General features: G+C 35.4%; 6 protein-coding genes across 9 annotated transcripts; 2 read left to right on the plus strand and 4 right to left on the minus strand.

Moving 5' to 3' along the window:
* Positions 1 to 5337: 5337 nt before the first annotated feature.
* BIM1 (basic helix-loop-helix (bHLH) DNA-binding superfamily protein) lies at positions 5338 to 13347 on the plus strand. Its single transcript, XM_089628664.1, has 12 exons — positions 5338 to 5748; positions 5987 to 6345; positions 6582 to 6659; positions 7723 to 8097; positions 10005 to 10113; positions 10186 to 10325; positions 11111 to 11216; positions 11535 to 11604; positions 11698 to 11793; positions 11873 to 12228; positions 12656 to 12764; positions 12876 to 13347. The coding sequence occupies exons 2-12, from the start codon at positions 6309 to 6311 to the stop codon at positions 12978 to 12980; spliced, it is 1581 nt and encodes a 526-aa protein (XP_089484790.1). The 5' UTR covers positions 5338 to 5748; positions 5987 to 6308; the 3' UTR covers positions 12981 to 13347.
* A 2322-nt stretch (positions 13348 to 15669) lies between these two features.
* Positions 15670 to 19803, minus strand: LOC149384170 (rhamnogalacturonan I rhamnosyltransferase 1-like). The gene is made up of 8 exons (XM_089628532.1): positions 18951 to 19803; positions 18100 to 18167; positions 17902 to 17990; positions 17579 to 17744; positions 17098 to 17387; positions 16799 to 17003; positions 16554 to 16711; positions 15670 to 16333 (listed from the first exon to the last, which is right to left on the minus strand). Exons 1-8 carry the CDS (start codon positions 19216 to 19218, stop codon positions 16069 to 16071), a joined length of 1509 nt encoding a protein of 502 aa, XP_089484658.1. The 5' UTR covers positions 19219 to 19803; the 3' UTR covers positions 15670 to 16068.
* Positions 19804 to 26423: 6620 nt separating this feature from the next.
* Positions 26424 to 29691, minus strand: FSD3 (Fe superoxide dismutase 3). Its single transcript, XM_089628663.1, has 9 exons — positions 29548 to 29691; positions 29264 to 29351; positions 29086 to 29163; positions 28341 to 28532; positions 28019 to 28190; positions 27364 to 27437; positions 27243 to 27269; positions 27128 to 27151; positions 26424 to 27030 (listed from the first exon to the last, which is right to left on the minus strand). Exons 2-9 carry the CDS (start codon positions 29333 to 29335, stop codon positions 26905 to 26907), a joined length of 765 nt encoding a protein of 254 aa, XP_089484789.1. The 5' UTR covers positions 29336 to 29351; positions 29548 to 29691; the 3' UTR covers positions 26424 to 26904.
* Positions 29692 to 32657: 2966 nt separating this feature from the next.
* Positions 32658 to 35151, minus strand: LOC149384172 (nifU-like protein 3, chloroplastic). 2 transcript variants are annotated; one of them, XM_089628127.1, is made up of 5 exons: positions 34955 to 35151; positions 34727 to 34806; positions 34374 to 34498; positions 33343 to 33641; positions 32658 to 33025 (listed from the first exon to the last, which is right to left on the minus strand). In XM_089628127.1, the coding sequence occupies exons 1-5, from the start codon at positions 35114 to 35116 to the stop codon at positions 32834 to 32836; spliced, it is 858 nt and encodes a 285-aa protein (XP_089484253.1). In that variant the 5' UTR covers positions 35117 to 35151; the 3' UTR covers positions 32658 to 32833. The 2 variants fall into 2 exon arrangements, with proteins under 2 accessions (XP_089484253.1, XP_089484255.1); XM_089628129.1 differs by having other exon boundaries at positions 34727 to 34811; positions 34955 to 35116.
* A 2442-nt stretch (positions 35152 to 37593) lies between these two features.
* On the plus strand, positions 37594 to 41401 carry LOC149384173 (uncharacterized). 3 transcript variants are annotated; one of them, XM_089628258.1, is made up of 6 exons: positions 37594 to 38005; positions 38776 to 38876; positions 39389 to 39486; positions 39990 to 40222; positions 40626 to 40678; positions 41046 to 41401. In XM_089628258.1, the coding sequence occupies exons 1-6, from the start codon at positions 37666 to 37668 to the stop codon at positions 41082 to 41084; spliced, it is 864 nt and encodes a 287-aa protein (XP_089484384.1). In that variant the 5' UTR covers positions 37594 to 37665; the 3' UTR covers positions 41085 to 41401. The 3 variants fall into 3 exon arrangements, with proteins under 3 accessions (XP_089484384.1, XP_089484386.1, XP_089484385.1); XM_089628260.1 differs by lacking the exon at positions 41046 to 41401 and adding an exon at positions 40813 to 41031; XM_089628259.1 differs by lacking the exon at positions 41046 to 41401 and adding an exon at positions 40857 to 41031.
* Positions 41402 to 42457: 1056 nt separating this feature from the next.
* On the minus strand, positions 42458 to 47191 carry LOC149384174 (disease resistance-like protein DSC1). The gene is made up of 5 exons (XM_089628646.1): positions 46690 to 47191; positions 45222 to 46338; positions 44845 to 45153; positions 43503 to 44777; positions 42458 to 43091 (listed from the first exon to the last, which is right to left on the minus strand). The coding sequence occupies exons 1-5, from the start codon at positions 47148 to 47150 to the stop codon at positions 42585 to 42587; spliced, it is 3669 nt and encodes a 1222-aa protein (XP_089484772.1). The 5' UTR covers positions 47151 to 47191; the 3' UTR covers positions 42458 to 42584.
* Positions 47192 to 61282: the final 14091 nt, after the last annotated feature.

Genomic DNA, 61282 nt, shown 5'->3' on the forward strand with positions numbered 1-61282 from the left:
TAGAATATATATCAAAGTTTTTAATATCCTTTGTTTATATAAATAATTTGAGTAGTCATCTAACAAAAGATACAAAAAAAAATTACTGGATACACTACTTGTTTTTGTGCAAATAAAATCACCCGTATAAAATCATTTCAAATTTAAACAACTTTTATTAAAATATGTGTCCTTCACATTATTGCTATATGAAATTTCTTTAGATAAATATACGGAGAGAGAGAGAGAGATTAATATACAACTTCGTCTTTAGGGGAGAGTATTATTATTATTATAAGAATTTCATGGGAGGATGTGAAGGAGAATCTGGGAGGCACATGGGGTGACAAAACAGAAATAAAAATAAAATAAAGAATAAAAAGTCCCGCGTTCTCTGGTAGAAACCAAAAACGACCCCTACCGGACGTAACACAAACACAGCCCTCGCACGTGACATCTGCCAGTAGATGTGAGCCACAGTATTTACTTACCATTATTATACTCTCGAGTTTAGTTAATTGGGATCTGTGTCACTAATCATCACTTCCCTGAATTTTAATCCACTTTGTCAATTTTTATTTTTGACTCACGGGTCAACTACTTACTGCTCCAGAGTCAACCCTCAGTTCACCCTCCTCACGTGATATTCCATTCCACTTCCCTTTCCCTTCGCTTATATATTTATCCAAAACGTTTTTGAAGTAAAATTGTAAATTTATTTGAACATAGATTCTTTTCTAAGATTCCTCGTAAAATACAGTTGTTTTGTTACCTACATGGCTTCATGACATCTTAATTAGACTACAAACCATACTTTCTTCTTTTTTTTTTTCTTTTTTTTTTTTTTTTTTTTTTTTTTTTCTTTCTGAGATGAATATTTTTCCATCTTAATTAGATTACAGTTTTTTTTGCTATATTTTCACATGATAATAACTCTTTTATTTTAAAAGGAAATTACGGTAAAAATACCTAATATATTAAGTTGTTAATGTTTTAAATATTGATGATATCTAGCTATATCTCGTCGATATCTAGATTTTTGAAGAGTCTCAATATGATATATGTAATATATTTTATAGTTTAAAAATATCGTCCAATTTTTTACAAAATTCATGAGTCGAATATGAACAACATTAATATCATTTAAAAAAAAGTTTAATTTATGTTAGAAATTTTATTTTGAAATATATATATATATATATATATATATTATTTTATAGGATATCTGTTAGTATCTCCGTCGATAACTTGGATTAAGTTTGCTATACCCATTTTTTTTTTCGTCGGCGAAAATACTTAATGTTGCGTGTGGTTTCGCTGTTACTATCAATTTACAATGGACAGTCCAGATTTTACAGTCATTGTATATAATTTTTTTTATTAATTAATATTTAAAAATAATATATATATATATGTATAAAAAAATTAAAAAAACAAATTCTCTCGTTCTGAAAACATTCAAGTTAATAAAAAAGACAACCCTTTCCCTATTACCAAACATTAAATCAAAACATGAATCTATAAAACTTGATGTATGTCTGTTCGGCGAAGCCTTTCTTCTTTTCGCCGGATGCAATGCTCTTTACTATACCTTCGCAAAAAAAGAATCGTACTCTATGGCTAAGTATTCCTCTGTTAAGTGATTCCCTTGATGCTTGACATGATAGCCCACTCAAATCATTTTTGGGACACTATTTGGTGAAGCCTATCTATTGCCTTCTTCTTCTTCTTCATCATCAAATTAGGATCAAAAGACAAAAAAAAAATATTGTCGAGCTTCTTCGTTCGGTACTGTTGCGATATTTCGATGGCAAGTGCACGTAGTCGCCCAAGTAGTATTATCAGATACGGTGACGAAGCCGTCAGAGACAATGCGGGCGCGAAGGAGGTGACTGAGATGAATGACGGCGTGTTGGGCTAGGACGAGGCTGAAGTGGCTGCGCAAGGGACGCTTGTGTCGTTGATGACGACGATCCGCGGCTTCTACTCCCGACACTCTTAATTTTTAATTTGTTATTCTTTTTTAATTTATATTTCTCTTTTTGTTTCTTAATTTTTTCTTCCAATTTATATACAATCTGAATTGTTTTAACCTTATTTTATTTTATATTTTTTCAAAATCACATAATAACAAGATTATGTCAAGTGTACTTTTGTTAGAAATTAACGGATAAATAATAACGATAAAAATAAAAATTTAATATTAAGTATTTTTATCGAAAATAAAAATGAGTAATAAAATGTATCAAACCCAAAATATTAGATGTAAATGTTTACCCTTCATTTTTTTTTTTTGAATAATGTTTACCCTTCATTTTCCTAAAAGCAGTTATATATATATATATATTCGGTTTAATCCCAAAGTAGTAATATGATATAATAAGGATATTGTAGTACGTGTAAAAATGGAATAATGTTGTAGCATTGGTTTTTGATCCTTAAGCACGTGGTGTTATGGTACAAAAGTTTGTGATCTTTAAATGGCAGTGCCACTACTGAACTACGCGCACACAGTTATGACTTACTGCGTCAACCAAAGCTTATCTCATGCCCTCGCTCACTTGACAGTGACTTTTTATTTTATATTTATTTTTTTTAGTGGTGGATAGGAATTTTAATTGCTAAATAGCTTTTAAAATTTTATCTTGTCCTTCAAGTTTAAAGCATATTTTTAAGGAATTATTTGCTGAGTTTTCAAGAAATATTTCACAAATATCTATCGAATAAAATTTATCCTATAAATTATCGGCTATTTAACTATATTTAAATTTATTTTGTACTATTTATAGTTTCGTTTAAAATAAGATTTGTTTTCGTTCCAATTGAATAAATAAAAGAATAAAATACATATTTGTCCCCTCAATTATGACGGTGACTAAAATACACTCTTTGTACTAGAAAATCAATCACTTTGCTCCTCAATATCATCTTTTGTAATGTTTATTGTCTTTCTGTATATTTTAACGTCAATCTGTCTGTTAAATACGCATGCATTTATCACGTGGTAAGTGAAGTAGTGATATTTATCAAAATACCCTTTTTCTTCCTTTATAAAAAATTAGAAATAATAGAAGCAATTGAAATTCTGGCCCTCTCTTTTAATATTTATTTATTTATTTTCTTTCTTAATCTCTTCTCTACCACTCACTCTGTTTCTCTCTTCGTCACGCCAACTTCAAAGAACTCACCGTCTCTCTCTATCTCTCTCTCTCTCGTGGAATCTTCCCAAGCTCAAAAGGTGAAGATCTGGTGAGTCGATTATCGATAAGAATGAGGTTTTCGAGATCGACGCACATGACAATCTCCGGTGGTATTTTTTTTGGTGAGCTGGTTCGAGTCCAAGACCAAGTTCCGAAGCCTTTTGGGCTCTCCGCTGGAATTTGGAATTGATCAAAATGTGTATTAGGAATGGATTGAATGTTAATCACTGTGATTAGGGATTTCAAAGAGCATGTATGAATAGCCAGTTGCAAGAAGAAGAGGAAAAATAAAGATTTTATATAGAAAAAAGGAAGACTAAAGATTGTCTCGATGAGCTTCTGTCGGAGGTCTCAGACGAAGTCAACCTACTGGCATCGCAAGGTGAAGATGGCGAGGAGCATAAAGATGGCGAAGAGTTTGGCTTGGCTGGAGAGGAGGTTAGTGTCTCGGACCAGTGCCAATTGTGGAGGTTCGTTTCGGCGCATTATTACGGAAAAGAGCACCGGCTCCAATAGGAATAAAAAATGTCCGACGGACGCAGATATGAGAATAAGATGAAGAGAGTTCAAGCTTAGACAGGCGCAGAGGTAGTGCCTTTGACGCGCACTCGTACGCTTAACATTAGTCTAATTGCTGTGTGAGATGTGGGGCCGATATTCTTAGTGAATATATATTTTGAAAGATTGTATGCTTAACAGAGGAAACGGAGTGCGGAGGATCCTCGGTAGCGTTTTAAAACTCTATAATCGTGTAATCTTGAGAGCGAATTTGTGTGTGTTATGGTATGACTATACCTCTCCCAACACTAAATTGAGACAAAGTTTCACTTAATATTAAAAAGTGAAATTGCATTCAATTAAACAAAAAAGGAGACAAATATATACAATAAATTTGGAGTGTAAAAATATTATTAGAAGCCGACATTTTTTTTTTTGGTAGTTTATATTTCAAATAATAATCAACATGTAAATTTTAACAAACCTTTTAATCATTAGCACAAACTTCCTTCCGAAAAAAAAAATAGTAGTGTTACAATTCAATTGGTGGTGTTGAGCTTAAAGTATCTTTGGACTTTGATCGACGACATTATCGTTAAAAATAATCTTTAGGGGCAGAGCTTCTTCAATGACACATGTGTCCAATAATACAAATCTTCAATGACTAATAAGTATTTTTGGCTACTTTTGCTGTAAAAAAAATCACTTATTTGTTGTAGAGTCGTCGTCACGAACATAGAGCATGATGTCCAATTTAATAACCTCGTACGTGGATCCATCAAAATTCACTCTCTTTTGATATAACATTTCAATCCTAATTTTATCAAAGTAGAGAGCACATAATTTGCATTGCCTAATCATGTCTAGCAAGGTTGGAAGTAGAGATATGTCCATTTCTCACATACGCATAGCATTTTGGATCTCGCATTTTGATTAAGAGAGTTTTTAAAAATGATTACCGAAACACAGTGTAATTGTCGATTACTAAACTATGCAATTTACTATTTTTCTAATGAGATTTGAGATGAGTATGCGTAAATTGACAAATTTTATCAGCAGAGCAAGCAAGTTCAAATTGCGCTAGATTGTTGACATGTTTATTATTAATTTAGCTTGGTAGAAATATTACAAGAAATAAACAAATTGCCGTTCTATATATCAAGCGACATAAATAATTGCCTGTGAATAAAACATTTAAAATTGTGCAAGGAAAAATTATTTAGTTAATACAGGAATTACATGCGTTGATGTATAATAATCGACGATTGGTCATTATATTAAGATAGAATTAATATTACTTGTAAAAATAATCAATGTCTTAAAAACGAATGGTAAGTTTAAGTTAATATTAAATTCATGTTAATTTGTTTGTTTATTTTTGGAAAAAGAACCTTCTCTTTGGTGGGTAAAAGGACATAGACTGAGAGTTTGTTTAAAAAATTGGTAATTGGGATTGCCAAATCCTAAAATATTATAATCGGGATTGCCGAAAAGAATAAAAAACAATATATAAAGATTGAATCATTGAGTTCCGTGAAAGCATAAAACAAAAACAAATGCCTTACCCAGTTCTGGAGTAAACGGCGTCTTCCGTGAAACTCCGTCAACTACGACGCCGTCAGATCCGCCGCAACTCCGTTACACTAACGCCGTCTTATTGTACCTAACGATAAATAACGATTTCGAAAAGAGAAAAAAAAAACAAGAAACAACAGAAATCAAAGATCAAGAAAAGAAGAAAGAGCGAAACTCTGTGTGCGTGTATTTATAATTATATATATTCATTCCACACCAAAAAAAAAAAAAAAAACGAAAGAAAGATAAAATATAGATATTTGACAGAAAGAAGAAGAACTCACGCAGAGAGAGAAAGCGAGAGAACGTGAGAGAGAGACCTGTAGTCTAGTCTAGTTATTAATGGAGCGAAGTATATAACGAGAGAGCGAGAAGACAGAGAGAGAGAGAGAATCGCTCAATTTCATTCGAATTTCGTACGAGATTCTTCTGATTCATATCGAGCATTACTTCCAAAATCTTGGAGTAACGAAATCTCTGTTACTGTAATCTAAACGTGAGTTTTTTTTTTTTTTTTTTTTTTTTTTTTTGCGGTTTTTCCTCGAAGGCTCGGAATCCGAAATCTTGGATCATCATCGCCGTCTATTTTGTTTTTGCGTTTTTCGTTATCTGAATTATGCTGTGTGTCTGCTCTTTCTCTTTCTCTCTCTCTCTCTGGTTCAAAGTTCTAACCTAAAAGTACAGAATTGCATAGATAACAGCTCTGATATCAACTCTTACTGTGGGAATTGCAGATACAGAGCCTATTGAAGCGCAGAGAAGCTAATCAAATGGATGCGCGTGAGTGGGAAATGGGCGATGGATCTGAGGCCACGATGGCTTAAATCTCCAGAGAATCTGTTTGGTTCGAGAGAAAGCCGTGCCTCCGATCTTCTTTCGGAGGCCGAAATTTTTCTCTCTCTTTTTTTTTTTTTTGCCGGTAATACCAAACAGATCTAATAGAGTCTTCTTTCTCAAGTCAAGCGATTCCACGACTTAGCGGACTTAATTCCGAGTCCCAAATTCTCTCAATTCTTGTCTGCACAGATTTCTTTTCCTTTAAATTAAAGGCTGTGGATGGAGCTTTCTCAATCCCGTCCTTACGGTGCTGAAGGTATGCGTAATCTTAATTTTTTTTTTATTCCTTCATAATATTTTCTTTTTCATTCGGATGGGATTTATTTATTTTTTTTTTTTTGGTTTTCGTTTGGTAGACGGTAACAAATAGGGAAAATAAACTATATGTCTTAAATGCTTTCTTATTCGTTTAGATATATTTTCAACAAATTTTATTAATTCCAAAGTTAATTTTGCTTCTTTTTATTTTTATTTTTATTTTTTTCTCAACAGGAAGAAAACCAACTCGAGACTTCCTTTCACTGTACAGTCACCCAACTGCTCAACAAGATCCAAGACCACCTTGTCAAGGTATTCCCTCTTGTTTCTAAAAAAAAAAAAAACTTAAAAGTCAGATCCCAAAAAAATTATATTCCCACATTAATTCATTATATTAAAAATTTTCTAATTTGATTTGTTAAAAACATATATGCATATATAATTATATAAACAGCGGTAAATAGTTGGAGACAAGCGAGACATAGGAAATAATATAAAACTTTATCACGTGAGTGAGTGGGAAATGAATGATGGATCTGGGGCAGCCAAAGTCCAAAAATATGAGAATCAGTTAGCAAACAAGCAACAATCACCAGCCATCACAAGCAACTAGTGTTTGTGAAAAAAATCACACAAAAAAAAGTGTATATAAAAAGTTACCGGTTAAGATTAACCTAACGACCGGTTTTAAACGGAATGTTTTTATTTTATTTTATTTTATTTTATTTTTTAAGATAGCACCTTTAGTTGCATTAAAATTTATGTGTTTTGTTAGACATATATTGAGAGAGAGAAAGAGAGAGACATTCTTTTTCTTTTTGGGAAGAGGAAAGTCATCAATAAATATTGGGGACAAGATCCGAATTTATTTTACTCGTAACTTCTTTTCCATATCTGAGTTTTCCATTTAGCATTGAATGGAATGACGTGAAACAGCATGCGTTCCCTATTCCAACCTCGAAATGATGGGTCTGCGTTTTCTTTTCCCTTATCAACAACCTGTTGAAGTTTTCTTGGATTTATTCGAAAAAATATTCAGTTTTTACTTTTTATTATACAAAACATTATATTTTGTACGTGTATTGTTGTCCGTTATATCCATCTTTTGAGCCTCCCTTTGCTTGCACGTGACTAAAACAGCCATAATTATTACATGTCGAGTCGCTAGGGAGCTTCAACATAATAAACTGATTTTACGCTTACCTACAAAGCTGTTAATTATACTTTAACCCCATATATATATGCATGGCTACTTCCTCGCACGTATGCATGATCGACAGCTCTTTCCTTGAACCAAATATTTATTATATAAAAAACAAGCCGAGTGAGCTCGAAATAATAATAATAATAATAATAATGTATTAATTCAACACAGGTAATTACCTCAAAACCCATGATTTCCTACAGCCACTAGAGAAGGTAGGAAAAGGGTGTGCCAAGGAAGAGAAAGTCTCGGCGGCAGAAACCACCGCTGCCGCGGAGAAGGCTCCGGCTCCGGCTCCGGTGGAGCACGTTCTTCCCGGTGGGATCGGAACATACAGTATTAGCCACGTAAGCTCTTACCTGAACCCGGTTATAAGAGCGCCGAAGCCGGAGGAGGAGCCGAACAACTCTGACAGGAACGAGGAAGCCTCGTTTTGTAGTTCGTACGGCGGAGGAGGGAGCGGCTTCACTCTTTGGGACGAGTCGAAGAGTAATAAGGGAAAGACAGGGAAGGAGAATATCATTAGAAACACCCCGGCTGTTTTAGGTAATCTCTCTCTCCCTCTCTCTCTCTCTATATATATATAAAATTATCAAAATAATTAACTAACCAAGCCACCAAAATTAGAGGATTTGCTAATTAGCCAAGTTTTTGTAAATTTTAGGTAAATAAATAATTTTAGAGGATTTACGGGGTATTTACGTCGATTTGGTCTTGTAAATAATTTTTTGTGGCCATTTACTAAAAACTTAAAAAAGGTTGGCTAAATGGAAAAATCAATTGTTTCATGGAGCTATATATCTATTGGACACTAAAGTTATTAGCAAAGATCAATGTTTGAAGTAACGTAAAATAAAAAAAAAAACCTATACAAATTAGCCATTTGGAATCTAATTAAGTAGCAAAATAGCTAAAGTTTCAAGCTTTTAACAAAAGAGTCAAAGTTTATGTTATTGTTTTTATTTTTAGACTCGCTAAAAATTTTGACGATTTATATAAGCCGTTTATCTATTTTAGAAAATTTATTGAAACCTTGTTTCGCTATGTTTTAACAAACCTTAGTTATTTGAGTCCATTAGATATATAGCTCCATGAAACAATGAATTTTATCATTTAGTCAACTTTTTGTAAGTTTTTAGTAAATGGCCACAAAAACATATTTACAAGACCAAATTGACGTAAATACTAAATACTCTGTAAATTCTCTAAAATTGACCAAATTTACAAGATTCCACGTCACCGATTTGGTTATTTACTAAAAATTTATAAAAAGTTGGCTGATTAGCAAATCCTTTAATTTTGGTGGCTTAGTTAATAAATTATTTGTAGTTATTTTGCAAATTTATAAACTTCAATTAGCTATTTAGCTATGATAGCCGTGATTGGATGAGAACTACAAAATGTATTTGAAAATTGTCTGTTGTACACTCTGTATTATTAGCTTGAAAGTCATTTCAAACATTTTTTTTTGTCAAAGTACATTTATGCTATAACAATTAGCATTTGTATATATGATAAACATACCCACTATTTTATTGAGCATTAATATTAAGTTGGGCCCAAGTCTTATCCTTCTGCATTTAGAGAGCATACTAAATGCTGGTTCACTCTAGTCTTGAGAGATATATTTAAGTAGCCAGGTCACCCAAATTTGTTCATGTGGTTAGTCACTTTAAATGTTAATAACTGATCCTATAATATAACGAATTGATCAATCCTGGTTTTACCTTCAATCTTGAGAACAACAAGAGAAACAATCTCTTGACCTGCTCTCTGGAAATAGAAATTTCATTCGGCTAAAATATGATCCCTGTAAATAGAGCATGATAAATATAGCATTCCTATATGTATGTATATAGCATAAAAACGTGTGAGCCCAATTCCCAATGCCTTCCCTGTCAGCTCAGCCAATGATGATCAGAGCCTAATAAACCCTCTAACAAGATGTTTATACAATTCCCCATAACTTATAAAAAAGGGGCAAATATGATCAATAATTAAAAGTTGTCATCTAAGAGTGTTTAAAACTTTGTCAGTAACGACATCCGTATATTCATTAATCCATGCATGATCTGAATTTTGAATGCTATATACTGTGTTTTACCTTCCCTTATTAATGGGGCCCGGGTCAGACCCCAGAGGTAGTACCGTTGTACCACATCAGTAAAAATGGCCTAGTAGATAACAAGTATTTATTATTTATCATCATTTATTGCGATACGTAAAAATGAAAATTATATATAAAAAAAGATTCCACCGTGCATGATTTTCAGCGCAGATTTTGGTTGTTGGGTGATGAATTTCGGAAACCCACTCAAGGTCTGTGTGTTACACGAGAACATGATAATAATCATACTCTTAACAGATTTACCTATTAAACATTCAGAAAAAAAGTTGTTTTTTTGTTTTTGTTTTGTTTTCTGTATTGACAGTGACACGTGTGTGTTTGACAGATTCGGCGGCGAGTAGAGCAGGGCATTGGGCTTCATCATCTTCGGAGCGGCCTTCACACTCGTCTTCTAACAATCATCGCGGAAACTTCAGCTCTCCTTCCTCATCTCAGTCAGTCTCTCTCTCTAGAAGTGTGTTACTCTGATGTTATGTGAATATTAATGTGGAGATTGTGATAACCAGGCCATCAGGGATGAGGAGCCAGAGCTTCATGGACATGATAAAGTCCGCCAAGGGAAGCTCTAGCCATGAAGACGAGATCGATGAAGAGGAGCACTTTGCTCTCAAGAAAGAGATATCTTCCTCTACAATCACCCCTAACGGTTTGTTTCCTATTTCATTCGAACTTTTCCGCTCTTAATTGTAATGCTCTTTGATGGTTCATTCATTAATAGAGGAAATGACGGCATAAGTCCCCAAAGTTTTCGGGTTTTTACACTTATGTACCCAAACTTTTTTTTTCGCGGCATAAGTATCCAAAGTCGGGTCTCCGTTTCGCTTTTAGTGTTTTGGACGTTAAATATAAACGGCGAGCCACGTGTCTTCATCCTACAATATCAGACTTAATAAACGGGAATAAAGTAGAGGAAATTGCGAAATTAAACCCCCGAAATATAAAGACCAGTTCACATCTAATGAGAAGAAAAAAAAAAACCTAAAACCCTAAATCCCCAAATTTTGGATACTTCTTCTACCTGAGAATTTGGGGATTTAGGGTTTTAGGTTTTTTTTTCTTCTCATTAGATGTGAACTGGTCTTTATATTTCGGGGGTTTTATTTCGCAATTTCCTCTACTTTATTCCCGTTTATTAAGTCTGATATTGTAGGATGAAGACACGTGGCTCGCCGTTTATATTTAACGTCCAAAACACTAAAAGCGAAACGGAGACCCGACTTTGGATACTTATGCAGCGAAAAAAAAAGTTTGGGTACATAAGTGTAAAAACCCGAAAACTTTGGGCACTTATGCCGCCATTTCCTCTTCATTAATATGATGAATTTTGATAAAATCTTATAGGGCATAGTAGATGTTGGTATACTAGTGATTGTGAACACTTGATTTTTTTTTTCTTTCTGACGAAGATGTCGTTTCCCTTTAACACTATAGAACTGAGAGTGAAGGTCGATGGGAAGAGCTCAGATCAGAAGGCCAATACGCCAAGATCAAAACATTCAGCGACAGAGCAACGGCGGAGAAGCAAAATAAATGACAGGCAAGCTTCATTGACGTTACACGAATCAGAAAGCTTGTGTGCCGTTTTTTTCTTTTTATTCTTAAGATAATGCCATATATGAATGCATATGCGTGTAATGATTGAAAGCTGTGGATGTGAAAAACTCAAAAGATATATCTCATTATATTCAAGAGTATTATGCTCGAGTGAAAAGCATTGATTTCAAATAAGAATTGAGCCCGTGGCTTAAGCAATTGTGGCTATACATCCATATCTCATTTCAGTTCCTTTTTAGTTGAATAGTTCATGTCTTTTCGTTTAATTTCTTTCGTTGATTTAATAAGTTTAAAAGTGCAGGTTTCAGATGTTGAGAGGGCTCATTCCTCACGGAGACCAAAAGAGAGACAAGGCATCGTTTTTATTAGAGGTTCACAACATGTCTAAATGCTACGATTTGTTTTCTCTTATCAACCTCGTCGTTGTTGCTGAAACATGGTTCTTCCAACCATTTTGTCCACAGGTCATTGAGTACATCCAGTTTCTACAAGACAAAGTACAAAAGTACGAAGGCCCGTTCCAGGGATGGAACAACGAGCCGCCAAAGTTAATGCCTTGGGTAAAATATCACCCAAATTTGATATCACTGCTCACAAGAATTATACCCGGATAATAATTTTATGTTTTCACTCGAACAGAGAAGCAACAATCGGATCGGGGAAAGCTTCGACCGTCCTGGGCCCGCCGCCGCGTTAGTGTTTCCCACAAAGTTTGAAGAGAAGCCCGTACCGGTGGTGTCTCCGGTGAGCCTAGTGGAATCCGACAAGGGAACGAAGGCCTTTCCGATGATGTCGCTTCAGCCGAATTTCATCTCCCCTGTTCGGAACCCCGGCGGGGCTGTTCGGCTACCGTCCGATGTGGGAAACACTCCGTCTCAGCCTCGATCTCAAGCCTGTCAAACGAGATCGCGCGCGACGATCGACGATCAGCGCAAGGAAGATGACATGGCGATCGAAGGAGGAACCATTAGCATCTCGAGCGCGTACTCCAAAGGGTGAGAATTTATTTTTGGGCGCCGGAGCAATCTAGCTAATTTCAAATTTGATTTTAAGGAACTAGTCAACATATAGAAATGCTAGGAACAATTATGTAAAATGCTATTTGATTAATGAGGTAACGTCATCAAATGTGGCTAGAACGTTGGCTAAATTGGAAATTCAGCATTTCAAGGTGCCTAGTATATAAGATTTTTCTTTGTTTTTACATGTATACCTCAAAGATATTATTTATTTCTCAATCAAATTTATAACTTATGAACATAAATATTTTCCAAGTTTTAAATGATACGATTTTCGCAGTTTTTGAAAAACACTGCCTGAATATAACATTAGAGGTTGTTGAGTATGTATTCCATACTTTGCCTTTTTTTTGTTTGATTTTGTTTGAATTTGAGTCCATTTTTTGTGTTTTGTGTCGATCAGATTGTTGAGTACGCTGACACAAGCATTGCAAAGCTCGGGCGTGGATCTATCACAGGCCAACATCTCGGTCCAAATTGAGCTCGGAAAGCGAGCTAAGAATTGCATAAAGGTGTGTCGATGTATTTCGTTTGATTCTACCACATATATAACCGATAAAAATGGCTAATGACTACACTAGTGAAGTGTTACTTGTTTGACAAGCTAGCTATTTTATTGGTAGGATGATGAAATTTCTCCGAGCAATCATGGTGTGAAACATTCTAGACCTCTGACTGCTGATGATTCTGACCATACTCGAAAGAAACTCAAGACAACCAAAAACTAATAGGATGACAAAAATGAACTGTATTCTGTTCTTCCCCTTTTCCTTATATAAACAAAAACTAAATTTAATTCATTTTTTTTTTTTTTTTTTTTACAAAGACACTCAAATCTCATTGTTGGGGAGTATTTATTTTTAAGCCTACCGGTTGATGGACTACAAGTTGACCGAGATTTGTACATTATTTTATGGTAGTCTCTGTTGGGAGTGTATAGCTCGTTCCTGACAAAAAATCGATTCTCATGTTTTGTTTGTCATTTTAGATGCTTCTACACCAATACGTTAGAAGCTGCCATTCATGTAAATTTTTTTTTTTTTTTTTTCCCTGGGGGAATATTTTATGTAACATTACATGATTCTGTTGGAAATATTTATTGACTAACAATTATATTTAATTATGCATTATTATATGTATAGTGTTTGTATGCCCGTGGAGGTATTTCTTTTAGCAAGGCTGACTTTAGACGAGATTGAGTATGTATATTGCTGCTTCTATGTAACTTTGATGTCTGAGAGCTTGAAGGTTTTGGGAAAGAGTAACACTTAGAGATAATACTTGAGTCCTTAGAGCACCTCCAAATAGGAGCTCTTAAACTTCTCATTTTGAGAGTTTTAGGTGCTTCAATGGGGGCTTTAATAGTGGATCTTTAAATTTGGGCGTCCACTTTCGCTCAAAAAAATTGTTGCCTAATTATATTTTAGGAATTTATTTTGTATTAGTTGTTAAAATTGAACTCATTTCCAAAATTTAGTTTATTATATTATTTTTTGACACATAAAAATAAAAATATTATAATCAAATCATTTTAATTTAATAATTTGATATATTTACTAGTGGATGAATAAAAAAACCATAATACATGCTATCAAAATTAAAATTAAAACATAACACATAATTTTAATATTGTTGTATTAGTTTGTGTTAATTTTAATTATAATATGTTTGTATTAGTTTGTGTTAATTTTAATGTTAATAGCATGTGTTATGTTTTTTTTTTAATTCATTCAATAGTAAATATATCAAACCATTAAATTAAAAGGACTTAATTATAACATATTTATCTTCATGTACCAAAAAATAAAATATTTTATCAAAATTTTAGACATTGGGTCAATTTTACAATTTATACAAAATAAAAGAATACAATATAATTACACAACAATTTTTTTGAGCTGTGAACAATGGACCCTCAAATTTGAGGGTCCACTGCTCAAAGCTTCAAAATAAAATTTTGAGAGTCCATTGGAGCACCAAAAGCTTTCAAAAAACGAGGGTTTAACATTTCTATTATACCCGCATACCCACATGATCCTGGTTGTAGTTTTACCCCGAAACAACACTTCTAAACAATAAAATTGTCTAACTAACTTTATTAATTAGCAATCGAAAGACAATTACTTTAATTATCTTCCATGGGTGATATTCCAAACAAAATCTTCGGACTAAAAATTTCACAAATATTTTTTGAACTTTTGATTATTAATCAATAGTCCACTAAAAGATCGATACCAAAAACCTTTCGAACCTATGCATTCTATTTTATGTTTTTGATGCAATAGTCTAAATATCTAGTTATATGTAAAAAATTACCAACAGCACTTCTAGTTATTATTTCATCACCGCTTTTGTTATTTTGTTAATAAGAAAAGCATATTGACTGAGATGTCATCAACATGCCATAATGCCTAAGTCGATGGATTCATTCATCTTAGTTTTTTTTTTTTTTATATTTAAATTCTCCAAGAACAAAGCATAAGATGATATATATTGGTTTTTTTCCATCTTGTACGCCAAAGTTCAAGAAGATTGAATCATAAGTAACCATCTGGTTATAATTCATCACTTAGGATCTTTTGTTTTGACCAAGTCAAATGCTATGAAACATCACACGGAGTTCTGCGTTCACGTTAGGACTTTGATGATTATGAATATACCTTATCCTTTGTGAGCATTTGAACAATTTTTGCTTCGATCCTTGAAACGCCACTAGTCTCATTCAACATCTTCGTTTATATTTTTTTGGAAAAATTCTAGAATCACGGCTCTTTATGTCACTAGACCCGACATCAATTGTGTATCCTAACAATCTATGCTTCTATTTGAAAACCTTTTTTATCCCTATATTGTGAATGTTTATTTTAACTAAATCAGAAGAGGTGTTTTGCAACTCTATACTTCTCTTCCTTTCGCAGTGAGTAGTGTCAAGACGTAGACCTATGGTCAAACCTTAAGTATTTTGTTAAGAGCTCTATTCGCCATTCTCGAGTTTTTTTACCCAAACAACCAGGTTTTTATATTCCTTTTTTTTTTTTTTTTTTTTTTTTTGTACAACTTCGGCACTGAAAGAATCCCAACTAATTCAGCATCACAATTCACACGTGTGCTGATTTAGCCGGAAAACATTTAAAACAGATAAATAAGACAACTGCTCCAAAGTGCAGACACTCTTCTTGAACGTGTAAACTATTTAAAAACAATAATAATTTGGAAAAACAACGTATAGAGCTATAACATACTTTACTCTTTTTCTTTTCTTTTCTTACAAAGATAGAAATCTTAGCAATGTAGTGTATATATATGTGCGACAGATTCACGAGGTCACATGGGCTTTCAATCCAACAAAATCAATAAAAAAAAAAATGTAAGAACAACAACATGAAGATATGCAAAATGGAAGGCATAGAGGATAAATTTAAACCTTTCAGAATTGATTCCCAGCAGCTCAAGCAAACCCAGCAAATGCCACATTATATTGGCAATCATTAAGTTTACATTGCGCTTTTCTTTACCCCCATAAACCACAGGGTGGTTCCTATACAATGAACTTTTAATAGAATTATTTCGAATAAAAATATATATATATAAAAAGAAGAATATTCCCAATAGATCTTATCTTCTCAGGGCTTTCTGGATGGGAAGTGTTACACAGTCCCACAATAACTTCATGGTGGCTTCTCACTTCATACAAAACCCATGAACCTTTCTCTCAGTAGAGAACTCTCTCAGAGACCTGAGTCAATAATAAACAAAGCGTCCAATGTGGAAGGAAACACCGATGAACATCGAAAAACGTCCTACGCTAGGGTAATCTCACGTACTGCTCAACCGATTGTCTCTCATTAGCTGTTCGTCCGACAGTTCTAGACACTCCTCGGGGTTGGCATAAAAATAGTCCTCTTCTTTTGGTCGGTCTGGAATGACCAACCTTTTTGTTGGGTTTCCCATTCGATCTGCATGGCTTTCCTTTACAGCAGATGAAAATTCATGCCAACTAAGTGATCCACTGTTGTACTGGTCTATCAAATCCACAAGAAGCCTTCTTTCCAAAAGTACAGTCTTCTTGTACCCCAGGGACCTAAAAAAAATTACAATTTTATTATTATTATTTTGATTGAAAAGCTTATTCACGCAACTTTGTTTCACATGATATGAAAGCATTACTGAGCATCGCAAATAATCAACACTACCGGTGTAAAATGTGACCCATATCTTAAATATGCAATTAATGGGAATGAGATTTACAAAAGGAAAGACTAAACCAGTTAGGTAAATAAAGACAAGGGTCGAAACAGTACCTGCGATGGCCTTCAACAACTTTAGCCATGTTTCCATCATATGTGGGAACAAAGATGTCACTCTCCAATGAGACGAGATAATCCAATGCTGCCATTTGGGAAGAGTGATTCTGGAAAAACCTAAGGTCCGATGGATTCAACAGAGTCTCCTTTCTAACCTGTTTTGAAAACCAAAGTAGCGTAAGAGACAAAACTCAGAGAGAAGATCACAAAATTCAGTAGTGTCAACAATTCCTTCAGCTTACCAATTTTGGGTAAGCTGTAGCTAGACTTGCCATTCGCTTTTCTCCACCATATATCTCACCAGCCGCAATATAAATCTGGATTTTAGAGTCAATATCCAGTGCCCTTAATGTAAGAGCAGTTTCTTCAGGCGTCAAAGGACACAAACCATCTTTCCTTTTCAAATCTGAATTTATTATTTTTTCTTTCCACCATGGATAAGCATATCTGACAAAAACAAATTGAGCATATTAGAACAATTAAGGGGAGGACAATCCGATTTGAGAGGCATATATATAGTCGAGGAAACAATAGAGCAAACCTCATTCTCGTCAACTCTTCCACCTCTTCACTGTTGCAACCTTGGGTACAACCAGAAAATGCTAACATGTCCATTTCATATCTAAGATGAAGCACTAGAAACGGGCCATTTTGCCTTAAAAGATTGATAACTCTACGACCCAATTCCTCAATCTGAGATGTGAATCTTAGAGCACTAAAGTTAACTCGGCACCGCAGCTTTTGGATGTCCAAAGGTAGACCGTTATTGGCAAGTCGAGCATCAGTTCTATTGAGATGTACCACTTTGTACTTTTGCAAAAGAGGAAGAACCTGGAAAAAAAAACCCTGTGATTAGAAGACAATTATATCAAAACAAATTTTACTCTATCAGAATTCACATAAACATGAGTGTGGGAATAATACTGTTGAGAACATTACGCGAGTAAAGGAAAATATGTCAACTAAATCACATAAACATGTTAGAACTACAGATACTAGAAAACAATAAAAGAGAAACGAACCTGATTCTGATAATAAGTAATATCAGACCAACTGATTGGAGGCATGGTATAAACGCCTCCAAGTTCCACTCTTCTTTTTAGCCTGGCAGGCAATTGCTTTAATATCCGAACTTCATCTCTCAACGATGTAATGAAATGGTCCAAGTCAAATATGTCTTGAAATTCACTGCCATAGGAAAGCAAATAAATTATGTTCAAAGCTGTGAAGCTTATATCAACCAGGATAAGTTATACATGAAAACAGTAATAAAAATTCATCGCAGATAGTAGGAACATGAAAAAATTCAGCGCTTGTGGATATTGAAGGAGAAGGAAATTCATACCTAGGATCTGCCCAGAAGGATGTTTTGTCCAATTCGGGCACTATAAGTGTAACATTTAAGTATCGTGCAATAGCAACCATGTCGCATATCTGTGTATACAGAAACAAAAAGAAATAAGAAAATAGGTCGCAGATCATGAAACACTGAAATAAAAATAGAAGTAGTTATGTCACTGTCTGTATTTTTCTTATCACTCACCGCTGCTCTCATCTGATTAAGTCCTCCGTTGCAGGAGACCATGAGGTAACCATTGTTTCTGTAAAGCCCTGATCATAAATACAGAAGTTCCAAACAGAGGGTCAGAACAAAAGACAACCAAAATAATACATAGGGAAAGAGGAGCCAAGAAATAATGCAAGTCATTTCATGTGCTCAAGCATTGTATAACCCCAAAGTCTATCATAGCAGAAGCTTCAAAAAGTTAGTATGTATACATAAGGGAAAAGGATTATTTACTTTATTTTTTTTCTATTTTTCTTGACTACGATATCACAGTTTATCAAATTAGTCTAATTGGCTGCCTTCTGAGGTGTACCAGATTCTACTACAACATTGATAAGCTGGTGGTAAAGACAACCAATCAGTACACGTGAAATTTAGCCATGATCTAAGCATTTGGTGGCTCCCAAAAGTTCGGATAAATAAAAAGAAAAAAAATAACAACAAAAAAAGGAATAAAAACGGTCAATTTCCTCGAGAGTAGCTGGTGCTCTTTTGACAGAGGATGTTTATCTCTTCTCACATCTCTATAAAATTTATTGCTCCACTAGTTTTCATTTGCCAGAAATACATGACGATATTTTATTTCTATTTTTATTTCCCCAACATTCAGATCAAGAAAAATAGCAGACAACGTACAGTTGACTATCGGTAACACAAACGGAAAAAAAACCCCAATAAACATTCTGATCCTTACAAAAGTGGAGAAAATCCAATCGTGATGTTAAGAATAAGAACGAAAACAATAATAAATAAATAAATAAATAACACCAACATAAGAAAAAAGGAAATTGGGAGTAAAAAAAACCGATAAATAAGAGAATACTCACTCTTGGGAGGAAGAACTCTGGCGTGAACCATAGGCGTGTTATCTTGGAGGAGAGCAGATGCGGATTCCTGAGAGAAACAAGAAGGCCAGCCTTTGAGAACCCTCGGACCCCACATATCTCCCAAAGCAGTCAATTGGACGATGCAAGTCCACAGCAAAACCGACGTTGTCGCTCTTATCATCCACAGCTTCATCTTCGACCTCGACGCCGACACTACCTTCTCCGTCTTCACCCCCATTTTCCTCTCCTTCTTCTCTACTCTGCACATCGGTTTCCTCTCTTCTCAAACCCTAATTTCCCATGGAACACCGCAGTTTCTCCAATGCCGGATCACCACGAACCAGCCACGCCGAGATCCGAAGCGGAAGCCAAACAGAAACAAGAAAAATCGGCAAATCGAAATAAAACCTAGACCACCGCGAATGCGGAAGATTCCTCCGGCTAGTCCCTCCAAGCCACGAAGATTCGTCCCCGAACCGAGCGAACAACCTCAATTCCGTACCACATTGGGCAAAAAAAACCCGATCTCTTCTTCGCCGACCACCGAGCGAGGTAAATCGCAAGCTGAATCAGCCGAAACAAAAAAAACGGCCAAAAAACAAAATCGAAGTCCTCTGATTCTCGCCGGGAAATGTAGCCGCCGTCGATCTCTGAACACTAACTTTAGATGTGTATATGTGTATGGTGTTCTTCTTGGTGTATATATATAGAGAGAGAGAGAGAAATGGAATTGAAAATTCAAGAGGCTGTGAAGAATAGATTATAAGAGGAGAAAGAAAACCGCGTATCGCCAAAAAACTTAAGAGAGAGAAAGAGACTGTGGATTGTTTTGTGTGTGTACAGAGAGAGAAAAGACGAGAGAGAGAGAGAGAGAGGGAGAAATTATGGGGTGTGTGGGACGTGCACCGCTAGATCGGTGGGGAGCGACGTTTAGGGCACTTTGGGCCAATAAATGCGGGCCAGCTAAACATTAGAGTGCGGGCGGGCCCACCAGAGTTAAAGAGCTCTCCTCGATCGGTGACACGTGTACGTACGGCCTCTCGCGCAAACTCACCGGTGGTTGGTGGTCGCCGATTTATTCAAGCCGAGACGGTTTTTTGGCATAATGTCTCTGCCAACTGGTCGCCGACAATATATCGCGAGATAGTTTTTTTTGGGGATTGCATATGTGGCATCTATGATTTATTTCATAAATAATCATGGACACAAATAAATTTTTGACAACTCCAAAATCTTACCTCGCTTCTATTTTTTGGGCCTTGTCGGTGTCAATTTTATTACTTTTGGGGATTTTCATTTGATATTTTGACTGTGCTCTTCCTTTTCGTTTCGGATGTAATGTAACATAATATAGAATCCAATAAGGTAAAGAGTTTTGTCATTGCACGAATTTTCATTATTCGGGTGCGTTTGAGAAGTGAATGTTACTGCTCAGTACTACTTACTATATTGATCCAGTGACGTGGTAACTCGTTTGTTAGGTTAATGAAAGGGAGATTACCCATATATAAATATGTGTGTATATATATATATATATATATATATATATATACATGTTGCAGTTGACGAGCCAAAGGCATGACCATTGTGGTTATATAATCTTAGTATATGTGCAAATATTGGAGTTGACCATAACCGACCAAATTGCTTAAATGTACTCCAGCTAAATACGTCAATACCAAATAGAATTCGAAACAAAGCTTGAAAGTCTTAACTTTGAGATCCAACAAACTCATTAAGTAAGAGACGAAACAATTGAGCAGAATCCAAAATATGAGAAAAGTTGATAGTTAAATAAAGTTAACCATCAGCAAAAACGTAGTCACAATATTAATATATACCTTGAAAAAAAAAATTTAATTTATTTATTAAGGACTGCGCAAAATTTAAAATTAGTTGTTTATTAGTTAAATAAGTGACAAATCGTAATCGTGGGGTATGATATTAAAAGACAAACTAATTGATGAAAAATGGGATGCTCTTATTGAAACTTGCTCGTTAGAATTCTCACGCACCCTCATTTCTTTATCTTTATAAAATATTGACATTAAGTAATGTTTTTACCCTAATAATATCTCCGCCATTCATCACATGACTGCTCAAGTTAAATATATGATTGTGCAACTTTACTTTGATGGCTGAGTAATATTTTCTAGCAGGATCCAAACTCATTGCCTCAATTTATTTTATATATTATGATTATTGTATTATAATTAATAAACTCACAAGCTTTACATAATTTATTTCATCACCCCGAAAACAGTGAACGAGGTAATAGCTCTTCTCCCTCAAACTTACCCATTGCCTTGAGGAAACCTACTCGGCCATGTGACCCATACAGAATTGAAGATTACATATACTCCGGAAATCTCTCGGCGAGCTATCAAGTCTATGTGTCAAGAACGGATCAAGTAGAAGTTTCGAGCTCCATCAAAGAAGCTCTCTAGATCTCAGCTTGGCTAGTTGCAACTCATGCTGACACACGGGAGATCACCGAGCTGCCACCCGAGAAACAAACTATCGGATGCAGATGGTTGTTTACCATCAAACAAAACTCATATGGCACTGTGGAGAGATTAAAGAGTCGGCTCGTCACTAAAGGTTACATTTAGGCATATGACGTTGATTATCAAGAAATATTTTCTCCAATAGCTAAATTCAACACCATCAGGGTTCTTCTCTCACTAGCTGCCAACTTAGCTTGGCCCTTGCTTCAGCTCGATGTTAAGAATGCTTTCTTGAATGGCAAACTGGAAGAAGAGGTCTAGCTTGGCCCTTGCTCCACTAGGTTTCGACAACGACCAGGCTCCCAACAAAGTCTGTAAGATCAAGAATTCCTTATATGGACTGAAGAAATAACCTCGTGCTTGGTTCGAGAAGTTCACTCACATTCTTAAACGATGCAACTACTCACAAAATTAAGCAAATTATACGTTGTTCTCGAAAGTCTCAGCCCAGGGCAAACACTCCATCACGAGTGTGTATGTTGACGACATATTCATAACTGGAGATGATCTCGAAGAAATACCAAGATTGATGCAGATTTTGTCATCAGAGTTTGAAGTCAAGGATCTTGAAAGCTTACATTATTTTCTCGGTATGTAAGTAACGAGATCGGAGAAGGCATCTCCGTGTCTCAGCAAAAATACACCATCGATCTCCTCAAAAAAACAGCCAGGCTCGATTGGAAACCATCTGACACTCCCATGGATTCGAACATCAAGCTCGCAGCTCGGACCACCGAAGTCGCCACCAGACATCGGTTCTCAGTGAGCATGGTCAGATGATTCATGAATAACCCCTCAAAAGCCCATATGGAAGCTGTCATGAGAATTCTTCAATATCTCAAATCCGCCCCATGAACAGATCTACGATTCAAAAATATGAACAATCGATGAGTTAAATCCGCCCCAGGATCAGATCGAAAATCTACATCTGTTATGTGTACCTATGTTTGGGGTAATCTCGTCACCTAGTGGAGCAAGAAACAAACCATGGTTGCCCAAAGCAGTGCAGATGTTGAGCTTAAATCATTGGCTAATGGAGTGTGCGAAGGTTTTGGTTAAGACGGTCAGTGGGCGACCTCAAGATCAAAATCGAAGGTCCAATTAAGCTTCTATGTGACAATCAAGCCGCTCTGAGCATTGCAAATAATCCAGTTCATCATGACCGAACGAAATACATCGAGATCGATCGTCACTAATTCACCAGTGAGAAGATAGAGTCAAAGATGATCAAAATGGAATACATTCCAATCCGACGTGAAAGACATTCTCACTCAATCTCTCCATCGAGCTAACTTCTCCGAGTTGTGTAGCAAGCTTGATCTCTTCAATACTTACAATCAAGCTTGAGGGGGAGTGTTGAAGTTCAACTCGTCTCTTCTTCATCGAGGTGGCAGCTCGTCAGTCCAGACTGGTGCAACCTTGGAATCACCACCAGTGAACATAATATTTAAAGTTGTGCATGTTTATTCTTGCTTTATTTTTCGATGTAGTTAATTGAGAATGTTTCCATTTAATTCCTCTTTTTTATGTAATTTTATATATATTTATATATTCATTACTCTGATAACAAGTAAAAAAAATATTCTCAAAATTTCGAAACTCTCTATTTCTTTTCAAATTCTTCCTCAATTTCTGCAAAATGGCTTCTAAAACTTGGCTGCTTAGTCCCACTCAGAAGTCGGTATCGGATTGAACTTTGACCTAGTTCAAAGTTTAACAAACAAATAGAACTAATAGAAGCTTGACACGTTCGATCTATGCCCGTGTAACAAGTTAGGTGCAAAAGTAATGATGTATTCAATTATCCATATGGAGTTTTTATTATGTCACTCGGTGTGGTTGGTTTCTGGATGTGGTCTAGTTAGTATATAGTACAAGTCCAGATTTATTTCAAGATTTAAGCAATACCACATATATGCATACCGAAATTATTTACTTACGATACTATGCATGCCCATCATAAATAAAAAAACCTGGTGTCCACACAGATGTTATATGAAAATTATTAAATAAATAAAACAAATCCAAGATATTGGACAGGATCAGACCGATGTGAGAGCAATGGGTGAAGAACTTAAGAAACTAGTTAAGAGGGACACGTCAAAGTGGGGTATTAGTGTATGTCAATATAATAATCTATATTCTATAATCTATACCAACCAATTCACTCTGATTGTCATTTGTTTTCTATTTTTCCTAATCTTTCATCCCGTGTGGGCTTCTCCAGATGTTTCTGGATTGAAGGACCTATATTCACTTGTGAAAATAACCCGATATATCTGATTTTAGACATGTTTTCTGAGAATACCTTATTTTTATTCTGAGAATTCTCGTTTTATACTGAAAATATTTTATTTTTGCAAAAACAATTTATCGTGTACAACTTTCATTGATTTTTTTTTCTAATTAGAGTTTCATTTAACATTTTATTAGTTGTTAAACGAGAGATTATATGAAAAGTTGAAAAGAGCTATTTATAAACGTTAAAAGTTGATATATATATATATATATATATATATATATAGTCGCGCGGCGAAAACAAAATTACTTAATATATATAATTATTATTTTTTTGTCATAATAAAATGACTATTGTCAAATCATGATCAAAATATCAAAACGAAAATAACATAAAAAATCAAGTTGTATTTAGAAACATATCATAGATATAATCCAAAAAAATAAAACCAGAATTTTTGTTTTAGTCGTTTATGGAATTTTCAGTTTTTAGAGTTGTTTATGGAATTTTCGGTCTTTAGAGTTGTTTCTGGAATTTTCCTTTAAATGGCTGTCTTGAACTTTCTTTAAATTGGCAACTCTGTAATTTTTGCAACTTTAAAGGTATAACATTTAGTGGTATTTATATACTTTTTAAAACTTAAAATGGGTATTTCAGGAATTTGTGCAAAAAAAGGTAATGTAGACATAACAGTAAATTGAGTCTACAAAAAACCGATTCTCCTTTATATATATATATATATATATATATATATATATATATATATATATAATAATAATAATAATAATAATAATATTACTGTTTTCATTTAGCTTTTTATAACCGTTTGATTTAAAATAACAGTGATATCATTTGGAAGTTAAAGAATATGTTTAAGAAATAAAAAAATTATAGTCCAATTATGAGTTTGATTGGATAACTAACTCAATTCACTAACAAATAATATCATATTGAGTTTGAAGGTCTTCGTCGCCGTACACCGCGGCCTTGTTGGTTCCGCCGTTGTATGGAAGCTCGAAACCCTAGGTTTCACGAATCAACGCCGAGCTCGACTTGAGAGCGAGGTCAAGTCCTTCTTCGTCGCCGAGAAGCCCCGAATTTGTGATCCTCGTCGGGACGGAGCAACGATCAGATTAATCCACGCCGAGTTAATCGATTAATTGTCATTGTTAATCGAATTAATCTTCACAGTTAATACGCATAATTGGACATGCGACCTTTGAACGACCGTTGTTCGAGATCATTTACGGAGGAGGATTTTCACAGTTGATCGGATTTACCTTCACAGTTAATCAAATTAAACTTCACATAAACTACACAGAAATGGACTTGCGACCTTCGAACGGCCAGATTGGCGCAACCGCTGAGACTCTCAACTGTTCGAGATCGCATCCGAAGGAGGATCGTCATATTTAATCGGATTAACCATGATAGTTAATCAGATTAACTATCACATTTAATACGCAGAAAATCGTCATCTTCGCCTCGGCTGAGTCAAAGCCAAATTGTCAACGATTCAATCTCTCTCCAGCTCGAATCGAGTCACCGCAACCTTCCGATCCAGCCTTGGTTTTATAGAACTCGCTGATTACGGCCTCTATAGCCTGGCTGTGAGGCTTCTTGGTGTCGATCGAGGACAAGGTTCGTTAGAGCTACCCGCGAGTTCGGCGCTTTTCTCATGCGGCGGCGTAGAAAATTATGTTGGCGCTTGCTGGGGTGGCTGTGGATGACGGAGAATCTAGGGTTTCGAGGGTTAGGGTTTTGGGCTTACGACCTCATTTTTGCTTCGTATCGACTATTTCGAGTCTCTGTCTCTGTCTCTCTCTCTCGCAAATTTGGAAAATGTTTAAATTCTGATTCACTCTCTCAAGGCGTCTGGTTAAGGGTATTTTAAGCGCATTCAATTTTTTTTTTTTGGCTAATTGCTTAATATAACACAAACCTTGCTATTATTTTAAAAGACCCCATTAAATAGCTACTTATTTACAAATCTCTATTTGAAGACTTGCCATGATGGAATATAGGATATTTATGGAATTTCTCTTTAGTTTGAGTTTCGGCTGACGCCTAATTCGTCGTGTCTTTTTTTTATGTCTTGATCATCTCCTTCATACATGTTACGTCAATCTCTTCTATCACCAAAGCTGTTTGTTATCCAAATAAATAATCTAACATGATTTCTCTCGTTGATGATATTACTTCAACAGAAATATTAATTATTTTATAAGAAAGAACATAAATACAAAAGTTGATTCGCACCCAATGAGTGGCAATTTGTATATACCTTAAAAATTTGTCATTTGCCTTCAAAATACAAGAGTGCTCGAGGGGTGTCTATTTGAAAATCTTAAATAAGCTCATATTTTGTCTTAAAAAAACTCTACAACCCAAATGAACGTGTCACGATATGTGATCATGTGCCGACTAAGGGGCAAGAACTAGCACACAAAACCTAATTAGAACGTGGAAAATGAGTTTGCTCAACCCACAAAATAAAAACGTCAACATTCCTTTTAAAATGTTTGTGGTGATGAATGTTTTAGACTTTCATGTACACTTTTCCAATTGCAGCTTAAATAACAATAATCAAATATCAATAACATAAATTTTAACTATTTCATTGTGAACTGTCAATATATAACCCGTGTAATATATTAACGGATTCTCAAAATACTACTATTCTCAGATAATATTAGACAAAGATAACAAATAGCATTAACAATTGTCAAATTCATTACCCTTATTCAAGAAGTTTTTGTAGAACTTACTTGATACCGAAAATGTAATATAAAAACTAGAGATGTTTATTACAAGAACAGCTATCAGTGCTCAACTCAACTTATGAAATTTGTCACTTCATAATGTAGACCAAACTACTAATTATTTATAAAATAATCAAATTCATTATGCCTCACTTAGCAATTAGCATGTGTAGAGTGTAGACCTAAAATTTAATAAAAGGCTTCATAAGTTTTAACCCATAACCATTTTTGAGTGGATGGATAGAAGTTCATACCGCCGAGCTAACCTCTATCCTCTAAATTTAATGCAATGTAAACGCAAGCAATAAGGTTATGATGAAATTTAGATATCGAAGAAGAAAAAAAAAAGAAGATGAGTTTCTTTTTGCAGATACTCAAATATAAGACTAAGAACTACAATGCAACTGTAAACTACCTCTGCAAAACACTGTAAATCGCTTGGATTGTCAAGCAATAGGAATGTTGGGCTGTCCTAAATTCACAAAAGCCTCTGCACGAGTTAGGCGAATTGACGCCATGTCCCAAGAAACAAGGTGATCCATGAACACGTTCACGTACTTGGCTTTGTCATTCTGCTATCAAATTTGCATAAGCGAGTCACGTTACCACACAACACAATCCAATGAAAAAAAAAAAAAGACAAGGTAGGAACACAAGTGATTTACGAACCTGGTAGTCTAGATAATAAGAATGCTGCGTAGAAAATAAGAATTACCATCAAACCTCAAGATATTATGCATATATGTATGGGAGATATAACGTATAAATATATGAGAGAGAGTACCTCCCACACGTCCAAACAGAGTATCGGCTGCACATTGAAGAGGTTGAAAGGTTAATAAACCTAAAAAATTAAATGGGCAAAGATGACTTGCAAATGAACTTAAAGAGCGATTTTTGCTTACAATATGATCCCAGACGAGTGGAGTAACCGCATTTGACGTTTTCATAATCTCGAGTCGCTTTTCTTGCCGTTTCACTACATTAGACACAAAAGTTCCGGTAACGAAAGGATTGTAGATTGTACACGAGTAAAGCACAACGTAGGTTTTAAGTTCCAAGTACTTAAGCCCAAATGAACTGAGTAGTGACATTTGTTCCAGAATAGAAGTATTCAAGAAAAAAAAAATTTGTTAAATTTGTTTGAATAGTAATAAAGGACATGTACATTAGCTTGCCAAAATAACATAATAGTAAGACTTGAAGACTGATCCATAGAAACATGTATATTTTGATTTATGGGATTCACAGTGCTTGATACGCGATGTGCTCCAAATGGGGTCTAACTATGAAACTTCAGACACAAGTGATAAATTCCTTCGATTTTCACATTTCTTTTTAATGGGCTTTGCTAACTTCGATACTCCAAATTATATCAATATAACAGGAAACAAGGTTTCTTTCGGCTTTTATTTGCGTTATTTATCGTAATAAAATAAAATAAAAACACGAGTTAATTTACACCTAAACATAAAAAAATTAAAAAAAAAAAAAATTATAGGAGCTGATGCCAAAAACTTGAAAATTAAGAGCGGTTTAGGAGTAAATAAAACGACTTACGGACGAGCCAAACCCAGCCCGAGCCAAATTGTTTGAGTGCTAAGTCGGTGAAGTTCTCTCTGAAATTTGTGAAGGAACCGAAATCCTTCTCGATCTGATCTAGGAGGCCTAGTCGTGGCGTATCCCCTCCTCCCGGTTGCATGGATTCCCAAAAGAAGTCGTGATTCCAAACCTACAACGCAAAAACAATAACTCATCCATGGTCAAGCACTTAAATCCCTCTCGAATAACAAATCAGCGTTTTAGCACAATAACATCCTATAGAGAGATTCCAGTACCAACCAACTTGAGGGAGAGAATCACAAAATCAACCACGTGATACCTGGGCAGCGTTGTTGAATTCGGGTAAAGGGTTCCCATTATTGTATGTTTCTTTGACAAGCTCTTCCAATGTGTATCCGTAGAGTATGTCGTCCTTTGCCAGCTGTTTGTTTAAAGTGTCGACGTAATTACGGTGGTGCTTACCCCAGTGAATCTCTAGTGTTTTCTGACTCATATATGGTTCTAAAGCATCCTACATCATCCAAGAAAAAAGGGGTCAACCCTCGGTTCCAAACGAGAGCATTACAAAGCTGTTATGTGATGACTAGGCTGATTTTTCTCGCAAATATTGTACTAAATCCATAATGTACAAAATTTCTCTCTTATTGAGTATATAGAATTAGACTATCGAGAATCTTGAGCAAGATTCTTGACAGTCTAATTCATCACTTACTAGTACTACCATTAACCATTCTCTATCATTGGTATTATTTCATTCTTGTTACGGCCAAACCATACAGAAAAAATGCAAATGTTTTCTTTTCAATTCAAAATCACTGAAATGAACAAAGAGGTGATACGTGGTAAATCAATCGAGGCGATATTCGACGAACAATTACTTCGTTAGTAGAAATTGAGATATAAGTTCGTGCAAACGAACTAATAATTACTAACCTAAAAGGAAAGTTCAAAACTTCTCCTCATTTACTTTATTCCGCAACTCAACAACAGGTTGAAACTTTTACGAATAAAAAAATAATGATTCTCCTTCCTCGGAATACATGTAATTTTTTTTTTTTACTTACAAGTTTATAAGGAAGTGTCTTAAAGCCATGGTAAGCAAAGACTTTCGAACCTCGATAGAACCCATCAGCGCATCTTTTCTGTGCACTCAAAGTGAAAAAGTTGTCGAAAAAAAAAATTTCAACATTCGATATTTGAATCTTACAACAGAGGGAGAAAAATAAGTAAAATGGAATTTACCTGATTAGGAGAGCTCTTCAGTCTCTGAGAAAAGTTGGTCACCAAGATATGAGAACTGCAACAACAGCTCATTTCTGAACTCGCTTGCCTGGAATAGATATATATAATGTACCAAGAAACCCATGAGTATCTCCATTATTTCAGTCCGGTTTCAAGTTTTGTGCTTATACAAGCCGAAACCGAAATTTCGATATCGAGTTTCTCAATCGGTGGATTTAAAGAAGCTTAGCTTGGTTTGTTTTTATCAGGCAATCAGTAGAAATTGAGTTTTCAGTGAGACGTACCAGGTTCGCAGCTCGGCTCAGAAACGGGAGAAATGGATTTCACCGCCGAGTCGAAGTAGACAGAGAAGCCTCAGCGGAGAGAGAGAGAGAGAGAGAGAGACGAGTGAAGAGTTTGAAAGTGGGATAAGTTGGACAGAATCGCAATGACGAAACCAATTTTATGTTAGAAACTTCTAATGTTGGTTAAGGTTAAAAGTCAAACAATTGAAATTCATTTATGTATAAATATGAAGTATATACTTTTCTAAATAAAATGATATAATATGGCAAATGTTTTAATGTTCCACTATTAATTTACAATATTGATGTTGTACCTCTAATACGATGAATATAGATTACTCGATTTCAATAGTCTTGTTCACACTCAACCCCTTGGGGTTGGTCTAGTGGTAAGGGCGATTCTTGGGATCTTGCACATCCCCGGTTCGATTTCCCTTGAACGCAACAATTGGGGCTATGGGATAGTCTCTCGGTCGATAATGCCAGGACCTCGTGGATATTAGTCGGGTCTAACTTGGACACCACGGTTATAAAAAAATAGTCTTGTTCACACTTGATGATATGGTAAACGTCACGTTCACCTTATATCAAATAGATATTTTGTTCAGATTCATGCATTTGGCTTCTCTCTCTTCCAACTCAAAACTTTCAAAAAAAAAAAAAAAAAAAACTCTCTGAAAAATTGAACATCGATGTAAACTACCCATGTCTTCATCGAGTGATTCACAAAATTGGACCACATAGATACGCCATTTCAATTATATTTGGTTTCCTTCGCGGTTGAGATCTCTGGAAAGTCACTCTCGTCTCTTTTCCCACTAAGCAATGAGCACATCCTTTCAAAGAACCATTCTTCAAACTCGTAAAAAGATTCTTATTAGCCAACATCATGAATCCTTTCTCGCTCAAGTGGCTAAGCCGATTTTGTCACAAGCCTTCATTATCCTCAATGTTGATCTTTGAATCAATGATCTTTGATTGCATCACTTACAATGAGGAACACTTTTTCCCCCCTTAGATACCATCATATCATAAGCTCTTATCGTCGAGCTAGCATGTGGAAATAAAATTAATTCACATGTCAGGGATATGTTTAACAATTTTCACAAGTAATGTTCATTAGTGGTCTCTAGACACACTATCTCCCATGAATTGACTTTGGCCACAACGTCGTTACACATGTCTAACGTGAATAAATCCTTTCGGGCAGTAGAATGAGTCGATGCTCCACTATCAATCACTCAATTGCTCTCTTGACAAATGAGACTTATGACTTCTTCAACACACATAACTATAAAATCATCGATAATAGCTTTAACTTTGTCGACATAATCGATGTTGCGCTTTTGTTGTTATTATTGTTGTCACGCTTCAACTTTAGTCAATAATTATGAATATTGCCCATTTTACCATAGTAATAACACCTAAAACTACTATAATTGTTACTTCCAATTTTGTCTATGTCATCGTTCTTCGGACCTCTGTCGTATACCCCCTTGTTTTATTTGACTAGGACCTTTGACCGTGAAGAAGATCCATGAGTCTTTCTTCGCATTCTTCATTCAAGACACTACAGTTATGATGCCGTCTGGGCAGACTTTGACAAAGAAGTTCGAAATGTCTTCCACGACCACGAGTATAATAAATTATCAAGGAGACACAAGCCTTAAGCTCATCCCGAAACTTGATCTTCACCGGACGGCGAGACGGGCCTGGTCGGAGAGAGACATAGTGAGATGGGGAGAGAGGTGAGACAGAGAGAGAGAGACGTACCGGGACGGGGCAGGCGGGGCTGGACGCGGGGCGGTGGGACAGCGGGGCTGGTCGCGGGGCGGGAGGGGCAGCGGGGCTGGACGCGGGGCGAAAAGGGATAGGCTGGTCACGACGGCGGGGGCAGGGAGGGAGGCTGGTCACGGCGGCGGGGCGGGGCGACCTGGTCGGAGAGGAAAATGGTGAGATGGAGAGAGAGGTGAGAGAGAGAGAGGCGTACCGGGGCGGGGCGGAGAGGACGCGGTGGTCACCGGAGATGGGCCGAGGGGCTGGAGATGGGTCGGAGAGGGAGAGAGTGAGATTGAGAGAGAGAGAGAGATGCAGACAGATTTAGAAGCTCGGGCGAGGAAGAAGGGGGTTCGCGGCTTTATAATACCCTAAAACTATTGGGTGTGACATTGTCGCACCTAATACTCCTATTCGTGAGACATGTCGCACCAAATGTCGCACCGAATATGAAATCACACAGCCAAAAATTTTCGGGGGGATATTCCTGACCGTTTTGAATTTTAAAATCATTAGGTGCGACAGTTGTCGCACCTAAAAGTATTCGGTGCGACGTTTTACTATCCGGTGCGACACTATCACACCGAATACCACTAAACATTAGCGAAATTTTTAATCATTTGAATGAGTATCTGGTGCGACATGTCACACCTAATATGTGCTTAGGTGCGACATTTAGGTGCGACATGCCGCACCTAATACCCTTCCGCACCAGAAATGTGAATTTGTAGTAGTGACCCCAACAAACTGATTATAACTTCTTGGAATGTATTCAAGTGACCCTTCGTACCTGTTTTATTTTTATACTTCAATCTCGTCGACAATTTATTGTTCCCAATTTTTTCATTAAGAACACAATAGGTACATCAAAGTCATCTACATCACTTAGAGGTTCAACATCATCATCTAGATAAAGATGACATAAAAAGAGGAACAATCTCACCAACTGTTGGAATACCTAAATCAGATATCTAGAGAGCAAAACGGAAAGATCAACACCACTAAGCCTTAGCTTTTTACAAGTGTTTACAAGGTATTTTAAGACTGAAGTCAATGTCGTGTCAGCTAAGCAACTTCAACGTCTATAATCTGAAAACGAATAAGCTTACTGATGTATCGTTGCACCGTGCTTTACAGTGAAGAACTGCTTTTCTTGAATTGTATTAATGGAACTTATTTTCCATTTCTTGGCTATGTAATACGTTACTAACCCGATATTGTGAAATTGAAAGAAACAGACTACTCGATGTACGTTCAGGGTGTCCAAGAGACATGGACTTTTTCATTGTCCTATTTGGTTTCTTAAACAGTTGTAAACGACCAAAAGGCATTGGTTATGTTTAATGAAACTTTCCTAGGTTATCATTAATATAAAAAAATATAACAAAATTTAACAATCACTATGAACCCAGTTTAATTACATCACGTACAGTTTAGTTACATCTCATGGACAGATAAACTGTTCTTCGGTAACTTCTCACTTAATGGATAACTGTACGTGTTTTGTGTATCACTCAATCAGCTGAACCGCTGTGATGACCGGGATTTTTTCCCTCAACTTTTGAGTTAACGCAACCCGAACAGTCATAACCTGAGCCGCGGGACCACTCAACCGAACCTTGACAACTAAACCGTCGATCTGTTGGAGCTCAAGTATTCCGCCACCTGTCCCTGCAAGATATGGCCTAATCTCACCCAGAACCTGAAAAGAAAAAAAGAAAAAAAAAAAATCAATGCGAAAAACCATGTACAGGAATGTTGAACTTCACCAGTAAATGTTTGTTCCGTAATTTGGGCCTACTTATAAGTTATAACTACAAGCAGTTAGAATAAAACCTAACAAATCATCCAAAATGACATCGAATCAAGATGTACAAACAAAGTTTTGAAATAGTGCACTCCATTGATATGGATAGACAATACAAAGACGGCTATTTCTAGCAGAAATATAACCCATAGCACGAGTCAGGGACAGAGCTAGAAAACATTTTTGAAAATTTCTTGGCAGAGGATTAAAACCTTTTCAACGTTTTCGTGGTTGAGTTCGAGGCCGGTCTCGGTATCGACGATCTGCTCAACTTCCATGATCTCGGGAATTTTGTCTCGCAGGCGAGTCTCGATCCCCATCTTGAGCGTCATAGTGGAGCTCGGGCACGACCCGCAAGCTCCTTGAAGTTTGAGTATCACAATGAGGCCGTCGATCTCGTGCAAGGCCACGTTCCCGCCGTCCGCCATCAGCCCCGGCCGCACCTCCTCCAACACCTTCTCCACATTCTCTTCCGTCAAAGGGAGCCCACATCTCGGCGAAACCACAACTCCTTTTTTTTTTCAAAAACCAGATTGAAGATCAAACAAAAGGGTATTATAGCATTTATTTATTTATGGATGATGCAGCTAAATAACCAATTTAAAGTAGTTAAGAGTTGTCTTAATTTAGTGAAATAGCCAAAATGGGCAATGATCTGGTTTCAAAAAAAATTTTTGACTCTTAGATTAATTTTTTTGAAAGTGATAAATTGCTTATAATAATCGTAAAATTAAAATTTTTTGAACACATAAATTTTGGCTACTTTGCTGAAAAGTTGAAACTTTGGCTATTTTGCTAATGAATAAGTTTCAAATGTCTATTTTGTACAATTATTTATTTATTTATTTATTGTTCGCTGCCTGACCCCACAACATTTGGGAACTTGAAACGTTAGCAGTTGTTAGGTGGGAATCGAACTCGGAACCTCTTGGAAATAAGCCCTTGAAATAAACCAAGGGCCTGACCACTAGACCGACTAACACGTGGGTGTATTATAGCATATTTTCACCTAACTCAAATTAATTCAATTCTATTTATTGTGTATCCAAATTGAGATCGTACGCTTATTTGATTCAAATTCAAATACCTTCTAAGATCATATCTCAAATTTTGCGGTTTCAGTTCTAGAAACAGAGGATAGCAAGTTCGAATCTTTTAAAAGAATAAGTGGATGATAAATCTGTTACAGTTATTTATTAGTACAAAGAATGTAGCTTTAAGAGAAGAGGGTGATGATGTGTACCGGATTGCGTTCTCCTCCGGACAAGAATAGAGTTGAAGGCAAAAAGTCTTCTACCATATTGACCTCTTAGAAATGCACTTTGCTTTGAAGACAATACTCTACTAGATGCCCTTTGCAATGGCGTCCTAAATATTTAAAAAAAAAAAGAAAAAAGAAAAAAGAAAAAAAAAAGAGCACGGTTTAGCTTCATCTAACCCTTATTCAATACACTAACAAATCAAGCAACTAAGAGTTCGGCTTTAATAAACAAATTGATAAATATATGCAGGACCATGTATCATGTATGAACAATAAGAAAGAAGGTAAGTTCAATAAAATTATGTCCAATAATTTGTTAAAGAGGTAAAGTTCACCTGGAGTGAATGTGGTTGGTCCGAAGGGCTGATCTCAGAGGCGGTGAATGGAACGCGTGACTGCCGATTCTACCACCACCCTGCGCTGCCCACACATCAGAAACGCAGCGAAAAGTCAATATTGCCCTTTCTCTTGCAAACCATAACTCGGTTTGTTTACAGAACCAGCGATGAATATGAGACTATAAAACAGTAGGATTTGGTGGTATTGAAGAAACGAAGGCAAACCTGGTTCGCAGGGTTGCGGCGAAGGAGAGAGCATGGGAAGGAAAAAGGAATAGTCGCCGGCGAGTGGGAGAGAAATGTGTGAGTAGTTTTAGAGAGAGGGAGATAGAAGGAACTAGAACTAACAAATGAGCGGAGAGTGTCCTCAACCAAACCTCCAAGCATTGTGAACCATTCAATTCTTCATGCATACATCTTCCAAGATTATGCACTAAAACACCCATTAAACTAATTAGATCACTACTCCAATAACTCGCCAATCTTTTTAAAAAATAGTCAATGTTTCATTTTATTAAAAAAAATAGCTAATCAGATCGAAATGAATTAAATTAACTAATTTAGTTCATTTAATTTACTTCAGCATGTTGTGCTATTTTCTTAATAAAATAAAATTTTGACTAAAATATTAAAATAAGCTAAGAGATTGACTAATTGCAAGTTTGCAACACATTCTTTATTACACAATTAGTTCAAAATACATTTAAATAATATTAGTATACAACAATACCGAGAGAGATTTCATAAGATAGATTTTAGTGGCATGTTTCGGTCTTCTTCCCCATTACTTAGAAAAATTGAGTCATCGATTCAGGTACAAGATTCTATAATTATCCCCTGGACAATTAGACACCCAACCCGTAATTGCAATAACACAATTGCAAGAGCGGAGCTCTACCAACTGAGCTATATCCCCCGAGTGGAGCACGCATGAAGGAGTCAAATGTTTCTTCTATTATTTTCTTAGCGCAGTAGGCCATCCTGGACTTGAACCAGAGACATCGCCAGTAAAATGAATCATCACACCTACGGTCCGATTAATTAAGAGAGAATCAATAGATTCCTTTTTGGGACCCTTTTTTTTTGTTTAAAGCGATTCATCCTTCCCGAACGCAGCATAATACATCGAAAATAAAAAATTTGTAATGTCGAAGCTAGACTTTTTTGAGTAAAATACTCACACTCAAATTAATAAATAAAATAAACAATTAATAAAATTCTTACGTAGAATATCACGATTTAAATAGTCTTAATTCGTGAATAATTTTGATATGTGAGCTTTTATCAAAATTATACTTTTAATTTTTTATTTTATAAGAAAAACTACTTTGAACATCAATTTGGATTCGATTCGAAGTTATAATGTTCAATGATTATGGACGATAACTATAGATTTGTTGTCGTCTACCTTATTCTGCGTTTTTTCGTGTTGATAAATTCTATTGAAAGAACTAGACAGAGAAAATACTATATGACATCGTATAACATCAAGACAACACTATATACAGCCTAACGATGACACCGTACAATTTAGTACGACGTCGTACAACACGACTCGTAGATTTTTTTTATTTTTTAGTTTAGTTATTCTAAGAGCACTTTTTACTTTATCGTTATCTTATTTTGAAGGGTAAACTGGTCTAATAAATCTATTTTTGATAAAGTAGTGGACCTTTAATGAATTTTGACTCATTACAAGGTCTAATTCATGAAATTTCTTTTTTAGAACAAAAGCACGAAGCTCTTTCCCGTCCTCTTTCTCAAAACAAAACAAAAAACCAAAAAGCCACACCTACAATCCTGAATACAAAAAATAGTTGCATAATAATTTGGCTATATGATACCACAACAGATGCTAATTTGGATTTGATTTTTGTTAGAACTTAGTTGCATAACAATTTTCGGATTTTAAAATTTGTTTTCCTTATATTTTATGTATTATTTAATATGACTGATATGCTACATCATGTTTTAAAGTAAACACGACATAATTATGATACAAACACGAATTTACTACCCTAGTAGAGGTTTCCTTTCAATCCAACTCTTAATTGGTAAATCAAGATAGGGATTAAAGCTCCAAAGATTTACACATTTGTTGAAGATATGATATCAGTTTGTTTTTGAAGGAGGAGCGAAGTTTTTCATTAGAAAACACGTATAATATCGACAAGAACAAACATCAAACTCCTAACAACAAAAGACCTCAAGATTAAAACTAGCATCGAATGATAGCACATCACATATAAGCTTCCAACAGATGAAAGACGATAGCACTAAAGTTTGGTTAACTTCGTGACTCTTTGAATATCCCAACATTCGAGAACCACCTACTAGGGTAGGGAAAGGACGTTCGAGTATGCGTACGAGGATCACCTACTACGTTCGAGAACCAACATTCAAGATAGGGATTAAAGCTCCAAAGATTTACACATTTGTTGACCTCAAGAAACGAGGATCACCTACTACGAAAGGACGTTCGAGTATGCGTACGAGAAAAAGGAAGTAGCTCTCAACAACGCACGAGGAGACCACATTGGAAGAAATAGTAGAATCAACATTGGTGTGGTAAACAGTCAGAATTAGTGATAGCATTGAGAGACGCCGACCTAAAAAAAAAAATCGACGAGGACTTTACCATGACCAAGAGATAGCCCTCAGAGACTTCATATTTTTTTTTTCTTTAGAAAAAGACCCAAATAAAACCAATAGATTAAGCACTAAATTGCTCCAAAAAAAAGAAGAAGTTTAAGGACTAAAATGTCACAATCATAAATACGTGACTAGTTATACTAAGAAAAATAATATTTTTCCCTTTAAAAAAATTATTCGCATAACATAAGGAGTGATAAAGAAAGAGAGGCGTGGATGTTGAACTCGATGATTAGCTGACCAGTCTGAGAAAGAAGACTGACCAAAACTCAAACAAGCCTTCCATGGATTTCTGGCACAAAGCTCGAAGCTTCGCCGACGAAGCCACAAAGCGCACCCATGACCTCAGCGCCGAGGTTTCCAGGCTCTCAGACATCGTTTCTCATCGAGCCGATCAGCTCCGCTCCGAAGCCGCTAAGCGAGCCGAAGAGCTTCGCTCAGAAGCCGCCAGGCGAGCCGAAGACGTTCGACGCCTGGCCACGGAAATCACCGGCGCGGCGGAGACTCCAGCGACAGAGACGAGGATTCCGGAGACGGACCTGAAAGCGTTCGGAGTGACCGATGAGTTGACCGAGTTCGTCCAGGGAATCACTCCCATCACTTTCCGTGATTTTCCTCTCGAAGGTACTGTTTCTGTTTGTTCAATCAGAAATTTCGTGGTAGTCATGTGATTTTGGGTCTTTTGGTACGAAATTCTTGGGTGAACTTATTCAATATGTAAGGGACAAAAGAAAGGAAAAGCTTATGTGTTTTGACATCACATAATCTGCAACACTGCTCAATCTCACGTATATTGTTTCTGGTGATTTTTGTTCAAATTGATAGAGTTGTGCGGTTCTCTTGGCATGTAAAAATGCTTAGATAATGAGAGCAAAATGACTGGCCTTTATTGACAAGATGTTAGCAAGTTTGGTAAGCACACAATTTAGGTATTGATTCAGTCACATTAAGTAAACTATTCAGAAAGGTAACATTTACTACCGGGTTTATCGATTTGAATACTAACGATTTTGGAAAATTTTGAGATCCCGTGGTTTTATTTTCCGAAGCTGGAAATGACTAGTTTTAACTATAAGAGTGTGGGATCTGCATTGTTTCTAGCTATGCTAGCAAAAAGTAAATGAGAAATATTCTCAAACTCCTAAAATCAGTATTTTTGAGGTCATGATGGGATTCTTTAATTTCTGAACACACAGTGTTCATAGAGTGTAATAATATATATACATGTGTGTGTGTGTGTGTGTGTGTGTATTTATATAGAGTAATAACGATTACAACATTATAGAAGCGGCCCATATACGTAATTGTAAGGATATATAGTATTTCAAGTAGCTAGATATTATTCTGAAATGTGGAAAGATTCTTTAATGGAATTGGGTTTTAACTTCTTGCAGATGATACACAGTTGTACGGCGTTGATGCTGTGTCAAATGTCAGCCAAGATCTCTCGGAATGGCAAGAAAAACACGCAGCTCTTGTTCTCTCTGTTGTCCAGGTAACTTCAATGTTGCTTCTGAAATTACGAATTTTTCTAGAGGTTAAGAGAGAAAGGGTCTCATTCATTCTGATATTTCTTACCATTTTAAGTTTAAGCCGATGGTTCTATAAAAGCTAACACTTCGAAAATGTACTAGAGATTTGAATGAGATTGAGAGTTATAAGGTTGAAGACCTGAGAAAATACGAGATATAAAATTTTATAAATAGAAGTAAGTGTCCTGTTAATTTCGAAACAGAAAGACTACAATGCCCTATGATCTGGTAGAAGTAGAACCCAAAGATAACGGAAAAATGTTTTGTATCTTCTATTCTCAACATATTTGATAATGGCAGAGAATATGGTCTCAGAAGTTAAGTTGGAGATATATTTTGTGTGCAACTGTTGTTAAACATCATTTCACCAAATGGAATGGTGAAACATATCAATATAGATTGACTGTTCTATTCCAGTGATTTTAAGCCACAATGTCCATTCACTATTGATATTCTGCAACTGCATTTGCTGTAGGAAATTTCAAAATTGAGATATGAATTGTGTCCACGCTTTATGAAGGAAAGAAAGTTCTGGAGGATATATTTCATCCTTATGGACCGTCACGTGGCACCGTAAGTTTTTTCTCATATTATTTGTTGTTATTTCCCCAAGTTACTTTATATTTTGTGCCCATTCACCGTAAAAGATTTGCATTGTGTTCCTTTATTAATGCCTGTCAGAGAAAAGCCACCTTCAGACTAGATACTCATACAGTGGGCTGAATTCTTGTTTGTGAAAAAAAAAAAAAAAAAAAAAAAAAAAGCAACATTTAAGTACAGTAATAGATTAAGCTTACCGATATTGTTTTCTCTCATGAAGCATTGTATCCAGTTCATATCCTTTCCATTTAGTTCTTTTAATTGATGCGCGGCATATTTTGTATAATCTGTAAATACGTATCTTTATGTCTTTTTTTTTAAACAATAACTTTTCTATTGATAATGGAAAAAGCCAGATTTACACAAAAGATGAAACGGGGAACATATCTTTATGTCTCAATCTCACTAAAATATAACTTATTACGTTCCAAGCCATAAAAGTTTGATGATACGTTCATATTTTTGTGATAGTTTAGGTATGAGAAAAGGTATACAGATGATGCGAAGTCAAAAGCTGGTGAACAAGAAATAGCGGTAGGTGAAGTAAAAGATGCAAAACTGAACGATCGTGAAGATGGTGCATCGAGTTCTAGCACGGAAGTTAAAGTAACCGATCGGCCAGTTACAACATCAAACATGTCATCATGTATGGATCAAGACTTGGATGCTTTTCTCCTCGGAGATCTTGCTGAGAGCGATGATGCTTTAGGTGTGTGCTATTTCTTTTGCCAATCCTGATTTCTGAATCTTTATTTGATCATCAAATTGGTATTTCTTTTAACTCTCTCGATAGCCAAGTATATTCCATCATTAGATTTTGTGGTCGTTCTTTTGGATTTTAACATTAGATTTACTGTTGTGCCACTGCTTCTTTGATCGAATATGATCTGCCTGGTAAGGTAAATGTCAAGTCTTTGGTCGTTTTCCTTTAAAATGAAACTGGCATGGCATTCACACTCCAGCAATGACAATAGAGAAATAAAACCCTAATTTTGTTATTTTGTAGCCACGATCCCCAAGTACCGTTGGTTATATGTCATGATTATATAAGATGCCTAATAATCCTTGTAAGCTCTGTGGAATCTCAATGTTTATGTATCTTTGCACCTCAGATGATAATGGCGGTGACTTTGACGAGGATTTTGACAAAATGCTCGATGGATTGGTAAGCAAACCTCTCTTCTTCTCTAAACACTTTTCTTCTTTTCTCTACATGCCAAGTGTGAAGATTTTTTGAGTCGGTCCACCGTCAGCAACGAACTCTTACTAAGCATCGAATTTCGTTCCTTTGTGAAACAATGATCTAAATTTAGTTATGATATTGCTAATTCACCAAAGGCCAGGTCTAAATTTTGCTGGGTATTATTTGGAATGGAAATTTCAAGTACCTTGGTAACATTACATATCCTGTCATCTTTTTATAGAATTTCTAGCTTGAACATGTTATCATTTAATCAAACTAATAAAATTTGTGCCACCTAGTAATCCTTTTCCACTGATTGTGTTTTTTTGAACATGATTAACATGCTCAGGATGATGATGATGATGAGGAGAAGGGTAATAATTTATAGCTTAGCTTTCAAAGGTGGTTGGCTTGGTCTTACCATGTACAAAGGTGTAACTTACTTTCGTCCTTCATTCGATTTACGTATAGTGATGTATATACTGTATTTTCGCTTTCCTTCTCACATAAATTATTTTGGCTCGTTTCGTTTTCTTTTTAGTTGAAGATCGAATAATCACACTTGTAAATAAATTGCCCGCTCCTACGTAGATGGTATCTCCACATAAAGTGCTTGGGGTTGGGTGCTTATCTAAGTGTACCTACCAATAAACAACAATGTTGATTTTTTTTTCTTTCGCATACTATGTTTCTTCTTCTTTGAAAGCTCGAATCCCCTGTCCATGGTTCAGCAATACAAAAACTTTTTTTGCCTTTCTTGTTCTTAATTCACAACGTCGATTCTAAAATCCTTTGGTGTATATATGTATATATGTATAAATATGTATTTTTTTAACCGTTATTGTCTGCACCAAAGGATTTTAGAATCGACGTTGTGAATTAAGAACAAGAAAGGCGAGAGAGAGAGAGAGCCGGCTCAACATAAGTTAAGGCCTAAAGTAAAAGTTTAGAAAAATGTTTATTTTTTATATAAAAAATATTAAATATATATTGAAAAAAGCGTTTTGAAATACTAAAGCTGTGTATAATGCTTGTAGAATGTGAAGAAATGAATTAGTCAGTGTGTTTTTTTTGGGCGGGAGTCCATTCATATTGGCCCCTTTTTTTGTATTAAAAGGGTTTTATTAAAACCATGAGTATATTAAATGGGCATTTTATTGAATGAGTTTTATAAATATATTACTCTTCTTGACATCAGTTTTACGTGGTACATAAGAGATCAGAACACCATTCAAATGAAATATAATATTTCATTAAATTTTATTTTGGGCCTTCTCAAAATTGAGACCTAAAGCAATGACTTTACCCTTGCCGAAGCTGTATATATATTGCATAAGCATTCGTTTTGTTCTGTTTTTATATTAAACCCTTCAGTTTTGGTTGTTAATTTGTGTTGTGATTGATATTGGTTTGATTTTAAATCTCAATTCTTAATCAAAACACATACCAAATTATGTATGCTAAATAAATCTGTATTAATCAAGTGTGTAGGACATGTTCGTACCTAGTGTGTGTGTGTGTGTGTGTGTATATATATATATATATATATATCTTAAAAGATGAGTTTCTAAGCCTTTACCTAGGAAGACCGTTATAAATAAGTAAACCTTTTGAAAATATTACTTTTTCTAAGTTCATGTTTATATTAATGAGAAGTTTTATAATTAGAAATGAAATATTTTACAAGCTTACGATTTGAAGAAATAAAAGTCGGTTGAGCTAACTTCAAGTCATGCATGAATTATTTAAGAAAGTTTCAGAAACCTTAAAACGTAATTGCATTAACATTAGTAATAATAGAAAGGTCACATTGAGATAATAAATGAGGTTACAGGTTCAGAAAATGACCGGTGATTCTTTTTTTACTCGATGTCCACTTCCCGTTATTTCACACCTTCGTGGGCGCGGCAATCAGATACAGATTGTGAGGTCTGAAACCGAATTCCTGTCCGTCTTGGCGAAATAACAAGCGGATTCCACAGCGCAAGACTTTGGTTTTGCGGGATTTCGTATAAGTTGCATCGATCCATTCTTCGAAGTAAAACTTAAACGACGCCTCATCTGCGTCTCGGTTATACATTTGACACTGAAACCAAGTGAACAGATGAGGAGAATTCAAATGTGGCACTTGTCCTTTACTGTTGAATGTCCAATAATCTGCTTCCTGTACATCGTGATCGGATTTCAACAGACGAAACTCGCAAGAGAGTCGCAAGGGAACAGGATGAGGATAGTATTCTCCGAAAGCAGCAACGCAAACAACGAAGCCCAGGAGATCGTTGCTATTCCATTTTGCAGGAAGATTGATCTTCATTGAACATCCCTCACATTGGTACTTGAACCACTCTGGTACTTCACCTCCTGGATAACAACAATTAACACTTGGGATATAACCCTGCACACACACAGAGACACACATATGATTATTAATGGTTATCTATTTGAAGTTTGTTTGTAAATGTCATGATTAAGAACCGATGATCTCATCTCAGATTGGTTAGTTTTTTGCAATCTCATGTCGAAAGTATTTTTTTCTTTCTTTTATTGGAAAAATTGTCAATCAAAGATGAATATGTGGGAATGTGATTAAATGTTAAATATATGTGATTTTTCCAGTATATAATTAAAAAGTGAAAAAAAAAAAGACGCGAATGTGGGATTGAATGAAAAAACTGATGTGTCCATTCAATATTTTGTGATCTGTTTTGAGCTATAAAAGGCCAGGTTCAATTTTTTCTTCGTGATATACCCATTCAACTTAAAACATGAAAACTTCGTTATCGAGATGCAAGAAAAGGAATGATACCAGATAATCTCCAGGCTCATATCGCAATGCCTTGCGCAGCACTCTATATCGGAAGTTGAGCATAAGATTGTTGTGGTCCAACTTTAAGCATTCATAAAACAGAAAAGAGACCACACTCTCTTCGCGAATGTGATAGTCATCACAAGCAAGCCCTTGTGCCAATATATTTTCCGAATTAGAAAAGGTCTCAAGAAGCGGACACTCACTAGCATCGAGATACTCCAAAACTGAAGGGAGCTCTGTCAAAGACCGGAGGTTCCTGCAGTTATTTACGTAAAGCCAAACCAAATTTGGAAACCGCTTGATGCTCAGAGGTAGGCTGTCAATGCTCGTTCCGCTTAGATTTAATGATTTTAACGATGTCAAACCAGCTAAGAAAGAGAAACGGACAAGTTTTGAACATTCACTCAGCTCAAGGGTCTCAAGCCAATGCATCAAACACAGCCTGATAGGAAGAGACTCGAGATCTCGGCACAAATTCAAATCCAACTGCCACAGCCCAGTCAGATTATGAATCGATGAGGGAAGCCGATTTATGGCTGTTCCATTCAACCGGATAACTCTTATGCTTCCAACAGGATCCGGAATTTCTGGAACGTTTCTGAAGTTTGAGCAATTGGAGAGAACGAGTTCTGTGAGATGTCTCAGCTTGAAAATGCTGCTCGGAAGACTCTCGAGCAACTGACAGCCAGACATATTGATGCTCTCCAGACCAAGGAGAGATTCAACAGATGATGGAACTTCTTTTATTGTGGACCCCGTCAAATCGAACTCTTTCATATTCTTTGGAAGTTTAGGAATATTTTCAAGAACTGAGCAGCCAGTGAGTGGAAGAGATTTAATGAACTCTAGGCCATGGATACTGCTGGGGAGAGACTTGAGAAGTTTACAGTGTTCGACAGACAGTAAAGAAAGACGGCTGTGAGAGCCAATCCACGAGGGAACTTCCTTTATTGAAGTGGAGTCTAAATATAGTTTTTCAATACTCGTACCCATAATCTGAGGAATACTAGTCAGATTATGGCAACCACTAAGCTTAAGTCTTTTAAGTGCGCCAGCGAAAATTGTGTCTGGAAGACTAAATAGACTTGTGCAGTGGCTCAAATTAAAATCAATGAGCTTGTCAACATTTTGCAAATGATTAGAAGGAACTTGAAGCAAACTTGTGCAGTGTTCAAGATTTATGACCTCGATATTTGGAGCACCAGACAGATTTGGGAATTGAGTTAGTTTCTCAGAGTGACTAAGATCGAGGCGTGTTAATTCCTTGAGGGGCTGAAAGAGAAAATAGAAAATTCACCGTCAATCATAAGTCATAGATAGCAGCAAAGTTAGGCCATACCTGGATTAGCTCTCCATCCCAAAGTCGTTCAAGCTGACTGTAGGGAAGCTTAAGCTCAACAAGATCTCGCAGTGAAGACGTTGAAGATAAGGATTTTGCAGGGAATTCTGGCCATTCGAGATATCTAAGTGCACGTGGAAAAGATCGGAGATCTTTAGGAAAGTATACTTCGCACTTGTTACTCTTGTTAAAACTGTAGACTATAAGCAGTCTTAGGTTAGTCATGGGCTGGAAAACTGTGGCAGACAAGTGTATGTTTTCGACCATGCTTCCTTTGTCTAGGACCATCTTTTCGATCGCTTCGGTTCCCTATCAAGAAAGAGAAATTTTAAAGCGAACAATCTAAATACAAATTAGGAATCTCTTAAGACACTTACTTTATCTTGCTCCAAGACGTCACATACTTCTTGAGCAATCCATAACCTGCTCCGCTTACCGAGCATTTTGGATTCTTCGCGAACGATTTCCCATCCCATTTCCTGTAGTAGATCATGCATCCATAGCTGCTTCTCGTAACCTCTTGTTGTGATGAGAGATTTCTCTATGAGATTCTCTATTAGCCAATTCGCTGATCGGTATAAATTCGTTAATATATACGCTGCATGATCTCGAGACGTTCCTTTAAAGAAACAAGCGATATCAAGAAACACGGCCCTCTCCAGCTTATTTAGCCCTTGATAACTTATGACTAACTTCTTCTGAACATTTTCAGGGGAACATTCTTTCAGTGTCTCCAATGTGATCTCCCATGGTTTTCCCTTCAAAACACAAGATCGAAGATAAGAACCCAAAGTTTTTACAACCAATGGAATCCCTCCAGCATGTAGTACCACCTGTTTCGACACCTCTACATAATCTGATCCGGGAGAATCGATTCCCTTAAATGCGGTTAAACGAAAAAGCTCGAGAGCATCATCATATTCTAACTGTCTAACCTCGTATTTTTTAACCTTATATTGTGCATCAGAATCAATATTTGTGAGAACTTGCGAATCTCTAGTCGTTACTATAATTCTACTTCCAGGGCCAAACCAACCATCGCCAGCAATATATACAAATTGCTCGAAATCATTCAGATCGTCCAGAACAAGGAGTACCCTTTTTCGGCGAAGTCTCCTAACCAAGCTGGGTTTCAAAGAAGGGTTTCCCGAGTAGATCTTTTCATCCTTTAGCAGTTGGGAAAGAAGCTTGTCTCTCAAGCTTCCTATCCCCGTTTTCTCAGATTCTTCTCGAACATTCGCAACGAAACAGGAACCACTGAATTGATCAAGTAGCTGATTGAAGACGACACTCGCAATGGTGGTCTTTCCTATACCACCCATTCCACACAAACCAACAACATGAACTTCCGTTGACTGAATGCTCAAAAACTTCTTGATTTTCCTGACGTGTTTCCCAATTCCAATCAGGCCTTCCAAGCCATCAGTTGATGTTAAAGTATTTAATTTTCCTAAAACATCTTTGACGATTTCATCGATTAATTCGGCCTCAACCCTACAGAATGAAAACATACAACTCTGGAGTTGGTAAACATATAACCTTGCAATCGAATACATGTAACAACGAAACATCGATTCATGTAATTAGGAAAAAACATTGAAACTATAATTAAATCAAACAAGATCCTGAGTAAAGAGAAAGAGGGGGAAAAAAAAAAAGGCAAATCTTCCCAATCCATTACAGAAATGCGCGAATTCCCTGTTTGTTTCCCAAACTCTAGTCGAAAACTTGAATTTCATCTAAAGAGAGACCTAATCGTCGAATCCCAAGCCATTTCCTAAACATTGGGATTTGAATCCGGTCAATGAACCGTAGAGAGAGAGAGAGAGAGAGAGAAAGGAAGACCTGTGTTTAGAATCCCAGCCGGAGTGATTGGCAGCTTTCTCCAGCGCAGATCTCCACTGCAGAACCTTGGCATGATCGTATCGCTTCTCGTGTTCTTCGAAAGCAGCTCCGAAACTTCCTCGCTGCTTTCGAATGTCGGAGGGATCGACCTTGTAAAATACGGGCAACAAAATGAGCCCCTGGCATTGCAGGATGTGAACCAGTTCGGCCAAGCACCACGACGAAGAGGCGTAGTCTTCGGAGAAGACGACGACGGCGATGTTGGATTGTCGGATCGCTTCGAGTAGCGCCGGAGTGATCTCGTCTCCTTTTTCCAGGCTCCTCGCGTCAATGAACGTCTCGATTTCCTTGTCGCACAGGGCTCTGTAAAGATGGCTCGTGAAGTTACTTCTGGTATCTTCGCCTCTGAAGCTCAGAAACACGTCGTACTTCTTCAACATCGAAGGAGACGAAGAACACATTTCTCTTTGCGCTTCATCACCTTCGTTTTTTTTTTTTTTTTTTTTTTACTTCGTTTTTTTTATACAATCTGCAATCCGATGCAAGAATCTTATAAAATTGATTTTAATTTATATTTACAATTTTATAGCTAATGTACTTGTATATTATATGTATATTTTTTTAATTTTATACTTTTTTATTTGAAAAACATTAATTAAAATACAACTCATACATAAAAAAAAATAAAAAATTCAATTAAGATAGTGATTAAAAAAAATAGAGATGGATTAGAGATGTAAACTTAGCTTTCTCTATTTTACATTTTTCATTAAGATAGTGATTTATTATATAAAAAAAAATAGTGAGTAATAATTATATATTTTTTTATTTGACCTAATTAAACAGGTGCGGATCCATTTATTCTGTTATCCGAATTCAGACCCGCTAAAATCTTAACGCGTCTTACCCGTTTACATGAAAAGAACGGGTATTATCCAGTCTGTTTAAATCAGCGAGTAAAAGATCGGATAATGAGTAATGGGTAAAACTATCATCCTTATCTTTTGTTAGTCACCCTTCTCTTTCTCACTAAGTTTTCAAAAACTTTTTGAGTATTTATAGGGCCATTAATTGATATATACGGCTATCAGCTTAAAATATGCGACTTTTAGCTCAAATATGCTAGTATTTTATCAAATACAGGGCTATCAACTTGAAATGTGATGTTATTTTCTGAAATATGCAGTGATCGACTGAAAATATGTGATTATTTTATGAAACGTGTGGTTACCAGTTTAAAATATGCATCGGCTAAAATATGAGATCAATTTCCGAGTTTAAGATTATTTTAATAAAATATGCGGTTATTTTCTAAAATATACGGCTATCGGCTTAAAATATGCGGGCATCAACTAAAATATGTGGCTATCAGCTTGAAATATTTAATAAAATATGCGGGGTTTTTTTTTTTTTTTTAAGTAAGTTGATTTAATTATTTCATTTTGAAAAAGGAAACGTATGTGATTTTGATTAATTTCTTCAGCTCTCAAATCTAAATTATGTCCATCAATCGATTTCAAAATTGTTTGTTTTGATTTTCATCTATATTTCTTAATTTTTAGATTTCTGGTCTTTATATTCGTGATCATGTTCGTGAACCAGTTTTCTCAAGATTTTAAAATAATTAATTCATGTGTATAAAATTTTAATCTACCGTGTTTTGTGTAGTTGAGTTGTTTGGAGTCTTCGATTTTGTGGATAATTACGCATCTTTATATACTAATATGAATGTGATTTTGGATTGAACTTGTAGATGAAAATGAATTAATTATTGGGTTATATAGCTATATAGCCACACGGCTATAGAGATTTTGGATTTGGCCAACGTTTTGTTAATTTTCTGTTAATAGCCACAACAACCTATTTACGGTCTAATAAAATACCAAAATGTCCTCACATAATTCCCACCCATTTACACACCAAATATTAAAAAATTTACAAAAAATTAGCAAAATAACCAACTCAAACGTTGGGATTTGCTAAATAGCCAAGGTTTTGTAAATATTAAGTAAATAGCAACTCGGATGACGTGGACGAATAAGATTTTTTTTCAATTCCAGTTTGTGTCCTTTTATCTTTTGAATCCGAAATTATTTGAATTTTGAATTTTTTTCCAATATCCCGAATTTCAGAGTGATTAAAATTGGGTGGTTAATTTCGGATCCTTATTTTTAGCAACTGAATAATTACGTGGGTTATTTATTCATTATTTTGTTTCCATATATCTGGCGTTATTAATTTCTCTTTTCTTTAATCCGATTCTTTGTGTAATCATCTGTAAATAGTTGTAAATTATAGTGTAATCAGTTGTAAATAACTGTAAATAATAGTATAAATAGTTATCACAATAATTAAAATTATAATCGGCAGTTTTTTTAACTTGAATTTTATTTGTCGAAAATTCTGTTTGATTTTGAATTTAATTTTTTAACAATAAATGATGATAATATTTTAGGCAAATTAGTTTTAATTTTGGAATATAATGTCAATCTAAAGAATATTTCCCCATTGAGTTATGAGATTCAAGCCATTTAGTCTTTAATGATACTTAAAATTAGATTGAATATTGATATATTACATGTTTTAAGAAGTTAAGACATTCAAATCTTTTTATTTTAGGCAATTTAGTTTTAAATTTGAATTATTCGGTCAATCTAAAGAATAATTCCCTATTAATTAGTATTTAGTTATGAGATTACGTGTATTTAGTCTTTAATGGTATAGAATATCTGATCAAATATTAGTATATTACGTGTACTAGACATATAAGCTATTTAAATCTTTTTGTAAGTCACAATTTGAATTATGTAAAATTGGTACTTTTTTCCAAATTTTTTTGTAATTATAAAGTAAATAACTGTAAATGAGTGTTAATATATACAACTTTCAGTAAATACTTTGCACATAACAAAAAATGTATATCATTTTGAATATACAACTTTCAGTAAATACTTTGCACATAACAAAAAATGTATATCATTTTGAAGTAAATAACTGTATACTATATAGTCAACAATATATAAATTTGCAGTAAAAACTGTGTAAATACAATGTCACATTAAATACAGCATCACGAGTATACATAACTATAAATCGTAGGGGCACAAAATTTATTAATTAATATGTTTCTACATCTACTTAGGTGTCCCGTAATTTTGATCGGCGTTTTCTCTGACCGACTTTCCTCTCCATATTATCATTCTGTATATACAAGAAAATGAAGATTGTGTAAATATTTGTAAACAACTCATTTCCATACTCTTTGCTAGAATCAAGTAAATAGTTGTAAATAACATTGTAAATCTCATGTAAATATAATGTAGTCAACGTACAAAAATGGTTTCTTCACAAAATGATAAAACTTGAAAAATGGGTCCGATTTACACAACCACCGTCAAAAATTAAAATAACCCTAATATCTAAAACTTCAAAGATTATTTGTGGGTATTCAATAATCGAATTAACAAACCCATATTTTTTTTTGGGTAAATCTCTTTCAAAATAAAGTAAATACGAATCTATATATGCGTACCTGTATGTATATTCGGTATAACCATACACAACAAGATTTACACATCTAGCCATTTAAAATCGAACCCCCAAATCTCGTATGCAAATGTCTAGGGTTTAAGGCAAAAAAAACTAGGATTACGAATAAGCAATACACGAACATTAACTACTGGCACTTTATCCCAGAGGAAGAAGAACTATAAAAAATTCATGTTATTAAATAACCGATCCAAAAAACCATGTTTTCTCTTTTATTTTTGTGTAAATCTTTGACGAAAAATAGTAAATACGAGTTAAAATAGCAAGAACCCCTACACATGCATACCAGATTTAGATTCAGCAGCCGAAATTGCTCGTCAGGGAAGATGAAAATATTTTCGTCGGGGAAGAGAGTAGCGGTTTTGGGAGAGCTTTTTTTATTTTATTTTTATTTTTATGACCGAGAGATATGCAATGAAGGTGAATAATTTTCAAATAAATGTGTTTAATGACCTCGATTCTCGGAAATCCCGATTTCCTTTGATTTTTTTTATATATTAAGCAGAAATGACGATTGGGCGGGAAACAATTTGGGCATTTTCATAAACTTGGACGTGCAATTAAATACAATTGGCTATTTACTTAATATTTACAAAACCTTGGGTATTTGGCAATTTCTAAGGTTTGAGTTGGCTATTTTGCTAAATTACCCAAAAATTTAAACCAAAATATTCGGCCATAACTACTCCCATTAATTCAAATTGAAAAAAAAATCGGTCATAACTACTCCCACAAATTGAGGGAGTTTTTAAACTCCATTAATGCAGATATCTATACTCTCTCTTTATCTCTACAAAACCGATAAAAACAAAAATCAACGTTCTGCAACATCGGTCGACGCTCCACCCTCTGCAACATCGGCTCCGACACTCGCCCACCCTCTGCAATATCGGTCGACGCTCGTCGATGGTGACGGAAAACGGGCTGTGCCTATCGGATTGGATTGGTGGAGGGATTACAGGATTTCTTATATTATGATGATCCTTCATTTTTTTCTCTCTTCTTCTTCTTCTTATTCTTCTTCTTTTTCATCAGAATTGCTGATGGTTTTGAGTGTATGAGATTTGTTTCATTGTTTGTGAATTTGCTGAGATTTTGGTTCTGGTGAATTATTATCCATTATTGTAAATACGACGTTGATTTACAGTTAATACCAATTGTGTCATCGAAAAATGCATTGTAAATACAAAGATGATTTTTTTCTCTCTTCTTCTTATTCTTCATCGGAATTGCTGGTGGTTTTGAGTGTATGAGATTTGTTTCAGTGATTGTGAATTTGCTGAGATTTTGGTTCTATTGAATTCTTATCCAGTATTGTAAATACGACGTTGATTTACAGTTAATACCAATTTTTTCATCGTAAAATGCATTGTAAATACAAAGATGATTTACAGTATATTCGTGTAAATAAACTGAAAAAAAAATATGGAAATATTTTAGACGTTCTAAAATTATGAAAACAAATAACAAATTATGGACGTTCTAAAATTCTAGAATTAAAAAACACGCTAAGAAAGAATAAATTTTGAATGTAAAATTGGATCAAGAAAGATCTAGTCAAAATAAATAACATATTTCCAATAAATGGAAAATATTCTCAAATTGTAATTTAATGTTATTTACCGAAATTAGAAAATCTGCTGGAAAATTCAAATTTCAAATTTGAAAACTTCCTTATTCGGTTTCAATATTTGATTCAAAATAATAAAAAAAAACTGGCTAATTAAAAATAGCGGCCGAATTAAATAAGGGTAAAGATGTAAAACTAATTCAATTAATAAGCTGCCACGTAAGCAAGATGGATATTTACGGGAAATTAACGAAAGGTTGGCTGAAACCAAATTGCTAGTGTTTAAGATGGCTACACAGCCAATTATTTGTTAATTATTTTCCTTACAAACAAGCCACATCCATCTTTGATTACTAATACACATCAAACAAGTCATACCTTTAATATTAATATAGTGGTCCATAACACACAAACTATCCACAACCATCTTTGATTACTAGTACACATCAAACAAGTCAATGTGAAAACTCTCACGAGCGAAACAAGTCTTCTTTTCGTGTTATATACTCGGCTCGCAGACCGAATCTTCTTCTTCATAGGCCTTCCGAGAAGTGTGTTGATGGTAGGAGGTTGAATAGAACTCTCACGAGCCGAAAGAGCCGAAGGCCTCAAACAATTCAATTACACACAAAAACAGTGGATTAAAATTTTGGACACTATATGAAATATTTTGAAATACTAAGAAAACTGGTTCATGATAGTGTACACAAAAATAAAGGCCGACCAGCTAAAATTTATCTTGACTAACTTAGTTCGACAGCTATGGCATCGTAGATCGACGACGATAGCAACGAAGATCGACTGCGATGACATAAGAGATCGACAATGATTGAAATCAACGACGAGTTCGACTACTACGCAGGCGACAGATGGGACGACAATTTGGCTAGGATTTTAAGCTTTGCGTTTTAGGTGTTTTTTGGCGTTTTAGGTTAGAGTGAAGTAGTGAGGTCGATATTGGAGGCAAGTGAAAGAATATTTTTTGGAGATTTTTGACTAGTAGTAAGGTCGATATTTTAGAGTGAAGTAGTAAGGTTGATATTGGTGACAAGTGAAATAATATTTTTGGAGATTTTTAAGATTTTTGACTAGTATACCTCAACTTTAAAAATTTTAACAATTTTGCTAAACTCAAACTTTAAATTGGCTAGATAGCCGGCATCACCCTTTTAAAAATCTAAACTATTTCAATAAAATTCAAGGAAGACTTGTGATATTTTCCCTTACTATTATTATTATTATTATTATTATTTTGGTAATAAACAAATAAATGACTTTGGCATGGTATTGGAAAGTCTTAAGGTTTTATTGGGCTAGGCCCAGTGGTCACATGGTGGGTGGGGTCCAAATCGGAGAAAATGTCACTCCAACGGACTGGTCCTGAGCCCAAAACCGGTGGATTTTCGATAGGGACAGCCATTAAATTAGTTGCGATCACACAACACAACACGCACAAACACACTAAATCACAACTATTGACCATATATACCAGTTTGTGTCATAAAGATTTTTTTAGATACAACATTTCACTCTCAACAGAATCTGACGATGAAATGGTAAACCGAATTCGCTAGAATTCCAAATTATGAACAGTTACTATTAATGTACACGTGTACATATAGCTGCTCCAAATACTTGATAGAGAGAGAGAGAGAGAGAGAGAGAGAGAGAGAGAGAGAGAGAGAGAGAGAGAGAGAGATGTGGACGAATACCAGAAGACCAAAATAATATAAGCTTCAATTGTTTTGAGACCCACCATCGTCCCATGTGCATGTGAACCTGTTCCCATCAAATTACCTATTTAGCAATCAATCTATAAAGAGTAAAAAACTGGCCATTGTTTTCACCTGTAGTTCTTGATGCCTTGTAAATTTGACACTATACACTTAATATTAGTCTAGTGGCAAGAGTTTATATTTATTATCACGTTTTATGATGGTAATTATTATTATATATATATTTTTTTCTGTTTGAAGAATCTCGAGGACATGCCCATTATCAGGGCTTAATGTTTCTTGACATTCACTTGTGTTTTGTTGGGTCTGAACTGTTATACTTATATGACCCACTTTTTGGATCAAAACTCTCCATTAAAAGAGAAACTAAAGAAAACAAATGACAAGTATCCGATTAGTTAAGTGGCATACACCACACGGAATGAGGTGACCAGTTTTTTATTCTTAACTGATGCTTTAACTTTAAGCTAAAATTAAGAAACATTTAATCCTTTGAAATTAAAGATAATTTTACAAAAACATGTGTCAATGCATGAAAAATAAGGTCGTGGAAATGCCGACAAAAATTTATATATTTACTACCTAAAAAAATATTCCAGTAAAAAATATACAATTTATTATTAAGCTCATATTTGAATAACGCAAAGTGACTCGGTAGTGAATTAATTAAAGGGTTATATTGGTGTATAGTCATTTTGTTATAGAGGATTTAAATTTAGCCAACCTTTTGTTAATTTTTAGTAAATAGAAACATCCACCAATTTACAAAAAGTAAAAAGACCAAACTTGCCTCAGTGTCAAATTCCCGCTCATTATTTTCAGCCCATTAATTAAAATGAAAATCAAATATTAGGTCATAATTTCTGGCACAAATCAAGGGACCATCATTAACAAACGTAATTAAACATCACACACCACAAATCCATTCAAAACACACGCACCACAAAATCCATTCAAAACACACGCACCACAAAAATTCACCGAGATGCTCCCTACCTCGCCGACAGGAGCACCACGAATCTTTTATTCTTCTGTCATCTTCTTTCTTCTCCGGAGAGGCAACGAGAAGAAAGAAGCACTACTACAAATATGGGCATCAGGTGCGACAAAAGTCGCACCTGATGCCCAAAAAGTCGCACCCGATAGTACTATCGGGTGCGACTTAATAGTCCGCAGCTAATACTATTGGGTGCGACATGACGCACCCAATAGTATATACTATTAGGTGCGACACTATTGGGTGCGACTTAGTCGCACCTGATGCTCTTTATCTTTTTAAAAAAAAATTAATATGCTGATTATATATTAACTAATTGATAAACTAATCACATTATTACATTATTACAATTATTAATCTTAATTTTAATTTCATTAACTAATTACAATTTCTAATTGATAAATTACACTAATTACAATTTCACAAACTAAACTAAACTAAACATATTACTATTTCACAATTTCACAAACTAATCAAAAATCTAAACTAAACACTAACCTGCAGAGACTCGAGACGAGGTGAGCGCACGGCGGAGAGTGAGCAGGGGCTGAGCGCACGGCGAGGTTCGGAGGGGCTCGGGACGACGACGAAGAAATACCGGTGGATAGCACAACTCACGGCCAAGCACAACTCACGGCCAACATCACAAAATTCAAACCAACCTCGTCCAAAAATCCAAAACAAACACAAACCCAACCTCAAATCAAACCAATAATCATGAAAATAACCTCAAAATCTCCATACCACGTTCAAAATAAATTTGTCAATTGCTCTAGCTAGAGTCTCCGAAAAACAAGAGTATCGACAAAAATAAATAAATAAATTGAACTCCCACGTCGAAAGGAAGACAAAAACTCCAACCTAATGCGAGCACGAATGTTCTAAACGAAAAAAGAGTGGAGCTTGAACTTGATTATTTGATCTACTATGAGGTTCTAGCTCAAACTTAATATTTATGTACTGAAATGAGCTTAAGCTCGAACTCAATAATAAATGATAATAATAATAAAAAAAAAACACACACACACACACACAACTATTTCCTCAATTCCAAAATGTAGTTTCAATTTTCAACCTCCAAGACCTACGTAACACTCGAGACACAAAACAATTATGTTCCCTGTACTGCAATCATCACTCACACACATCAGAACACCGAAAATTGAAACCCTAAAGAAAAGGATTACCTTGAAAGGAAGTTGGTCACGTGGTTTCTGGCGAGCAAGCGAGCGATGAGATCGGCGGTCACGTGGCCTCTGGTCCTGGCCACGCGTACGGCCCACCACTGAGGTCCGTCGTCGGCGAGGTTGTCAAGGTTAAGCTCCGCCGTCCACGTCGGCGACAGCCTGACCCACTAGCGCTTAAGCCATCATAACTCGAGCTACAAAACTTGAAATCGATTGATTCTAGCGGCAAATGAAAGTAGACTCATGTAGATTTCTAACGAGATATTACAAGCATATATACGACAAGAATAGCTATATGAAAAACAGCCCGTAATTCACTGTTACAATTCTGGAAATCCCGTTTTACTGCTGCGAAACACAAACTTTGGAAATTCATAACTCATTCAATACTCAATGGATTTACATGTTCTTGGTCATTTTAGAAAGCTCATACAGTCTACTATCCATGAAAAATATCCACAAAAATTATCTCAGACCATATCGGACTGTCTACGTCCGTTTACAGAGGCTGTTCAAACAGTTTATCAAATCAAACGAAAATTCGAGAAATCATCACAACTCATCATAATCCAAGCTACAACCCTAGATTCCCAAATCAACACATCAAAACGAAAATTCGAGTTCAATCACACATCAAAACAGCTCGGAGAAGGAAAGCCCCAAATCAACATAAACCCTAGATTCCCAAATCTCCAGAATCTCGAATCAATGGAGGAAATCGCTTACCAATCCTCGTGGAAGGCTGCGATGGAAATCCTCGTAGCTCGCGATGGAGCTAGCGGCAATGGAGGCAGCGGACCGGCAGTTCGACGGCGCTGGACTCGACTGCGACGGATTCTCTTCCGCCACTTCCTCTTCTTCCTCGCTCTCTCTCAGCTCTCTATACCTTTCTCTCCCGGCGATCTCTTCTCGGCCGGTGACCTGGGTGGTTCGCGGCGGCTATTTCCCTCGGCGGAGCTCGCGCAGTAAGTAGGGAGAGACAAATTTGAGAGAAAAAAGATAGGGAGTTTAGGTTTTTTTTTAAGAAAGAGTTGTTTAGTCGGACAAATGAAAAAAATGAGGGGGAGAAGCTGAACGCCTAAGTTAAACTATTGGGTGCGACTAGTCGCACCCAATACCACTTAAAATCAGCGAAATTTTTTTCTTTTCTGGAGCCCGTTGATTGCGACAAGTCGCACCTGATACCCAATTAGGTGCGACTTTTAGGTGCGACAAGTCGCACCTAATACCCTTCCGCACCAGAAAACCTTATTTGTAGTAGTGAAGATGACAGAAGAAGAAAAGATTCGTTTAAAAGATGAAAATATTCTCGGTCATGGTGTTCTCCGCCGTGGCCATGTTCGACCAGATCCTTCATTTTATTTCCTCTCTTCTTCTTCTTCTTCATCTGAATTGCTGGTGGTTTTGAGTGTATGAGATTTGTTTCATTGATTGTGAATTTACTATGATTTTGGTTCTGGTGAATTCTAATCCAATATTGTAAATACGACGTTGATTTACAGTTAATACCAATTGTTTCATCGTAAATGCTTTGTAAATATAAATATGATTTACAGTATATTCGTGTAAATAAATTGAAAAAAATTCTGGTAATATTTTGGATGTTCTAAAATTAAAAAAAAAATAATAATATCAATAAATGAAGAATATATTTACAGATTTATCCATAGTGAATTGCCACAAAAATAGAAACTAATTAGTTAAAGTCAACGCTGAAAATTTCCAAATACACGTTAACAATCTTTTCAAATCGGTTAGATTCAAAATTTAAAAAAAAACTGTTTAATTTAATTAGCGGGCGTAATAAATAAGGCAAATGTGTAAAACTAATTTAATTAATTGATTTACAGTTAATACCAATTGTTTCATCGTAAATGCATTGTAAATACAAAGATGATTTACAGTATATTCGTGTAAATAAATTGGAAAAAATTCTGGAAATATTTTGGACGTTTTAAAATTATGAAAACAAATAATATCAATAAATGAAGAATATATTTACAGATTTTATCCATAATGAATTGCCACGAAAATATAAACTAATTAGTTAAAGTTAACGCTGAAAATTTCCAAATACACGTTAACAATCTTTCCAAATCGGTTAGATTCAAAATAAAAAAAATTACTAATTCAATTAACGGACGTAATAAATAAGGGAAAATGTGTAAAACTAATTTAATTAAGGGAGCCCGAGCAAAATAGCAAAGTCAAACGTTGTAATTGTCAAAATAGCCAACTTTTGGTTTATTTTTAATGTGTAGCCAATATACCACATTAACAGTAAAAAAATACAAATTTGCCCTTCATTTAAATAATATCAAATCAAAATATTTGGAAGATTCCCGCGTCCAAAAAAGAAAGAAATGAAATTGGAATCGCGTGAATAAATGCCAACTAAAACAGATCCATCGTGATATATGCATATCTAACAAATCCACCGTGATAAATGCTTATCTTTCAAACACGCAACCAAACCTACACCGCACGAGAAAAAATTCAAAAACAAAGTCAATTAACAGCAATTAAATTAACAGATATTAACACAAATTAACTGGATTGAAATCGTTCAAAAACCTACATAACAGCAATTAACAGATATTAACGTTAATTAACATGATTGAAAATCGTTCCATACATGAATCAGCTGGGAAGAACAAGGAAAAAATTCAAAAACAAATTCAATTAACAGAAATTAACAGATATTAACGTTAATTAACATGATTGAAATCGTTCAAAAACCTACATAACAACAACTAACAGATATTAACGTTAATTAACAGGATTGAAAATCGTTCCGTACATGAATCAGCTGGGAAGAACAAGTCCACATCGTACTGCGATCTCCGACAACAGGCTATACGCCGTCAGCACGATCTGGTTGTCGCCGCCGCTCGAGGCCCGCGAGAGGTTCGTCGGGGCGATCTGGTTGTCGCCGCCACTCGAGGCCCGCGAGAGGTTCACGATCTGGTTGTCGCCGCCGCTCGAGGCCCGCGAGAGGTTCGTCGGGGCGATCTGGTTGTTGCCGCCGCTCGAGGCCCGCGAGAGGTTCACGATCTGGTTGTCGCCGCCGCTCGAGGCCCGCGAGAGGTTCGTCGGGGCGATCTGGTTGTTGGCGCCGCTCGAGGCCCGCGAGAGGTTCATGATCTGGTTGTCGCCGCCGCTCGAGGCCCGCGAGAGGTTCGTCGGGTCCAAGCCAACCTCAACGTCTCTCTCTCTCTGCTTCTCAATTACTGTGGCTACGGCGTCCCTTCCGGCTTCCAATGCGCCTAGTCTCACTCCTGCCTATTCTTTTTGTAGTAATAATAATATTGAGCAATCAAAATAGAATATCTTGGCAATCAAATCATAAATATGTTAGCAATCAATTTTGATTTTCTTTAATTATATTTTTTTAAAAATTAAAAAGGGCAAAACTGGAAGCAAAATATTGGGTTGAACGCCACGTCAGCGAAATTGGCTATTTTTCAAAATAAATGTAAATGTTGGCTAAAATGCAATCTCAACGTTTGAATTTGGCTAGTCCGTCTAATTTTTCTTTAATTAATAAGATGCCACGTAAGCAAGATAGCTATTTACGGAAAATTAACGAAAGGTTAGCTAAAACCAAATTATTAGTGTTTAAGATGGTTACGTAGCCAATTTTTTTTTTTAGTTCAACGTTTTATGAAAAAAGTTAGTACCAAAGTTTTAACATAATTTCCTTATTCTCTTTGCAACTGTATGTTAAACATTATACATACAATATATCTTGAGTTAGTACATAGCACCAAAAATCATAGATCGCTGTTGAGAACCCTCCTCAAAGAAAGACGAATGGGTCCCATTTGGTGGCTAAGAGTCTTCATCGAAGAAAACAAGGACAAAGCGGTCGACAGTCCTTACAAGGCCATAGAAGAAGACAAGGACAATGTTATATCAAAGTGATCATTATCTATTACTTACATTTAATAGCTCGGTTGCTAATCCATTATTATCACGGAGTATCTAGGCTATCTTTACAGAGTCGACTCGAAATTATACTTAGTTTATGCTTAAGTGAACACGAACATGAGCAAAAGTTTTTTTTTTTTTTTTTTTTTTTAATTAATCTCATGGCTATTCCACTAAGAATATGGATTTGAATTCTTGATTTTATTAGAATTATATTCTTACTAGATTTTCAAAGTATTCACTGATATAGCCACTGCATGGTTATTGATCCTCAAGTTCCCTCATGACATGAATGGTGTATATTACCGATATACCATTCGAGTTACACATAAGTCGCATGTACCATTGGATCCCTAAATAAACTAGATCAATTGATTCTGCAGTTAACTATTAGGTGCACAAACATTTACCCTCTTTAAGGATAGAGGATTTTGTATCTATAAATCTCTTCTCTCCACCGAAAACATTTGTTGACTCCAAAAACATAAGTAAACAAGCATGCGTTAGATTTGAACGAATGAATAAAAAAGGGATAAGATATAACCTTGAAGTCTATGACTACTTCATGATTAGGGATGTGAATTTTACCCGCATACCCATGTACCCGCAAGACCCTACCTGCTGTGGATGGAGTCTTACCCGAATAAATGGATAATTGGTAGGATACATGTATTACTCATGAAAAATTATATGAGTATTAGTATTTTATGATTTTTAAGTATCCTACCCGTTTAAAATTATTAGTATAATTACAATTATATATATATATATATATGTATAGATATATCATAAAAACTTCTTATGTATTTTCCCATAAACGATTTCTTACAAAACAATATGTACTATGTAAAATAAGAAAGCCTAATATTCGTGTATCTTATTTGATTTGTTAATTTTAAGCAAATTTTGATGTATTAAATATTTGTTTTAAGATTTGTTTATTTGTTTCTACGAAAATAAAATATAGAATTATTTCAAATTTATCATGAGTTTACTCTGTATAGAATTTAGTCAGACCCATTAGTAACAAATGAGTATGAATAGGGTATAGTTTTAATTTTATTTTCGTGGGTAGGGTCTGGTTTTGTAGGACCCTACCCAAATCCTATCCTTTGTCATCTCTCTTCATGATTTAGATCAATTTTTCATATGGCCTTCATTGAGACTTCAAACGTGTGTCATAACAACTTCTTAAGTGACACATCTAATTAAACTTTATCTAGATCGTTACATGGTATTTGCACTGAATGTTCTCACTCAATAAATCAACACTTTGTGTTTCACATATCTGATTTCTAATCTAGCTATCTAAACATTTGACTCATTGTTGTTGACTAAATTTTACCATTTTGATCAAGGTATTTTATATGCTATATTATCTCATAAACTATAGTTTATATCAAGATAAAGATAACTATTTCTTGTATAAATAGACCGACCGTCAAATAATGTATTTGTTGACGTCAAGAAATAGATACAATAATTGTCTTGACGATCGCAAACAAGTATACGCCAAACAGACTCGATCGATATAGCAATTGTGAAGATCAGATTGTTATTATATTAAACGAATCTCAATACAAGAATTATAAAATTATAGGAAAATTCAATGTAAAGACGAAAA

Source organism: Urtica dioica, chromosome 10, assembly GCF_054948205.1.
Source record: "Urtica dioica subsp. dioica isolate 48M chromosome 10, U.dioica_male_clone48M_v1_H2, whole genome shotgun sequence".
In the NCBI taxonomy this organism is placed as follows: domain Eukaryota; kingdom Viridiplantae; phylum Streptophyta; class Magnoliopsida; order Rosales; family Urticaceae; genus Urtica; species Urtica dioica.

Bases quoted from the DNA above. Each gene is read 5' to 3' on its own strand.
- LOC149384172 (XM_089628127.1), bottom strand. From the start codon at position 35,116: ATGCTTGGAGGTTTGGTTGAGGACACTCTCCGCTCATTTGTTAGTTCT. The intron at 34,499-34,726 runs GTGAACTTTACC...TTAAATATTTAG, and splicing joins ACCAACCACATTCACTCCAG to GACGCCATTGCAAAGGGCAT. The intron at 33,642-34,373 runs GTACACATCATC...GAAAAAAAAAAG, and splicing joins CCGGAGGAGAACGCAATCCG to GAGTTGTGGTTTCGCCGAGA.
- LOC149384174 (XM_089628646.1), bottom strand. From the start codon at position 47,150: ATGTGTTCTTCGTCTCCTTCGATGTTGAAGAAGTACGACGTGTTTCTG. The intron at 45,154-45,221 runs GTAAGTGTCTTA...CTTTCTTGATAG, and splicing joins ACGTCTTGGAGCAAGATAAA to GGAACCGAAGCGATCGAAAA. The intron at 44,778-44,844 runs GTATGGCCTAAC...TTTCTCTTTCAG, and splicing joins GGGATGGAGAGCTAATCCAG to CCCCTCAAGGAATTAACACG.
- LOC149384170 (XM_089628532.1), bottom strand. From the start codon at position 19,218: ATGTGCAGAGTAGAGAAGAAGGAGAGGAAAATGGGGGTGAAGACGGAG. The intron at 17,745-17,901 runs GTATGAATTTCC...TTCCTATGGCAG, and splicing joins TCCTTCTGGGCAGATCCTAG to TGAATTTCAAGACATATTTG. The intron at 16,334-16,553 runs GTACTGTTTCGA...AATTTTTTTTAG, and splicing joins GTTGTTGAAGGCCATCGCAG to GTCCCTGGGGTACAAGAAGA.
- LOC149384173 (XM_089628258.1), top strand. From the start codon at position 37,666: ATGGATTTCTGGCACAAAGCTCGAAGCTTCGCCGACGAAGCCACAAAG. The intron at 39,487-39,989 runs GTAAGTTTTTTC...GTGATAGTTTAG, and splicing joins ATGGACCGTCACGTGGCACC to GTATGAGAAAAGGTATACAG. The intron at 40,679-41,045 runs GTAAGCAAACCT...TAACATGCTCAG, and splicing joins ACAAAATGCTCGATGGATTG to GATGATGATGATGATGAGGA.
- BIM1 (XM_089628664.1), top strand. From the start codon at position 6,309: ATGGAGCTTTCTCAATCCCGTCCTTACGGTGCTGAAG. The intron at 12,229-12,655 runs GTGAGAATTTAT...TGTGTCGATCAG, and splicing joins TCGAGCGCGTACTCCAAAGG to ATTGTTGAGTACGCTGACAC. The intron at 12,765-12,875 runs GTGTGTCGATGT...TTTTATTGGTAG, and splicing joins GAGCTAAGAATTGCATAAAG to GATGATGAAATTTCTCCGAG.
- FSD3 (XM_089628663.1), bottom strand. From the start codon at position 29,335: ATGAGCTGTTGTTGCAGTTCTCATATCTTGGTGACCAACTTTTCTCAG. The intron at 27,270-27,363 runs GTAAGCAAAAAT...TTCAATGTGCAG, and splicing joins CACTCGTCTGGGATCATATT to CCGATACTCTGTTTGGACGT. The intron at 27,152-27,242 runs GTACTCTCTCTC...TTTTCTACGCAG, and splicing joins TCTGTTTGGACGTGTGGGAG to CATTCTTATTATCTAGACTA.